The sequence below is a fragment of the Mirounga angustirostris genome, unplaced genomic scaffold (assembly GCF_029215605.1).
Source record: "Mirounga angustirostris isolate CCGP_5_RB_7025 unplaced genomic scaffold, mMirAng1.0.hap1 SCAF_1, whole genome shotgun sequence".
Lineage (NCBI taxonomy): Eukaryota > Metazoa > Chordata > Mammalia > Carnivora > Phocidae > Mirounga > Mirounga angustirostris.
Window position 1 is genome coordinate 182,123,122 of NW_026991709.1, and position 72,089 is coordinate 182,195,210.

At 41.8% G+C, this 72,089-nt stretch overlaps 1 long non-coding RNA gene across 2 annotated transcripts; it reads right to left on the reverse strand.

The window, feature by feature from the left end:
- Positions 1–6,686: 6,686 nt before the first annotated feature.
- On the reverse strand, positions 6,687–21,256 carry LOC123833650 (uncharacterized). Of its 2 annotated transcripts, none has more exons than XR_006788319.3 (3): positions 20,241–21,256; positions 16,683–16,801; positions 6,687–9,439 (listed from the first exon to the last, which is right to left on the reverse strand). It is a non-coding gene; the product is annotated as an uncharacterized LOC123833650 (long non-coding RNA). The 2 variants fall into 2 exon arrangements; XR_006788320.3 differs by lacking the exon at positions 6,687–9,439 and adding an exon at positions 11,133–12,313.
- Positions 21,257–72,089: the final 50,833 nt, after the last annotated feature.

Below are 72,089 nucleotides of genomic sequence, written 5' to 3' on the forward strand. Positions count from 1 at the left end.
TACCTGGGTCTTCAGTGCTCCTCACCCTTATCAGAGGCTGATAGCAAGCACACCGCACTTAGCCAGCTTCAGGGGTATACTGTGGCTCTTCCAAATAAAGGGCATGGCAGGCATAAGCATTTGAAAACTTATCTGCTAGGGTATCTGCAAGCCCATCAACTGTTCACTGGTAAACAGGTAATCTGAACTGGTGCGTTCCTACAGACGGAGCGATTGAGGCTCCCTTGCCAGGGGGGGAGAGAGGAGTTGGCCTGATTTGGAGTGTGGATACCGGGCCCCCTGACCCCTGAACAGGTTTCCATTAACGAACGTAGAAGCTTTTACGTTGGTTATTGAAAGCCTGGGCATGTGGGCAGAGAGCCCCACCGCGTCTCCCTGCCAGGACTTCCAAGACCGCACTAAAACTGCAGGCTCTCCCCCAGACTTTCCCAGGAGAGCAAACTTTCAGCAGAGATGGTATTGAGTTGTTTCTAACTCTGTTGACCACAACAATGTGTGGACAGATGTATTTGAAACATACATTTGGGGGAAAAAAAATCAAAATTGAGTTTATTTTCACCAACTTGTATAACATTCATTCATTTACTTTAATACAGGGAAATAAAAAGAAAACAAATGGTCTAAAATCTTACTACCTGCCAATTCCTCCTGGCGTCATTTTTGAAAGTTTTATTCTGGCTGAGCACACATACAGGAATGTGCATAAATGAGAAATATACAGCTTGGTGGGTTTTTACAGCCGAACACACCTTTGTTACTGATACCAACTCCTAGATCAAGAGAAACATCATCAACCTCCCAGAAGTCCCCTTGGCCACTTCTAGGCACTACCCTCCTCCAAGAGCAAGCTCAATCTGGACTTTTCCCAGCATCAATTAGCTTCTTTTTCTTTAATTAACAAAAATAATTAGGTATATAATCAGAAAAATTTGAAAGCACAGAAACATGAACTGGAAAGCAAAATCCTCCTTCCCAGCTCCCTTTACCCTAAATGTAACTTCAATGCCTAGATTTTCATTTTGGTCATTTTGGTTTTTATTTCTTTCAGGAAAATGTTTATGCCATTTTCCAGAATTATTTCTTCATTTCTTCTCCTTCTTCTCCTCCCTTTGCTCCTCTTCTTCTTCCTCTTCATCCTCCTCCTCCTCTTCATCCTCCTCCTCTTCTTCTTCATATTTTTTTCAAGATTTATTTACTTATTTTAGAAAGAGAGAGCGTGGGGGGCAGGGGCAGAAGGAGAGGGAGAGAGAGAGAATCTTAAGCAGACTCCCCGCTGAGTGTGGGGCCCCATGCAGGGCTCGATCTAACCACCCGAGATCACAACTTGAGCCAAAACCAAGAGTTGGATGCTTAACTGACTAAGTCACCCAGGTGCCCCTTCTTCTTCTTCTTCTTCTTCTTCTTCTTCTTCTTCTTCTTCTTCGTCTTCGTCTTCGTCTTCGTCTTCGTCTTCGTCTTCGTCTTCGTCTTCTTCTTTACACACAACAGATCGTACATAAAATTGTCCTATTTGTTGCTTATCTTCTTTGTACCATTTTCGCCCTGCGGGATGTTTGTACAAATTTCATACTGCTGTGTTAAAAGTACTTTGATGGGACAGGGCAGTAGGGAGAAGGGGGAAAAAGGAAACTTATCAACAAGTTTCTCTATACTCTATACCAAATAAATTGTGCTCTTGGTTAGTAGAAGGGAGGAGGGGGACAAGAGTGCTTCTTCCTTTGTGGTAGAAGGTAGATATGGCCATTCCTGCCTCTTCTGTAGATATCTGGGTCCTTCTATAACAGAGCTCAAAAAAGAAAGCCCCTCTAGCCCACGGGAAGGGCCCTTGGTTATTACATCCCAGAAAACTCAATCAGCCCCCATTGAGAGTGCCCATGAGACAACTGGCAGAAAAGCACATTCTTGAACTATGGAATTTGTTGGCTCCCTAGTTCATTATTATTTAATATCTTCTTTGCTATCAGGTTGAAAAATGAAAGCTCCCCCCCCCCAAAACAAAATACCTAGAGCTCACGTAAGTTGCCTTTGGCGAGCTGGCTTAACGTTGTTTTCCTCTGACGGGAAATTGCCGTCCAGGGAGACATTTTTCCAATATTGCAGACTTTAAGCCTGCAACTTTATTTTTATTAAAATGTTTTTCCAATAGGTGGCACTAGCGTGTTTAGCTAGAGTTAATACAACTCCAATGGGGAGAAATTGTACAGTTGAAAATAATTGTACTTACCACTTATCAACAAGTTTCTCTTATACTCTGAAGGTTGTCTTGACTTCTCAGCACCTCAGACACGGTTGCAAGATACCCTAACTAGCCTCTCAGAAACTGGCCCTACTCTCTTGATAAGGAGAAAAAGATGACAGAAAGAGAGCACATAGATCTCCAATATAGAGTATTCCCTTTGTCCTTTAGTTCACTTTCGGTAATGTTAATATCTGAAATTTAAAATTAGGGTTGAAGTTTTCCTTCTATATACAACTAAACACCCAGAAATCCACAAAAGTCTAATTGGCCTGCAGGTTGCCTACTTAAAATGCCATCTTGACGTCCAGAGAAAGCCATGTGCTTTGCTTCTGTTTCACGTTTTGCATTCGTGAGTTAGAAGGAACAGTGGCCTCCTTCCAGAGAATCACTGTATTTGCTGCTATCACAAGAGAAGAGATTGCTCTCGGTTCAAGGTCAATTTATAGTATGCCCTCAGGAGGACTTGAATTTTCACCACTTTTTAGCAATACTAAAACTGGAAAATTAGAGCTACTCTTTGTGTATCACAGAGTCTGGGAAAGTACAAGATGATACAGTCTGTGGGTGCTGCAGTTCTGTTGAACATGATCGCAGTTCCTTCCTTTTCCAACTCTATCACCATGAACATTCATCTACACTCTCTTGGCTTATGAATCCATCTGTAAAATGGAATGGAACATAACTTCTGCTCCTTTATTACGTAAGGATCAACCCCAAACCAGACATTTTAAAAGGACCAGGCTTGAGGGGTGGATGCAATTTTATTTTCACTCTGTTCTTTTATGCTTGAAATATTCATAAGTAAATGTTATATAATGTTTTAATAACATTGCTGTGTTTGGAAGGAAAAGCAGTATGTAAATTCAAGATGACTTTGTAGAACTTTTACTCATTTTCAGAGTGACACATGATCGTTATAGAAAAATTGGAAAATTATGAGAAGTGGAAGATGCAGGGAGAAAAAAATCACTAGCTGTAGGGGAGATATCCACAGTTACATAAGCCTGAACACATCTGGGGGCTTGTGATTGGCATTTTTCACAAAGGTTCCTGTAAAGAGTTCAACATTAGAAAAAATCGGGCTGCTTTAGATTGCTGAAGCCAAAGGACAAGCCCAGCACCTTAGAAATCCCCCAAAATTATTGAGAATGTTGTTTCGAACAGAAGATTCAATTAATTAAGTCTCTAAGGTCCTTTCCACACGTAAGATGCTGTCGTGGCATACATTCATTCAGCAGGTACTTATAGAATACCTGCTACTTGAAGGACACTTGTGCTGAGTACTAAGATATACATGGGTGAGTAGAAGCAGCAGGAAAACAGGCATTAAACTGTGAATCAGGTAATTCATTACTTGATTATAAATGTATGAAGTACTCTGAGGTTGGTGTGAAAGAGCAGTTTAGAGAGCCAGGAAATTGAACTCTGAACACAGAGCTTTGAACTAGACAAATGGAGGAAAGGGGAATGAAAAAGAGGAGACTGGGCGCCTGGGTGGCTCAGTTGGTTAAGCGACTGCCTTTGGCTCAGGTCATGATCCTGGAGTCCTGGGATCGAGTCCCGCATCGGGCTCCCTGCTCAGCAGGGGGGTCTGCTTCTCCCTCTGCCCTCTTCCTTCTCGTGCTCTCTGTCTCTCATTCTCTCTCTCTCAAATAAATAAATAAAATCTTTAAAAAAAAAAAAAGAAAGAAAAAGAGGAGACTGACTGTGCAAAGGCCCTGTGGCAAGAAAGCATCATCTCATCTGAGAAGAAAGCAAAGAATGTGGCGTGAAAAGGATATGGGGTTGTCACAGATGAGATGAGAGTTTTCAAGGGCCTCTGGATTAGTAAAAGCTTAGCTTTTACTCAAAATAAGGGGGTATTCCTTTGAGTTTTAAGCAGAGGGTATCTGCTCTTAGATTGGGCTTCCATGTTGAGGCTGAATTAGATGGCGACAGGGGTGGATATGTGTGGACACTAAGCATCTGCTAGAATCGTTCAGATGAGAAGTGATAGTGGTGACAGTGGATGTGGAGAAAGATGTTTAAAAATCATCAGTGGGACTTGATGCAATTGAGTATGGTTGGAGGGGAAGGCAATAGAAAGCCTGCCTCCCAGAAGAACAAATGCATTGTGTTAGGTTGTTGTTGATGTATATATTACGTTTCAGGGAACATGACTTTCTTTAGTCAGCAAGCATTCCCAAGTACCTATGAAACTGTATTATGAAAAAATTTACTCCCTGCTCAGTGGGGAGTCTGCTTCTCCCTCTGACCCTGTCCTCTCTTGTGCTCTCGCTCTCTCTCACCCTCTCTCTCTCCCAAATAAATAAATAAAAATCTTTAAAAAAAAAAGTTTAGGCCAGGTGTCAGCAAACTATAGCCATGACCCAATCCAGCCTGCTGCCTGTTTTTATGAATAAAGTTTTATTGACACACAGCCACACCCATCTGTTTGGATATGTCTATTTCACCCAGCAATGGCAGAGTTAAGCAGTTGCAACAAAAACAGAATGACCCACAAAGCTGAAAGTATTTGCTATCTAGCGCTTGACAGGAAGTTTGCCAACCCATAACTTAGATGATTTCTTTGTTGATCTTACCTTTCTGATTTTCTCTGTTACCTTGAGGAAACTAATCAACCTCTCTCCGTGTTCCCAGATACAGAGCAGCTATGCTATCCATGTGGACAAATGGAAAAATAGCAGTGAGCGCCTTGGATTATACAGAGTACGGGGCTGATAGAAGGTGTCAAAATATATCATGAGAGTGTGCAATTTTGATTTTAATCTTCCTTTGCCTGGTCCTCAATCTCCTCTTCCAACCTGATCTCACTCCAAATTCTAGAACCATTTCCTGCTTCAGCCAAACTGAAAACTTTCTCAAGTCCATGCCCTCATCTATACTATTACCCCCCTCCTTTTTTTTAACTCTCTTGAAGTTTACTGAAATCCTGCCTGTTCATAGTCTTTCAAAATGAGATCTTCTTTATGAAATTATTCCAAGTTGACTCAATCAGGTGCCTCTCTTTTGTTCAAATACACTTCATGCTGGGTCTGTCTCTCTCTTCATGGCTTACCCCCAATCTACCCTGGTATTCTACTTACTTATCTTATTAGGATTTGTGGATAGGAGGGAAGATGGGCATGTAACTTGCTCATATCTACAGCCCTGTAGTACTTAGCACAATGCCTTGCCCTAGCAGAAGCTCAATAACTGAACTGTTGGCTTCAGTTAAATATACACCTAATAATTATAGTATAGTCCTAAAACTAGTTCCTCCAAGGGGAGAAGGCAATATAGAGGGTGAGAGTTCCCAGCAACCTAATCCAACAGTGGGTTAGGAAGATTCTTCCTGTGAATGTAGAGATCATACCCAGTGACCCAGAGCTTGATTCCAGCCTATAGACCTGTTCTGTGTGGCTTGAACTATGTGGACCCAGGCAAGATTATAATTATTCTAATTGAGTTGCCAACATCTTAAACAGGAGAACATCACCAAAAAAAAAAAAAATCTAGCTTTCTGGTTTCTTTTAGGGAGGCCTGCATGCCCACAAGGCAATAATGTACAACACTTAGTAGAAACTGCTCTCTTTAGATGAAACATATGGTCTCAAATTTGTCATAGACCCCACTACTCCCTGGCGTGTGACTGATCATTGGCCACTTGTCATTTTACTTATTCCACTTGTATTGGTTTGCTGTCAAAAATAGAGTTGAGAGGAACATGAATACTGCTTTCACCCATGTATTTAATAAAAGTATAAAACTGAAACTAGCCTGGGAAATAGAGGAGCATATGGTGAAGCTCATGGATTCAGAGTCAGACTGTCTAGGGTCAAATTCTGGTAGGTCCTCTTTACTTAGGCTTGCCAGATTAAAAAAAAAAAAATAGGAAAGCCAATTACACCTGTATTTCAGATAAACATTGAATTATTTTTGGTGTATGTCCCATGTATTTTTATTTGTCAAATCTATCAACTCTACTTCCACTTGTATGTGACCTTTGGCCAGTTGCCTAGCTTCCCTGTGCCTCAGTCTTCTCTTCTGTAAACTGGGAATAATAAAGGAACATTGTGATGACAAAATAAATTTTAACCACTAACATTATTAGTCTTTTTTAACTTTTACAATTAGATGTTATTTATATGTAACATTTGTGAGCTGAAGGTTACAGTGTGCTGAGTTGATACATTTATATATTGCAGTATGGTTACCACCATAGTATTAGGTAACACCTCTATCATGTCAGGTAATTATCATTTCTTTTTTGTGGTGACAGTAATTAAGATCTAGTCTCTTAGCCAATTTGAGGTTTATAATACAATACTGTCTACTGCAGTCACCGTGCTGTGTGTTAGAGCTCCAGGACTTACTTATCTACTGGTTGCAAGTCTGTACCTTTAACATCCCCCAGTTCCCCACCACCCCCTCCCCCCCCAAGCCCCTGGTAACCACCATTCCACTCTCCATTTTTGTGAGCCAGGCTGTTTTAGATCCCACATATAAGTGATAGCATACAGAGTTTCCCTCTCTCTGCCTGCCTAATCTCACTTAGCACAATGACCTCGAAGTCTGTCCATATTGCAGCAAACAGCACGATTTGCTTCTTTCTTGAGGCTGAATAATATTTCATTCTCTCTCTCTCTCTCTCTCTCTCTCTCTCTATATATATATATATATATATAGTTTATGAAGATATTCATTTTATATATTTTATATATATATTTTTATATATAGTCTTTGTCCATCTGTTGACAGACAGGTTGTTTTCATATCTTGGCTATTGTGAATAATGCTATAATAAACATGGGGGTGCAGGTATCTCTTCAATAACCTGTTTTCATTTTCCTTTGGAAATATATACCCAGAAGTGGAATGCTGGATCATATGGTAGTTCTATTTTTAATTTTTTGAGGAACCTCCATACTGTTTTCCATAGTGGCTGGACCAATTTACATTCCCACCAATGGTGCACGAGGGTTCCCTTTTCTCCAACCTGACCAACAGCTGTTATCTCTTGTCTTCTTAATGATAGACATTCTAACAAGTGTGAGGTGCTATCGCATTGTGGTTTTGATTTGCATTTCCGTGATGATGAGCGATGTTGAGCATCTTTCTGTGTACCATCTGGATGTCTCCTTTGGAAAAATGTCTGTTTAGTTCCTCTGTCCATTTTTTAATAGAATTTGTTATTGTTGTCATTTTATATGAGTTCTTTTCTTAAAAGATTTTATTTATTTATTTTAGAGAAAGATAGAGCATGAGTGGGGGGAAGGGCAGAGGGAGAGAGGAAATCTGAAGCAGGCTCCATGCCCAGTGAGGAGCCCAACTCGGGACTCAATCTCACGACCCTGAGGTCATGACCTGAGCTGAAATCAGGAGTCGGGGTCTTAACGGACTGAACCAACCACGTGCCCCAAGTTACAGGAGTTCTTTATGTATTTTGGATATGGACTCCATATCTAATGTATGGTTTGCAAGCATTAGATTTTTTTAAGAAAAACAGGAGACAACATGTTTCACTGGGAATGTTCGAGAAACAAAGCATATCTGTGTTCAAGTAGACAGTTTAAGATGTCACATTTGGGTAATTAATATTAGCTGCCGCTCTGGACAAAACTTGAAGAATCTCAGTGGCTTAACAATAGATTTCTTCCTACCTTGCATACTATAGAATGTAGATCGGGGACTATCTTCCTCTTACACGGGAGACTTGAAATCTAAAGTCACAGCAGTGAAGGAAGAGAGAAATGGAGGTGTGCCCTTGCTGTCAACAGCCCTGACCGAGAAGTGAGACAGTTGCTTCCATGCATGGTCCATTGGTCAGAAATAGTCACAGGGTCCTAAGCTAACTGTAGGGGAGCACACAGAATATTTGGGGAGCAGGAACTATCGCGGCCACAGGTGCCATTATAAGACAAATATGGCCTGCTTCATTTTTATATTACCCATCTGGCTACTGTGGACAGTTAGATTTGCAAGTCCAGCATATGTAATGGATTCAAAGTCAAAAGACCTGTGTCCTAGTTATGCTCTTTCTCGAGTCAGGGAAGTGTAGCCAGAGGATTTTTTTCTTTCCTTGGGAGATTTATCTCCTCCTACCACTGGAAAAGCAAAGGGACTTTTTTCTCTTCCTGTCATGAGCAGGAAGTTATTCCAAGTTGAGTTGGTCATACTTTTGACTGGGAAACTTGGAAAGAGAATGTGAAGTCATCAAGCAAAAGGAAAACTATTCTTCATAAACTATATAGTTTATGAAGATATTCATTTTATATATTTTATATATATATTTTTATATATAGTCTTTGTCCATCTGTTGACAGACAGGTTGTTTTCATATCTTGGCTATTGTGAATAATGCTATAAAAGGTATTTCTAAACTAAAAAAGGAAATTCTATTCTTCTGATTAGGAGGTCCACAGGTATGAGAGGTAGCAGGCCTTTTCAATTTGTAGCACATAAACCAGATCTCATTTTTCATTTTGGATTTGGAGATACGTAAAACTTTATGTCTTCCAGCATTTTGAAGAATAATTCTCAGAAGATAGACAAATGTCTGCACAGGTCCAATCAGTGGCATGAATCCAGGTGTTTGCCTGGAATGGAATTTTACCAAAAGCAATTCAGGCTGCATCTCTGTGTTCAGAAGAACATCATGTTGATCAGTATAGGCAGGCATTGGGGCTCATTCACTGGTCTCAGAACCAAAGGCCAGCGCTGATGGCCCAGCTGCTAAGGTTAAAGAGGCTATGTTGTAATCTCATCTTAAATGGGGTTTCTGAGCCATGCACAGAGAGATAGGGAGAGAGGCAAGCTGGAGAGAAATAGTCTGTGATGAGTGACGAGGCTTTGTCAGTTACATCCAACTTGTACAGTTCATAAATCAGAGAATATTTCCTGATCTGAAAATCTGGATTTGCAGCTTTGGTGATTATTTTTAGATAAGTTCTGAGAGGTTACAAGTAGGGGCTTGAAAACACAAAACCCCAGAGCAGATAAGCCATCTGTGTGCGCTCAGGGAAAGAGAAGTGAATTTAATCTTTATACTCTTCAAAAAAAAGAGGAAGGCACTGTTGGCAGGTCCGTAAAATATGTATGATGGCCAGGGTGGCAGAGACTCAAAGTCAAGGAGAGAATCATTTACCCGATGTCATCATTCTGCCTGGATCATCTGCTAAAGTTTCCTGAGCCTCAGTCGTCCTGGTGCCATAATGATCTCTGAAAAGAAACAAAATTCTTGTCTCAAAAAGATCACAGATTTGGTGTATGACTTATCACCATAAATATTGGGAGACATTTTTTACATGTTTACTAAAGTCATGGAGACTTATTTAGGCACTAAAATTCTCGGGGTGGGGCATGATGGTCCCTTTCATGTATGCTTTGCTTTGCCTCCTCCCCAAATCCAGAAAATTCTGACAGCTCCACGACACTAATAAGACATCCCAAATATAACCTCTTAACACCCTCCTGTGAAAATCAACCAGACCCTTACAAATCTTTTTTACTCTCCATTATACAAACAGGTGAAGAAACTTGGAAACCATCCTCAGTGTGGTTAACGCTAGGTATTCTGTGTTTAACAAACTAAGAAAGATTAATCCTTACGTTCTCAACTTTTTTCTTCTTTTCATATTAAACATAGTTATATCTGGTTGAAGGAAGATTCGTTGATGAGTATCTTGCTTTCAGATGGCCTCACTTAGTCTCTAATACTAGTTATCAGTCTTTGCAGTGATTCTGTGATATTATCAACATCTTTACAGTAACTTCCTTTACTGCATAAATCAGATGATCAGTTTCTGTTGCTTACTACCAGAATTTCTCCTTGGTGCATTACCTGTTCTGCCTGGTGTTGGAGTTGCTTACATCTATGTGGATCTCACCAACGAAATGTAGCATGTTTCAGCATAGGTTAGCTTAATGTGTCGTGTGCCTCATAATGCCCAGAGTAGAACCTCACATCCAAAAGTTAAAAGCGTGAATTCTGGAGTCACATCACACTGATTAAAATCCCAGCTTCGGGACACCTGGGTGGCTCAGTCGGTTGAGCGTCTGCTTTTGGCCCAGGTCATGATCCGGAGATCCTGGGATCAAGTCCCATATTGGACTCCTTGTTCAGCAGGGAGCCTGCTTCTCCCTCTGCCTGCTGTTCCCCCTGCTCACACTCTCAATCTCTCTTTCTCTCTGACAAATAAATAAGTAAAATCTTAAAAAAAAAAAAAAAAATCCCAGCTTTTTCCTTTACTAAGTGCATGACCTTGGGCAAGTTAGCAACCTTTCTCAGTCTTGGCTTCTTTGTATAAACTTAAGAACACCTCCCTGTTTTAATGCTTAAGGGCCCAGAACATAGAAAGCCTTTTATAAGTATTAAGTATTATTAGAAAAATAAATAAATAAATTATTATTAGGTATTATTAGTATGAGACTAAATTGTTTTTATTACTTCATGTTATATTCATATTCTATATAATATATCACATATATCTATAATTATTATACATGTTACATAAATTATGTTTATATTATATGTATCATGTTACAGTTATTATTATAAGTGAATAAAAGTATCATTGAATTTAGTTGCTTCTCAAACTGTAAGCTCAGTTTTAATTGACCCTATGAGGTGGCTTGCTCATTTTTAAGAAAAGTTTTCTAACCCTTGGTTTTTTAAAAATGTATATTAAAAGGTTTCCCTTTGAAGGAAGTTATCATTTTTAATATGGAGGTTATTAAAATGCCAGCAGGGAGTTTTTCCATAACATGCTAAATTTTTCAACCTCTGTGCAAGCGGTCTTCACCTAGTTGAAATATTGTTGAGTCTTTCTTTTTTTCTTTTTTTTAAAGATTTTATTTATTTTTTTGACAGAGACACAGCAAGAGAGGGAACATAAGCAGGGGGAGTGGGAGAGGGAGAAGCAGGCTTCCTGCAGAGCAGGGAGCCCGATGCGGGGCTCAATCCCAGGACCCTGGGATCATGACCTGAGCCGAACGCAGACACTTAACCGACTGAGCCACTCAGGCGCCCCTGTTGAGTCTTTTTCTTAATGTCATGATGTTTCTCAAGAAAAATCTGTGCATTTCATCTGCCTGAACACAGTGCTTCCTGGAGCAGCTGTGTTTTCCACAGAGTTGTAGGGGCTGTAAAGTCATTTCTTTATCCAGACCTCTTTCACTTGATCTTCCTATGGGGCCTGACTCTGAGAAGCTTCTCTTCTTCTTGCATTTCTGAAGGACTCTGTCTGCTTTCAGGCTGCTGGTCAGTTTCATCCCTCCATCTGACCTCTCTAACAAATGGAGGACGTTGCTTCCTCCTTGGCACTGCAAGGGATTCTGCTGAGTTTCACTCCCCCTTTTTTAACACTGATGTCAGAAATTTTCTTTTGTTTCGTTGAGACGACATTTGCATCCCTAGATTGAAGTGATAATGCCTCAGTTCTCAATCATGTCATCAAAATGGCAAACAGGGATTGGTTTGGCTTTTAATTTCTTTGGAAACCCCTGGTCCCCAGAAGAGTGTCATCATGACAGTGCTGCAGTGAATGCAGAACTGATTTATCTGTTCAACCATTATTAATTGGGGATTGACGATGGGTAGGATTTGCTCAGAATGTTGGCCTGACTCCGAGATGAATGGGACACATCCGCCCGTGTTGTCCAAGCAAACAGTCTCAGAGGGTGGAATTCTCTACTGAAGATCAATGCTCCTCTTTATTTCAAACTCATGGCACCATTCCTTATTTGGAATATAAATACAACAAACTCCCCATAGACCTCCAAGGACTGAAGAATGCCAGGGAAAGACAGAAAAAGGAGAAGAAGGTCATGAGGGGAAGAGGTTGCTGAGCATTATCTGCCTCCTCAGTACATGAGAACTCTTCTCATACAGTTTCACAAATAAGGAAACAAGAGCTCAGAGAGGTCTGGTACCACTTCGGCGGTGACATGGCTGGAATGTGGCAGAGCCAGCTGGTGGCCTCTGAGACCTGTGCTCTTCCCCCTCCTCGGGGGACAGTGGGGAATGGGTAACAAAGCAGGGCGACACACTGTTCGGACCAGCTGAAGGGCCCCTAACTGCTCTTGTTCCAGAATCTGAGAAGATAAGCAAAGTCAAAGAAAGAGCACTTGAATGATTTTGACTCCTATTAACTGTTACTACCTAATTAGAAGGTATTTGGTGTAGCCTGCTAAATTTCTAAATGTGTATCTATCTACCTGTGTACATCTTGATGTCTGCCCTAGAGAAATACTTGCTCATGGATAGCAAAAAGCATGTACGTTAATTGTAGAATTTTATATAATGTGCAGAAACTGGAAACAACACAAAGGTTCATTAATATTGGGATAATTAAATATATCTTGATGGATCTATACTATTAAGTACTATGATAAGGTGGATCTAAATATGTAGAACTAAAAAGATCTTCAAAACACATTAAAGTGGGAGATATAGACTTCTAGTTATGAAATGACTAAGTCATGGGGATAAAAGGTACAGCATAGGGAATATGGTCAACGTTATTGTCATAGCGTTGTATGGTGACAGATGGTGGCTGTATTTGTGGTAAGCACAGCATAACGTATAGACTTGTCAAATCACTCTGTTGTACACCTGAAACCGTTGAAACATTGTGTGTCGACTATACTTAATTTAAAAAAGCACATTAAGTGAAAAGCATCAAGTAGCAGAAACATGTGTGATAGAATGATGACACATATGTAAAAATTAATTTAAAATTCAATATTTCAGGGGCACCTGGGTGGCTCAACCAGTTAAGCATCTGCCTTCAGCTCAGGTTATGATCCTGGGGTCCTGGAATCGGGCCCCGTGTCGGGCTTCCTGCGCCTTGGGGAGTCTGTTTCTCTGTCCCTCTCCACCCCTTGCTGGCGCTCTCTCTCTCTCAAATAAATAAATAAAATCCTTTTTAAAAATTCAATATTTCAGAAAAGGGAATGATGAGTTAAGAAGAAGAAAATAATACTTCCAAATTGGGGAGAGAGAGAGAGAGAGAGCAAGAGCACAGACTGCTTCATGTGGAAGGTGGTATTTGAATGGGAACTTGGAGCATGGTAAAATGTAGAGATAGAAGAATTTACCCAGAGCCACCTAGCTAACAGGGAGCTGAGCCAAGGTGGGTACCCAGTTCCATCTGAATCCAGAGTTGGGGCTTTTAAATAAGATTTCTCAGACAGTACAAATCCTAAACAGCAAATATAAGCTGTAGACATCACCCTACATCTGCATAAGGTAGAGGTAGAGGATATGCATATGCCTTTATTAAGTATTTGCCATGTGTTAGGCGCTCTGCTGGAGGCAATATCAAGTATCCAGGTGAATTAGAGTTCCTGGCCTTAATAGCTTGAAGTCTGGTAGGGGAAAGAAGATGCATTTATAAATCATTTTCCTATATGAAAGTTAAACAGACTCTAAGACAAAATGATAGGGTAATTCAAAAGGAGGATTCATGAGCCGAAAGGAAAGTTGCCTCCAGCTGGGAGATTAGAAGATGGACCAGGTAAAATGTGTTAAAATACAAGAAACAGAAAACTAACAGTGACCTAAACCATAAGTCTTACTTTCTACCAGGGCTCCTTTTTTTTTTTTTTTAAGATTTTATTTATTTATTTGAGAGAAAATGAGAGACAGAGAGCACGAGAGGGAAGAGGGTCAGAGGGAGAAGCAGACCCCCTGCTGAGCAGGGAGCCCGACGCGGGACTCGATCCAGGGACTCCAGGATCATGACCTGAGCCGAAGGCAGTTGCTTAACCAACTGAGCCACCCAGGGGGCCGTAAGTCTTACTTTCTGAACAAGAAGTCTGAAGCTGGCTCTTCCTACGCTGATTCAGCATCTCAACAGTGTCATTAAGGACATAGGTTTTTCCTGTCCTCCTCAATAACCCTTCATCTTTGGGCTGGTCACATCAGTGTCCAGTATGGCAGCCACATTTGAAAGCAGGAAGCAGGAGGAAGCCAGGACAGCAAAGAGAACGGGGCGGTGGGGGAGGGGCGGGGCTTTTAATGAGGCACAGTCTCTTGGCATCTCTCTGAACAAACTTTTCCCCAGATACCTCCTCCAGCCATTTCTTCTTATAGTTCTTTGGCCAGAACGGGTCATAAGCTCCTCCACCCCGAGGAATGCCGTGAGAGTTCCATCCTGCCTTTTCCACTCTATCATGGAATCCTGGCTAGGAGTAAGGAGCTCTGGGGCCCTGAGGAGCACCGGAGGGTATCTGCCACAGCAGGTTCTGTGGAGGAAGCTGTTCTTGGGTTGGATCCGAAACAATGGTGGGAATAACATTTATTGGATTGTCTATCCAACATCACTTTTCTAAGAATTGACCCTGCCCAGCTCCAAGTGGGAGTTGCCAAGATCCTACAATATGTTCCTGCCTGCTGGGAATCATTATAATAGATTTAAATAGACACTGCCAAATCAGTCTTCGTCTTGTCTGTTCCTCTCCAGGGGCATTTCTAACTTTCTTCCTTTTATTGAAGCTAATTGTGTAAGCATCGTACTGCTGCTTGGCTGTCAGTCAATACGGTTGTTAATTCTGTGCGCTCAGTTTCTGGCATCAGTCAAGATCTCAAGCATTTCATCAGAAAGGATTATTAACCATGCATAAGGAAATCAAAAAAGCACAAAAGGGACACTAGGGTATCACAGAGGTACCGAGAGCAGAAAGCTTGCTGCCATCCCACAGGTTAGGGGAACAAAGAGATTGGGTTATTAAAACTTAATAGAAACCCTTAAGAGAAATGGGGGGGGTGGAGTAAGAGGGAATGGGAAGGAGGGAAAATAAGAGGCTTGAGAGAGGAGGCCCCCCTCCACTGGAGCTAAGTCCTTTGAGGTTCAGGTGCTTGCTGGTACTGATGTGTCTGAAAGAGTTTGATGAGCCTGGTTCTGGAAATGGAAAGACCTACAGCTGGAACCAAAGGGCGCTGCCCAGTTTACAGCAACAGCGACAAAACCAGCAGGAGCAGGTCTCCTCTCTCCTCCTTGCTTCCTTTCTCTAGCCTCCCCTATGCGCGAACCTAACAGGAAGCTGCAGGCAAAACAGAAGCAGGGCTTGTGGAGTGCAGCCCCAGCATCACTGGCAGAGTATAGATGTGGAGCTAAAATAGCTTTATAACCAGCATAGCCTTTGTTATTATTTTTAGCACATCCTTATTGAGTGGATGTAATAATAGAACCTACCTCATAGCATTATTTTGAGGTTTCAATGAGGTAAATCATGAAAAGTAATTAGCAGAGCACCCAAGCGCCTCATAAGCACTAGGAAAGTATTGGTGGGTGTTAGTCCTCTTTATTCAACAAGTATTTGTCGTGTACCTATTATATGCCAGGCACAGATCTAAGTCCTGAAAATACAGCAGTGACTCAGAAAGACAAGGTCTGTATCCCTGTAGCACTTGAATTCTAGTGAGTGGGCAACCATAATCAACAAGAGTATTTCAGAAAGTGATACGTGGTATGGATATAATAAAAACAGTTTTGCCATTAAGAGTAAACATGGAAGAAGTTACCTAAGATTTGGTGGCTAGCAGCTAAGAAAATGAAAACGCAGGCCATGTTCAGTGACAATATTTGGGACATACTTATGCTAAAAAACTATTGTTCTCCTGAAATTCACATTTGACCTGTTTTTTCTCTGGCAGCTCTTCACCTAGGACAGAGTACGAAGTTTGCATTTTCTTCTGTCTGCAGTGAGAAACCAATGGTAGGGTTTTCAGAGGCACAGTGGAATGATCTATGTTTTACCAAGATCATTCTGATTACTTTGGAGAGCAGATGATAAAGAGGTAAGAACATGGCCATTGCAGTGGTCCAGGAAAGAGAGGATGGTGGCATAGACTAGGTAGCAGTGGAGGCTGAGAAAAGTAGATAGTTTGGGGAGATAAATTCTGGAGATAAAGATCTAAGGACTTATTATTTATAGATTATTTTCGGGGGCGGGGGGATGGACAAGAGAAAGAGGAAAATGAAGGATCCTCCTAGGATTTTGGCCTCAGCAATGGGGCAAATTCTCTACGATCTAATGATAAGAAAGACTTAAATAGTGCTTACAATGGGCCATGTTCACTTTAAGCATTTCACATGTATGAACTCATTTAGTATTAACCCATTTAATCCTCACTATGAATTAAGCACTTGAGAGTTATAGGGAGACTTATCCCCATTTTACAGATGAGAAAATTAAGGCACTAAATGGTGAAGTAATGTGCCCAGGGTCATGCACATGATACATTGCAGATCTGGGTTTCTAACCCAAGCAGCCTGACTTGAGTCCATCTCTTAATTGTCATGCTCTGCTGTCTCTTACGTATTGGGCACATCATGGGCACTCGGTAAAGAGTTATTGAATCCCTGAATGTATGAGCGAATGGGAAGATGGGTCTGTAAATGGGGGACCCACATGGGTCTCATGTTTATTTATATACGGGTGGACACTACATCCTTACCCATGCCAGGGAGACGTTATCAGTGTGCTTTTCTCCATTCTCCACATGAATTTTCAGTTTCCCTCCATCCTTCTGGACATCATCTCATATGTTAATGTTGGAAGTCATTAAAAGAATACCTGGGAGGTGTTTTTAAGGCATAAACTGTTATTAAGTGGAGTTGAGAAATATTCTTTTGCAATGCTCCAAGCGAATTGGCACAGGTAGTTAAGTCTGAACTCCAAGGCCACATAGTATCAAATTCACATTGACTCTATCATCAGCCGAATTTGTGGGCCAGAGATCCTCCACCCTGGAGGGCATAATGTGCAGATGAACCATCTCATGGGGAGGGACTCCACAGCAGGAGGTGATCTAGTGTGGCAGTAAAGGCTGCTACCCGCGTAGGCGGAGAGTCTCGGGTTCAAATAATGGCTCTGCTCTGTGGCCTGAAGCAAGTAACTTAACTTCTCTGTGCTTAGCTTCCTTGTTTATAAATTAGGAACAGTAACAGTGCCTATTTCATTGGATGATTGTTGGGGCTAAAAAGATAATGCTTTTAACTAGTATCTGACCAAATAAAATGCAGAATAAAAGTTGGCATCCATTATTCCTATATCTAATTCTGAGCTAAGAGAAAGCCAGTCACATCAGGTCCACTAGAAGTATCCATAGCTCTGTAGTAGGTTCTTGCCTGGAATGTGCCCTGGTTCTCACGCCCAGCTGGGAGCTTGAGAAAAAAAGCAATGATTTTGTTCTTAGGACCATCTCTTACCACACTCCCTTTTCCCTTGGCTTCAGGAGCCCTCTCCTGGAATCCCTCTCCCCTCTCAAAACAAAGGGACAGCTGTCTACTTGGAGGTATTAATGACATGGCCCAGATCTTGCAGGCCTGTTGTGGCCCCCACCTTCCATTCCATCTTGGCTTCAGAGGAAGCGCACACCCAAGAACTTGTAAGCTGACTGCTACTTCCACGTTTTCCATTCACGTCACCACACTTGTGAGTTGAAGTGACTAATGGAAGAATATGCAGATATTAAATGCCAGCCTAGGACAGGGAGTGGGGTTTATAGGGTTTTTCATCTTATTACTGATAGATGCTGGCCTCTGAGTGGTGAAAGCACCAAAGAAAACAATTCTGCAAGGAGGCACGTCTCAGTATCTGTTTGCGCCATTACCAGGACATAAATTCATCTTTATGGTAACATCATTGAGGAAGATAATCTCAAAGAACCTGATACATCAGAGCTCCTGGGTGGCTCAGTTGGTTAAAAGTCCAACTCTTGATTTCGGCTCAGGTCACGATTTCAGGGTTGTGGGATGGAGCCCTGTCCACGCTCAGTGGGGAATTGGCTTGGGGATTCTCTTCCTCTCCCCCTGCCCCTCCCCCAGCTCACATGCACACAAGCTGTCTCTCTAAAATAAATAAATAAATCTTAAAAAACAAAAAATTTTTTTAAAAAAGAGCACGTAACATCCAATAAAAATAATTCTTTAGGAAACAAGTGAACCTACTCTAAGAAAACCCTGTATGCCTAAATATAAGTACATAAAACAGGTAGAAATTGGGGATATTTATTCACGTAACAAAAGGGTTTTTATTTTTAACTTCAATGCACACTTTTTCCTGGAATTCGTTGAAGTATGAGCTGTGAAACACATTTAAAATGTGACCTGATTCACATGAAATTTTCCCCTTTTACATCCTGCCTTTTACACTAACCAGCTCAATCACTTTGTCTCTCTAAACATCAAGACCTGGTTTGCAAAATAAGGGGCTTAGGTTGAATAATTTCAGAGTCCCATCCAGGAGCAAAATCCTATGTTTGTGGGACTGGAGAGCAGTTTGACATATTAATTCATTTTTTTCTGTATATGTACATTTTTCTTTCACTCTTTCCCTCATTTAAGCAGATAGCAGATTCTGGGCTTCTGAGCCCCCAACACAATTTTGTGGCAAGGCAGAAAGCAGAGAGAACCTATCTTTTCGAGGGCAGAGGCAAAGAGGGTAGCTTGGAGAGTGAGCTTGGAGAAACCTGAAGGTAAAAGTGCTGTGGGGCTGGAATCCCAGAGAAAAATGGCTCAGTGGAATATTGACGCATCAGTGAGGATGAGCCCTATGTCCCAAGCTTCCTGCTGAAGCAGTCACAAGCTTCAGAACCAGCCTCTGAATGGTGACAGTGGTATTCCTAAGACCACTTCTGTGGTCTGACAGCTAGAATGTACCCCCACCACACCACCCCTCAGCTCAGAATTAGGCCCTAGGACTCAAGAGTGAGGAATCCCAAAAATGACTGAGATTAAGATTCCCACCAGTATGGCAGGATGGGGGCTCAAAATGAAAATTGAATTGGCTCAGTTATATGAGCAGATGTGATGCCCCAGGAATGCTAAATATAGGGACTGCATCCATACTCACTCTAGGTCCAGATCACAATATTTGCTGTCCTTCATTCTTTTCAAATTTTCTCTGTTAAATCCCCCTCCATTTTTGTCCAATCCTTTTATTTCTCCTCTTTTCAAAACTACAGGACTTGCATGAAAGAACATTGAAATGACTCTTTTCAGGGCCCTTTTTTTTCTCTTCCTTCGAGAACTCAAGGGCTCACAGAAAAGCCTGGGACTCCACAGATGCTGCTGTCTGGAAGGCACTTGGCAACCACTGCCCCTTGGGTGGGTTCAAGGGGGCACCTGCAAGGGCTGTTAGGGCTCCATTCACCATGAAGAGCTTTGTGACTGGCTGTGTGACTTCAGACAGAAGTCAGTTTATATCTCTGAGCTTCCATTTTTAGAATTAAGCAGGGAGCGGGGCAGGGGTGAACATATCCAGAGCGCCCACGAATGGCTGGGCAGACTGCACCTTCCTCAAGGATGTCCCAGCCAAGGGGGGCCAGAGTGAAAAATAAGTGCAGCCCCACCATCCGCTAGGCAGCCCTGTGCCCCAGGGCACAGGCTGGTGAGGGTCTTTTCCTCAGCCACACAGAAGCAGCATGACTACCTCAGGCCCTTATAATAGCCAGGGAGTCCGGCTCCCATACTCTGTGATTCCAATTTGCTAGGCTTTTTCCTCTAAATGACTTTGCTTCCAGCAGTTTTTCCACGGGGGGAGGAAACTTTCATAAATATATTCCTTTTTCTCTCTGAAGCACTTTTATTTTTTTATTTTTTAAAGATTTTATTTATTTATTTGAGAGAGAGAGAATGAGAGACAGAGAGCATGAGAGGGAGGAGGGTCAGAGGGAGAAGCAGACTCCCCGCCGAGCAGGGAGCCCGATGCGGGACTCGATCCCGGGACTCCAGGATCATGACCTGAGCCGAAGGCAGTCGCTTAACCAACTGAGCCACCCAGGCGCCCCTCTGAAGCACTTTTAAATATGTGTGTAATATATATATATATATATATATATATATATATATATATACACACAATTATACAAAAGTTGATAAGAAATAAGAAAGAATTCTAAGAAAGTTGCTACCATGTCATTCACAACCTCCAAGCACCTCAAAGATATCTGCAAAATAAGGTTGTTCCTCATCCCCCCCGCCCCCTCCCTCCCCATTGAGTTCATTGATACCGTTGAAATGACCACGTTAACAGAGAAGTTTGCCCAGCAAGTGTGAAAAATCAGCCATGTTCAGGTCTCTGGTCTGCAGGGCTTCAGGGAAACGGAGAGATGGCTGGGGCATTTGAGGTCTGGCCATCATTTCTCCCGCAGCGTGTGCTTGTAGTTGTGTCCCCGAAAACTCTGCAGAGTGGCTGGGACTGTGGGTGAGCGGGAAGGAGGTGCTGTTGTCCCAGCCTTTCAAAGGGCCTCGGCGCTCTCTGTGGGAAACGGTCCTAAAGTTGCAGCAACTGGGCCCAGCTGGCGTTTCTCAGAAGTCCCGCGGTCACCCATGACCGAATCGGGCCGAGCTCTGGGTGGGGACGGCGGGCAGCGAACACCTCCCGGGGAGACCGCCCTCGGTCCCCGCTGGGCTGCGGAAGGCGGAGCCCTGGCTTCAATGGTGTCTTTGTTGTCCGATCCAGTGGGCGCGCCCCTTTGCCACTGGAATGCAAATGGGACACCTGCTTCAATGGTGTCTTTGTTGTCCGATCCAGTGGGCGCGCCCCTTTGCCACTGGAATGCAAATGGGACACCTGCTTCAATGGTGTCTTTGTTGTCCGATCCAGTGGGCGCGCCCCTTTGCCACTGGAATGCAAATGGGACACCTGCTTCAATGGTGTCTTTGTTGTCCGATCCAGTGGGCGCGCCCCTTTGCCACTGGAATGCAAATGGGACACCTGCTTCAATGGTGTCTTTGTTGTCCGATCCAGTGGGCGCGCCCCTTTGCCACTGGAATGCAAATGGGACACCTGCTTGGCAGCACCCCTTCCCCCCCCCTCCGCGTTCCCCCCTCCCCGGTGGGCTCGGAGAGCGCCGCTGGCCACCCCGGGACCCGAGCCGCAGGGAGCAGGTGGGGGGGTGGCGGGGGCGCACGGGGATTGGGACGCGACGCGTGAGTCCCCGAGCCCCCCCGCAGGTCGCCCTGGCCGGTCCGGCCGCTCTTCCAGCTGCAGGAGCGTGGTGCCTTTTTCCTGTTTTAGGGTTACAGCTACAGGAGGCAGTTGAATGAGAGTCAGGGTTGTAATTTAATTTCTCCGAACTCAGAGCTGTTTTCTCTCCAAATGTATAAGAGGCCAGGAAACGTTTCAAAGAACTGGGGAAACCGGTCCAAATTCAGAAATGTTAGAGAAGAAGAGAAGTCACAGGGTGAATGCTACTACTAATATAATATTTCTTAATAATCATCAAATACAGTATCATGTATTATAGACCTTCATATAGCATGAAATAATGTATTCTTATATATGAAAATATATAGTAATCATCTTTTAGATACAGTTATGATAATATGTTATAGATGTTATGAAACATAATATTCATAATGTGCAAAAATAATTTTAATAATGTTTAAAAAACTGGAGGACCACTCCAAAATCATAAGGTTTTTAAGAGGAAGAGGAGACAGAGTGAAAATAATAATTTTATAATTATTTTAATGTAATTTATATTTAATGTTTAGTTACATATAATATTCTGTATCATAATGCTTATGTGATACTCTATGATATAAATGTAACCATATATTATTATTATTATTATCAAAGATAATATTTACTGATGGCTTACCAGGCACTGTGATAAACATTTTACAGGCTAATTTGAACAGTAATTTGAACAATAACCCTATGATGTAGATTCTGTGGGGTTTTTTCCTCCTTTTTTAAAATTACTGTTTTATTGAGATATAATTCCCATACCATACAATTCACCCACCTAAAGTATATAACTCAGTGGTTTTTATTATATTCAGTTTGCAACCATAACCACAGTCGACATTAGAACATTTCATCACCCCAAAAGGAAATTCCATACCCATCAGCAGTCATTCTTCATTCCCCTCTCCCCCCAAGCCTAAGCAACTACTAACTACTTTCAGTCTCTGTGGATTTGCCTATTCTGAACATTTCATATAAATGGAATCATGCCGTATGTGGTCTTTTATAACTAGCTTCTTACACTGAGCATAATGCGTTCAAGGTTAACCCATCTTAGAGCTACCAATACTTCATTCCTTTCTCTGACTGTCTAATAGTCCATTCGTTTATCCAAAATAGGCCTTTGAGTTGTTTCTACTTTGGGGTTATTATAAATGTCACTCTGGATATTGATGTGCAAGATTTTGTATGGTTGTATGCTTTCTTTTCTCTTGAAGGTATCGTGTTTTTACCCCATTATATAGAAGAAACTATACAGAAATGTTAAGTAACTTGCCGAAGGTCACACAGCTAGTTAATGCTCTGAGACTCAAACCCAGTTCTGTCTCATGCTCTCAGCTACTCTCTCTGTTGCCCTGAAGTTTATCAAAGGTTAACATGTGGAGGGCGGGGACTCCCATCCCTCAGGGCCTCTGGAGAGACTCTGAGAAGAAACATAGCAGGAAGAGTTTCTCTGGAAGCAGAGGATGAACTCTCTCCCATTAAGGCTGGTTAGTTAAGCCTGGGAGTGATTGCCAAGGGAGGGGTGAATTCCCCTTTTGAGATGAAGAAGCCTCCCTGGGGATGTTTAAGACATAGCAGGGGTGGATACCTCACTCCTGGGAATGGGGTTTTTGGCTCAAGGCTGTCCAAATGGCAGCCCTCATTCTGCATCTGGTGTCCAAATGGTGTTCACAGGGGCCAGGCCATAATTCGGGCCTCCCTCACCCCTTCTCAGCCCTGACCGCACCCCAGCCAGCCCAGCCTGCTTCCAAACCCCCGCCCTACAGAGCAGGACCTCCCAGACCTCCCTGTTCATCCCAGGCCCTGACCTACCCCTCCCTCTGGCTCCCACTTGGGTGTCTGCAGAGGGAGCTGGGCAAGGCCTGCTGAATCAGGGCCTTCGTTGGGTGGAGAGAAAGGTGATGAGGTCCAGAGAGGGTGAGAGTGGGGAGGGCAGGAGGAACTGTTTTAGAATGCCCAGGGCAGGGCAAAGCAGGGTGGGAGAAGAGAGGAGCCACAAAGCCTCCCCAGGGGAGGTGATGCTAGAAACTGAGACCCCTGCCCCCATGCCACTTATAGAACCAGGGTCATTGATATATTTTTAGAGGATGTGGGTTTTCTTCTTAAACAATTCTACCAAAGAACAGATCCTGAATCCTGAAGTTGTTACTGTGCCAGTTATAGAGAAAACAAAATCCACAGGCTTTTTCAGGGTAGGGAGGAGCTTGCACTGTGAAATGTAGTAGAAACAGTTTTAGCTTTAAAGTCTGACCCACAGTCTGTCCCTCACTAGCAATATGACCCTGAACAATTTTCTTAGCCTTTCACAGACTCCATTGTTTTCATGTATAAAATGAGGGTAATAGTAGCAAGACCTGCCTAGCTCAGTTATAGCCCAGGGTATATTCTTAGCAACTCCATCCCTGCAGGTTGTTGTAATGTGGGAACGAGGAGGGTCCACAGGCCGGTGATTTGGGGGAACAGTGGTTTACAGGCTAATGATTTGGGGGTACCATGGTTTTAAAATACCTAAACAGGTTTCATGCTTGCATGACTTCTGAGAACATTTAATATACCGACCTTCATTAAGAATATCTAAGAAGGACCCCATTCTGTTGTGTTTTGCAAGTTTATTTAACCATGGACATTTGGGGGTATAACACCCAGGGAGAGGTTGCAATCTGAAGGGCCAAGGGCCAAATCTGGCCAACACATGTAGAGTTCTTTGAGCAGCATGGCACTGCCTAAGTCTCCGAAATTTAAATCTGGTGAGATTTCACACATACATCATGAATTTTTACATGAAAATGAGCTTTTGAGCTTTTCAGTTTCTCTTGAAAAAAATCTAAAGATCGGGTCAAGCGGAGTCCTTGTTTGCACATGGTGACAGTGGGCCAGAAAACGGGTGATCGGAACAGCAGCTGCTCCTTCTAGATGGGGCACGTGTCTCCACTTAGTCACTGGCCCCCTGGGGCATTACAGTTTGTGACCCCTGAGAGTCTAGTGCTGATCAAATGCTGAGATAAGAAATGCAAAATGGTGAATTTTGTCCACACGCCCCTTTGTTAAAAAAATTGTTGAGCACGTGCTCATTCATCATCCTTTCATGCATTGCTGAATGACATAAAATGTACATTATAAAGCAAATGCCAAGAATAGTGTAACAGGATGAGATTTAAAAGAAATATAAATGCGAAGTTTCCGTCTTCATCCTACACTCTTTGGAGGCCAGGATGCAGCTCCTCATCCAGAGGCTTACTCATGGTCATTCTCACATGTGATGGTTGGTTGATAGGATGCAAAGATGTCCAACTTGCTTGTTAAAGCAAAGCTGAACATGGAACCACCATCCCTGTAGCTGACACTGGGCTTAGTGTCTTGTGTTCCTGAGCCCCTCAATTCCTACAAGGAGATTATGAATTAAATTCTATTTTGCTTTGACTTTGTCCTTGAGGGTTGTTTCTTCTTTCTTTTAACTATGCCCAGTAGCATAAACCACAGTCTTTGGAACCCAGGCTGTGCCTGAAATACTCATTTAGGTCAATGCCAATCTAAAAGAGAGAAATTGATACACAACATTCCCCCCCCCCCCCAAATACTGGTGAAGCGCTTGTGTTAGCCAGGAAGAACCGGGAAAAATATTACACAACTTAAAGGGACTCTTAAAGCAGCCACACTCCATTACGGTCCCCGAGGGAGCCATTGAAGAGTAAATAGTAACTACTCGTGAAGTCTTCCGAGATTTTAGATGAGAGGCTCACGCGGAAACCTTTTTGAAAAGTGTCCTTTATTATGTCGATTTGGACTTAAATTTTCGATGTTTCAACCTCATCCCCTAACAAATTTACAAAATAGCAAATAGCCGTGCAACCGATAATATGTGGGTTTCTTCATAAAATCTGGTAGTGAGGCAGAGGGAAGCAATTTGCAGCTAGAAAGCAGCCATAGACTGTATGTAAGTCAATGGGTGTGGCTCTGCTCCAATAAAACTTTGCTTACAAAAATAGGCAACAGTGGGATTTGGTCCATAGGTCACAGCTTGCTGCCCCCGATTTAGGCTCGGTTTCTCCCCAAAACATGCAAGAAGCAGGCAAGAGGCCACTTGGGAAGTGTTTAGCACATGTTCTTCAGAAGGAATGAGGGAAAGGAGCTTGGCTTGTGTGGGTAGAAGGGAAATGAGAGAAATTGAGCCTCCCTCCCCCTAAAAATCACCTAGACTCTTTGCAGAACAGGACAGTCTCAAAGTAGAAGGAAGAATGCTGGTGGGATAGGGAGAGGGGAGTGGATCCAGTTTCTGGTGCAGCTAATGAGAGTGTTGTGCTCACAAGGCTCCAGGCTCCTGCTATATGTTGCTATGTTTCCCAGTGCTCAAAATCCCTGGAAGTTGGAGGACAGGCCTGCAACTGTGTGTGCCAGCAAACTCTGAAATGCTTCCATAACCATCCCCTCAAAGTACTCTGGGTTGTGCCATATGGAGAGGGCACCAAACATTCCCAGAAGCTCGCTGTAATCTTCAAGAAAGGGACATTTGAGAAAAATACCTTCTAGCATTTTTGTTTGTCCCTAAGCACCAACCAGGATATTTGTTTTCCCCCACATCTCCTATCTAACGAAAGTGTCTTCTCGAAGCATCAGCTCCTCCTGATAAAGATTGTTATTGACAGTTCTCTCTGTCTCTACCTCTTTTTGGGAAGACAAAATCTCGTCTTCATCCCCCATCAAGCTCTTGACTAGAGAAATAAATACTTTCACAGAACAAGCCAGGCAGCTCCTCTCTAGGGATCACACTACCTTCAGTGTTCTTTTCTGCTCCATCCGCCCTGCCTCAGACACCAGGAAAGCATCAGGAAACCCTGAGTACCTAATGTGTAAGAGTCCTTGGATTGGGCTCTTCGTGTCTAGGAACGGTGACCAAAATGAAATAAGCCTTCTCAGGTACAGTCTACCTCCCTCCACCCTTGGTCCTCTTTACTTTCCCCCAAGCAACACTCAACATCTGGCATATCTCAGGCTTGGTGCATCTCTGAATACTCCAAAATATATCTCCGTAATAAAATGCTGGACACAGGCTGTTGGTGGTTTGCTTACCTATATGTGATTTGCTTATCTATGTGTGAGGGTTTTTTGTTTCACCCTTTGACTCTTATAAGGGTCCCTGCAGTGCCAACCTGACAGTGGAACTGGCATTCCACCTTGAGCGGAGATGTTCATTTTCCAATCATCATAATTGAGCTCTTTGAGGAAAAGATTTTGGGATACGATTGGAGCATGGATTCTGGTTTATTTGATGTTGGCTCAAGTAGTAATCAAGCTGAAAAATTTCTAGAAGATCATCTGCCCATCCTCTGTCCAGACAACAAATCTGGTTCTCCAAGCAAGAATGATAATAATAGATGCAATTTCCCTTAATCAAGAGGTTCTCAAACTTGGGAGTGCATTACAGTCATCCAGAAGAAGAGGAAGAGGAAGAGGAAAAAGAAGAAGAAGGGAAGGAAGGGAAAGGAAGGGAAGGGAAGGGGGGAAGGAAGGAAGGAAGGATAGGAAGGAAGGAAGGAAAAGAAAGAAAGAAAGAAAGAAAGAAAGAAAGAAAGAAAGAAAGAAAGAAAGAAAGAAAGAAAGAAAGAAAGAAGAAAGAAAGAAAAGAAAGAAAGAAAGAAAGAAAGAAAGAAAGAAAGAAAGAAAGAAAGAAAGAAAGAAAGAAAAAGAGAAGAAAGGAAAAGAAAGGAAAGGAGAAAGAGAAAGAAAGAAGAAAGAAAGAAAGAAAAAGAAAAGAAAAGAAAGAAAGAAGGGATGTCACCCGGGCCTACCTCTGATTCACTAGGACTGGGGGGCAGGACCTCAGAAGCTCTCTCTGTAAAATGTGCATTGCCTACCCTCTCTCTGACCTAGGTCATTCTAAAGTAGATGGGTTAGCGACCACAGCTAGAGACACACTTGCTTAACCTGAGGCTAAGGATTACCTCTAATACATGATGCCATGGTATTGTGGCACAGGGAGGGGGGGCACAGGGGGTGTCTTTCTCTCTTTCACATACATCAAATCCCACAGTTGACATACATTATCTCACTTATTTTTATCAGAATGTCTTGACTTGAATCCATGTCCCCTCAAGAATATGTGAACAGATTTCAGAGCTCTGTGAACTTGAATGGGAAAATTCTTTTTTTCATTAAACTCTAACTAGAATTTAGCATTTCCATCAATTATGAATGCAGGCAACAAACCCAGTCCCAAAGGTATCTGTGACTTAATCATGAAATGAAGTCACAGATACGTTCATATCGTATCACTGCTGTGGTAGATACCTGAACATATCATTTAGGCTCCCTACTGGTTAGAAATCATAGTCTTCAGACCAACTGCTAAATCTTGTTATTTAAGGCATTACTAGAGACATTTATTTTTATATCAATTGATTTTAATAACAGTAATTGTATTTTAGTATGCTTGGTTTTGTTTGCAACCCTATGTATGTTATGCATTTAAAAACACAATTCTGAAAAGGGATCTGTGGCTTCCCGGACTACCAAAAAGATCTTAGGCAAAAAAAGAAAAAGGTTTAAGAATCACCCTGATCAGATTACCACAATGACTCCTTGAGGATATCAAGGTAGTTACTATTATCCTCTTTCCAAGGATAAGGAAGCTTAGGGAAGTCAAGTGACAAGTCCGAGGTGGCAAAGCTAACAAGTAACACAGCCTGGACTCAAACTGGATGCTCAGGGTGCCTTACTGACCACAGTCAGTAAGAGAGGAGGAGGCCATGGCTGCTCTCTGAGCAGTAGCCAGCACTTAAGTTGGAGCAGTGGGGAAGAAAAAACATTGAGAAATTTTTGCATCTGGGGAAGGCTTTGGAGTAATTACCAGAACAGCCAGAGGATGAGCAGCAACAGAGAGCTGAGCCTGTCAGGCTGAAGTCCACTGATTAATTGGTGCGGGGAACACAGCCAAAAGCAGAGAAGCCACACCAGGCCTCCATCCATTTGTCCATGCCCTGGGGTCAGAGATGGAGCAAATGGAACCTTTTATAAAAGAGGAAAGGGTGGAATGTGGCCATCGGGGGAGTTCTGCAAGAAATTCACAGGTGTTTTCTTATTGTACTCACCCCTCCCTAAGGACCTCTGGGTGTGCTGTTAGCCATAGAGGGGAGGGGTGGGGTGCAGCTTGGCTGTGTTCTGCAATCTTTCATATGCCCCACCCCCACCTCTGTATTTTTTATGGGCTACAGTGGTTTCTATTGAAATCACAGAAGCCATGCTCAAGTCACAGGGAGCTGGGTCACTGGGAAATTCATTGTGTTCTTCAGCAAATGTCAACAGGTAAAACTGGAGGGGCTTTAGGTCTTTGAGAGGGTCAGGCATTAGGGTCACTCTACCCGGGCCATGAAAGTGACCTCTTTACTGTTCTGTAAGTCACTGCATCTTGGTGATTCTGCAGATTTAGGTTCAGGAGAAACTCATCAAATTCTTCTCTCTCTTAAGAAAAGGAAGCTCCAGAGGGTGATTTGGCCCATTTCTTCCCATTGAAATGCTGCTGTCAGTGTGTTAGTAATTGATACTCAGAGGCATTAGTGATGTGCAAGCCCAGCTGCTGTATATCAGGAGGCCATTTCCCCCGTAATATTTATTTGAATTATGAAATAGTAGAAGATTTGGAAAAGATTTCTTTTTTAATAAAAAAGAATCACTTTTAATGCACTACCCAGGAAAACCAGTGTTAATATTTTGGTGTTTTTTTCTTGTGGATAGACAGGTAGACAAATAGGCAACTTCCCTATGTCCATGATGTCTAGAAAGCATGCAAGCACAGCCTTTGGGTCCATAAAAACCCAGTCTCATTAGTAGGGTATTATGAACACAGAGTCCTACTGTGTTTCCTTTTGAGATATATAAAATCAGGTTCAGAAATGGAAGAATTCCTCCTTTTTTCTTTTCTTCCTCCTTTCATCTATCTTCCCACTCATGGCATCTCAGTTGCATCTTCTATCCTGCAAGCTTCTACCATCATACATGTGGTAACTGGCAGAGCATGGCCATCTAACTTGGGAGGCTTTATCTGTAGCAGATTGTATTTTTCCTGCAGTGAGCAGTTTCCTGTAGGCCTCCAAGGACTAGGCTAAGGGTTTCAGATTCTTTAAGAAAAGAAAATGTAGCAGACTAACAACTCCCTCCTCTCTGGCCACTGTTAGCCATCTCTCATGGTGTAATTTAACTTTGTTTTGTGCTAAAAGACCCGCCCTTCCACCTAGAGAATAGGAAGATGGAAATAAATGGCAAGGACAGAGCACCCTTCCTGTTACATTATATGGTAAGACCTAACATATTTTTAGCACTTAATGTGTGCCAAGTACTGTTCTCATTACTTATCATATAACTCATTGAATCTTCACATCAAGCCTGTGAGGGAACTACGGTACAGAGAAGTCGACTGATTTACAAGCCCTAGGTCATACAGTTAGGAAGTAGCACAGCATGAATCCTGACCCAGGCCATCTCGCCTGACAGCTCTCATCTTGGCAGGTTGCATTTTCCAAAGATGACAGCACCAATAGATATCTCATCCTACATGGCATCTTAAAACATATGGTAATTCTCCTCCATCCAACAGTAAGGATCTGCGTTGCTCTCTTTGAAACTGAGGGAATCCTTGTAACTGTCTTGACCAATACAATGTGCTGGAAGTGGCCCTTTGTGATTTTCAAAGCCAGGTTATAAAAGGCAATACAACTTTTGCATAGCTCTTTCTCTCATGGAACATTTCCCCTTAGAATCCAGCCACCATGTTGTAAGGAAGCCCATGCCACATGGAAAGGCCTAGTGTGTTGCTCTGCCTGATAATCCCAGTGAAGCCCCCAGTCCAAGAGCCAGCATCACCCACCAGACAAGTGAGTGAATGGACCCTTGGAAGATTCCAGCCCCAGGCTTCCAGTCTTCCCACTGAGATTCTAAGAACTCACGGAGCAGAGCCAAGTTGTGTTCATGGTGCTCTGTCTGAATTCCTGACCTACAAAAATTGTGAAAGTTAAAAAATGATTTCCATTGTTTGAAACAACTAACTTTAAAGGTAATTTGTGAGATAGACAGAGTAACTGGAACATTGCTCTTAACTGTTATAGCAGGGCAAAGATAAGCTCTCAGCAACTCTCCATCCCTCCTTTGTCCTGGCCCACTCTGGTACTCAAGCAGCTTGAGTTTGCCATGAAGGAAATCTTGCCTGGATTTTTCTTGGTCCAACTCCATTGGGACAATTATCTCCATTAGGCTTTCTATTATTGTTTAAGTTTTTTTGTTTTGCTCAGTTTTCATAGGTCTTTCACTGGGGAATAAGAAGCTATTTCGGAACACGAAAGCCAAATGCCATTTTAAGCCAGATGTAGAATTGGCCTCTTTTAGGAAAATATAGCCAGTCCTTCAACAATTGTTGACTAAGGAGTTACTCAGACCAGTACTGGGTTTTGTCCAAGCAAGTTCATTCAGTCAAGAGATAATGTACAATAATTTCCAAAAAAAAAAAAAAAGTAGAAATGCACCATGTGTTTGAAATCTTGACTGTTTGATCCTCTGTGTAATCTCTTCTCTGGAAAAAGAAAAAGAAAGAGGAGAGGAAGATCAACCCAAGAGAGAAATATAAAGGCCTAAGGACTAAGTGAGATAATGTACTAATGTTAAGTTTGATTACAAGAGTCAGGATGTTTAGGGTTTATAAAGCTCTGGCCTCCAAAGTCCCCACCTCGGAGATTTTATACATGTTTTTAGAGCTTTTTCCTCAGATGTAAGCATGGCTCAATTCTTTTAGCCCTCTACTGAATATCCTTGTAAAATGTCCATATGTGACAATACAGTTTAAAAGGCTTAGTTGGGGGGATTGAGGAAAAGAGGTGGTAGCAGGTAAGAGGTCACCACCCTCCATTAACATAAGGAAAATACACGTGCCATTTTCACATGGATTTTGATGCCCAGACACCTATAAGTGGATATATATTTGCATATATCACATCCAGGTTTGAAGAGTTGTCCTCCTCAGTAAAATGCCTCCTCAAATTCTGAGTATGTCTGTATACATATTCCTCCATTCCCATAGTTATAGGTCTGGGAAGGGAAAAAAAAAAAAGAAAGAACAAAAAGAGGAGAGAGGTAAATCAAAATTAAATACGTAAATGCCCTAGTTTGAATTTTTAGAGCTTCAGAATTGCTATTCCATCTCAGGATCCCCAAAAGAACAGATGGTACATGCAAAAAAGATTATTTGAGAAAGTTTTATTTGCAAAGGGTCTACTTACAATAATATGGTTATAGAGAACCAAAGGGGAGAGTGCATAAATGGAGGACTAGCAGGAGTGAAGTCTACCACCTTAGCCTAAAGGGGAGAGAGAGAAGTAACCAGGACTAAAAAAAAGAGTCTCATAGAACAGCTGCTTTGAGAGAAGCTGTGACCTTCTGTCAAGGTATAGTTGAGGAGCTCTCAAAATGGACTATAAGAATTAATATCCTGATGTCACTCTCTTTCCTCCCTTTTGCCTGCTAGAACTTTCCACTGACTCAACCCACCTTGAAGCCAGAGGTCCAAGAAATATTGAGGTCAGCTCCTGAAGCGAACAACAGAGTAGAGAGGGTAGTGAATCTAGAGGACAAAGAAGATATCCAGCCCACTTGCCACCCCACACCTATAAAAGTTTTCAAAATCAGAAAATGCTTGCTTGTAGAGGGTGCTAAATTTTATTAGTAATGCCTAAAAAGTACAAATTCAACTTTAAACCAAATATAGATTTTAGAAAGACATTTACAAGAGACTAAGATTTATCACTTATCTTCTTGGCTCAAATATAATTGAGTTCTCTGGGTGTGTAGCAATAAACGTCATTCCTATTTATCTCATCTTCACAGTGATAACAAATACACCATAAACTCATGAGCATTGTATCTCAATAAGTGATCCTTTTAAAGCCTACAGCCAATAATGTCTACCCTCTGTTAACCCACCCCTTCCTCACGGTGTGGAGTAAAAGCTAGAGTCTTTGCAATGGCCTACAAGACCCTAAATATTAAGTCCCTGGTAACTTCTCTGAACATAACCTTATTCTTTTTTTGGCTTACCTGATCTCAGCCAAACTGGTTCAAATACATCAATCATAATCTGCCCCAGGGTCTTTGCACTTGTTTCCACTGCTCTTTCCCAAGCATAAACATGACTCCCTCCCTTTCATGGACATGTGTTCAAATGTCACCTTGAGAGAAGCCTGTCTGACAATTCTATATAAAATAGTAACTAAAGCAAAATGTGTTTTTCAAAAAAGCCCACACCAGTATTTCCCATATGATTTTCTGGAAATTTGCCACTGCTCCTCAACAGAGAAGCTGTATTTTTTCTCTCCGGGGATGGGACTTGTGACTGCCTCAGCAAATAGAATGCAGGAGAAATAATGCTGGGGATTTTTGGAACTAGATCTTAGAAAGTCATACAGCTTTCTTCTGATGCTCTTCCTTTCTCGGGATATTTGCCCTTGGAACTCAGCTACCATTTTGTAAAGAAGCAAAGGACATACAAACAGACCACATATAGTTACTTCATTCACCAGCCCAAGCTGAGGTCTCAGCAGACAGCCAGCATCAGTCACCAGATATGGGAGTGAATGAGCCATCAGGTGGTTCCAACCCACAGCCTTCAAGCTGCCCCCAGCTAATGTCAAGTGGAGTAGACAAGAGCTATTCCTGCCAAGACCTACCCACATCACAGATCCATAAGCAAAATGAATGGTTATTTATGCCACAATTTTTTTGGAGTAATTTGTTATACAGCCTTAAGTGGAATATATTTTTGGTGCCAAAAGCAAGATGCTGTGGCAACAAAAAGTCTAAAATATGTGGGAATGGTTTTGGGACAAGGTTGCAGGCAGAAACTGTAAAATCCTCAAGGAGAGTATTAGTGAAAGCCTAAAGGTTCTTGAAGAGACCATTAAAGAATGCCTGATAACTCCTGATGAAGCTATCCATGAGGGTGTAAAGGAAGGTAAGAAAAATGTTTTCAGAAGCTGGGGGAAATCCTTGTTATGTCATGAGACAAAGTTTAGGAACACCGTTCCTGAAGCAATGTGGAAAACTAATGATGTACCTAACTAATTGGACGATTTGGCAAAGGAAATTTCAGGCAGAATCTTAAAAGTGTCTTCTGGCTTCTTCCCATTGTCCATGATAAAATGAGAAAGTAAAAAGATGACCTTAAAAAAAAGGAATTATTCACATTTCAAGTAACATTTAGAAGAAATATAAAGGAGCCAGGACTTGATGTGTTAAAAAAAATAAAATGATTCCTAATTCCCAGCCTCCTCAGTAATCTCAAATTTTGAGATAGCCTCAGAACAAATATTAAGCCCGGGACCAGATCGCAAGAGCCTTTGGTAGAACATCAGAAATACACAAGCCAGTGCCTCAAGAACTGCTTTGCTCAGAAAGAAGGCCCTCTTGTGATCTTACAGGAATGCTCCCCAGATCCTGTTAACTAACAGAACAAAAGGCCTGATGAGTACTGTTCATTAAAAGTTTTACAGCAAGCCCAAGGTAGAGAAGGGCTTATTTGGCAAGATTGGTGGGTGTAGCTTTTGTCTAATGGAATGTATTCAAAATGTATTGATTCATAAGAAACCCATGAGGTTTTTAAAATAACCATATCAGCTTAGGAAAGGGAGGTTTAGTCAACATTTTATATGCAGAAAGCTGACTGAGAAATCCATTCAGCTGTCACACAGGCCATTTTTTATCGAAAAGGAAAGAAGACTTGGAGGGCATAACCAAGAGCCAGGGTGCACCATTGCCAGGTGGTAGTACTGCAATCTAGTCAAATAAATGGCAACATGTACCCTACTGGATTTCAAAATTGGTATGGATTCCTGCGTGCTTCGCATTTTCCCCCCTTTGGAAGAGAAGGGTCTATAGCAGTTACTGTATACCTGTCCCATCAGTATGTGTTCCATATAAATGTCACAGCCAATTCTTTCGTGAGTTCACGAGTCTCAAGATCAATGAGAACTATCCCTAGAAGCTCTACTTGAAGAACCAAACCCAAAGAGCCCCAGGTGCATATGAGTATGATCTAGAATGCAAAGTCTGGGACTGTGAGCCTGAAATGGAAGCCATAATGCGAGTAGACTTTGCAGTCCTTGGGGAGAGTGTAAGCTGCTTCGAATATGAGAGGGATATAAATTACAGTAGCCATAGGGCAGATTGTGGCAAAGCGAATTTTCCAAAATAGTCACAGCAATGTTTCTGGTCTCCCATACTCTTCCATAACCTTGCTACTTCCTATCAGGTGGAATCTATTTATCCTTCCTTTTGGAGGAACCTGAGAAATGTAGCATCCATATAAAAGTAATTATAAAATGTTGTTGAAATGCCTTTAAAAAAAAACAAAATAAATGGAGATATGTTATAGACAGGAAGACTTGATGTCATAAAAATATTAATTATTCCTAAATTAATCCATAAATTCAAAAAATCTAATTACCATTTTAATAGGCAGGACTATTCATGGAACTAACTGGCCAAGCTGGTCCTGAGATTCATGTGGAAGAGGAAACAGCTATATAAAGCCAAGGCAATTATAATTAAGAGTAAAGTAGAATATAGAGGAAAATATTTGCACTGGTATATGTCAACATTATAAATCTATAGCAACGAAAGAAAATGTTGTGGAACTGGTCCACAGATGGGTAGACCAACAAAATGGCCTAGAGAATCAAGAGCTATCTTCATGCATTTATGAATACTTGATTTATGATAATAGTGGTTATGCAGAGCAGCGGGAAAGCGATTGTCTTTTCAATAACTGGTGCTGGGACATTTGAGTATCCTTAAGTAAAAACATTAAATCAGAGCTTCTCTCTATTCTAATTCCAAGTGGATTCTAGACTTAATTGTGTAGGTAAAAATATAAAACTTTTAGAATAAATGTAGGAAGATGTCTGAATGACCTTAGAGAAGGGAAGCATTTCTTAGATGATACATAAAAAGCACCAAGTGTAAAGAAAAAGTTTGGTAAAATCGACTACATTAAAATCCAGACCTTCCATTCAAAAACAAGGTGCAAAGAAATTCACTCACTTGGGGGAAAGTACATGTGATCCATATAAAACCGCAAAAGATTAGCACCCAAGATACATAAATAGCCCTTTCCCATCACTAGTAATTTGGAAGATGCAAATTAAAACCAGAATGAAACACTTTTCACAGACCTCAGGTTGGCCAAAAATTTCAGTCGGTCAATATTAAATGCGGGTTGAGAACGTAGGGGAAAGAAAAGTTTCACACCTGCTCATGGGATTATAAATTAGTCTTTACAGAGCACTTTGGCAGTCTTTAATAAGCTGAAGCCACATGTCATATATAACCCACTTCTAGGCATGTATCTTACAGGAGACTTCTGCCCACATGCACAAAGCACCCTGTCCAGGAATATTTGTAAAGCCATTATGTGTTGTATGAAAACATTGGAAACAACCTAAATGTTTATCAGCTAGAAAATGGAAAAACAAATTGTGGTTTATTTGTGCAATGGAATGTTTTAAAGCAGTTAAAAAGAGTGAGCTTTTATATATAGAGAGAGATATATATACATGGATAAATCCCTAAAATATGATGTTGAATTTTTTTAAAAATCAGGTTGTAAAATGATGCAAACAGAATGATCTACTTACAGAAAGTTTTAAAAACATGTGGAACAATACTCTATAGTTTATGATACTGCACGTGTGGTAAAAATATTAAAACATCCTTGGGGATGATAACAACAAAATCCAAGATAAAAACAAAATCCATCTGTGGATAGAGGGGAAGAGAAATAAAGAGGGGTTCTAAACAGTTTCAGGCACTTTTGTGTTGTGTTATTTCTTTGAAAGGAAAAGGGGGTTGTGGCAAATTGTTAAGATTTCATAAAGTTGTGCTGTAAATGGCGTTCAATGTATCATTCTCTATCCTTTCCTATTGACACACTTTTTTTTTTATAAAAGCTGTATGGGAATCATAAGCCTCCATGAGTTCATATGGTTTGTCACTTTATTTGTGGATCTAGTAAGACACTTGGTACACAATTTCTGCAGAGAATGTTCTGTCAGCATGTGAAATTCTGTTTATATTGTGCTCTGAAGTCAAGTCTACACATCCTCAGCAAACCTCTTCAGTTCTAAGTAAAATGATCAATCAGGTTATTCCGCCTTTCCTGGCAAAGGGTTTTTTTTTTTTTTCTTTTATGTTTATCATCAGAAAATCCACTTCCAACCAGTCTAATCTACAAAAGAAAGTTAAGGTGTAATCAAATTATCTCCCAAATTGTCTAAGGACCAGAAAGAAAAGAAAAATTCAGCACACCCACTGTGGTTTCTAAGGCCATGCTAAGCATCACATTTCAATTTTCCAGAATGAGAAGGGAGATGGACTCATCAAAGAAGATGATCAAGGTTTGAGTTAGAAACTCTTGGTTCTTGAACTTTCTAGGAGGTCATTCCATCTCCATGCCTGTTTCTACATCTCCATTCACCTCTCTGTTCTAAGAAAAAGCAATGTAGGATTTGGGTTGATTATCCAGAAATGAGAGCAAGTGGATAGCTTTGTTTTGTGTTATTTCTTTATTTACTTATTCATTTTTTTAGATGGCAAACCATATATATACTCTTTGGTTACATTCTCTAAAAGCAGACTGAAAGAAAAGGATTTAGGTGAAAGTAGTTAATCTGGAGAGGAAATCCTAGGCAGCACAGTGAGGGAGTAGAGGAATGAGACAGAAAAGAGAAGAACGGTAATCAGGGCATGTGAATGAGCAGGTTGCTGCTCTGGGTAACTGGGGCTCAGTTTTGCTGGAGATTCTTCAAGGGACTGTGTAAAACCCTTGAAATCAGCCCTACAAATCATAACAAAGCAGGAGTATCTACCACCTCCTCATTCCTAGGGAAATGACCTCCTTGCACTCAGGCCCGTACCTCCTGCAATCTAGCCAAGCAGGCTCCTGTGGGTCACATAAAGCCCTCAGCCTAAGTTCAGAAGCCAGCTGTGCACAAAAGAACTCTACAAAAATTTCAGGTGTCATCCAGCATGGGCCAGGACAATCTACCCACAGCATCTGACAAAGATATCTACAATAGAGCACGCTGTATCATGTTCTCCAACGCATGGGATGAGTACCACCGGTGGTTCAGGAGATGATTTTAGATGATTCCAGGTCATGATAATTACATTGAATCATGTAGTGAGAAAGTTCTTTTCACTTTTGTTTCAACCCTTCTCATGATCCAAGGAAAAGATCTCATTTTGGTCCTAATTGTTATGGGCTGAATAGTGTCACTCCAAAATTCATAATTTGAACTCCTACCCCCACAGGTACCTCAGAATGTGACTGAATTTGGAAATAGGGTCTTTGAAGAGGTAATTAAGTTAAAATGAAGTCATTAGAGTGGGCCCTAATCCAATATGACTGGTGTCCTTATCACAAGATGAGGTTTGGATACATATAATACAGAGGGAAGACCACGTAAGAACACAGGAAGAATGGGCGCCTGGGTGGCTCAGTCGTTAAGCATCTGCTTTCGGCTCAGGTCATGATCCCAGGGTCCTGGGATCGAGCCCTGCATTGGGCTCCCTGCTCAGCAGGAAGCCTGCTTCTCCCTCTCCCACTCCCCTTGCTTGTGTTCCTACTCTTGCTATCTCTCTCTCTGTCAAATAAATAAATAAATCTTAAAAAAAAAAAAAAAAGAATACAGGGAGAAGATGGCCACAAACAAGCCAAGATAAGCCTCAGAAGGAATCATCCCCACCAATACCTTTGTCTTGGACTTCTTGCCTCCAGAATTGTGAGAAATTAAATTTCTGTTATTTAAGCCACCAAGGCTTTGATACTGTGTATGGTAGCCTTGGCAAACTAATACATTAATTACATCTTATTATGGCTTATCTCCAGCACTTGTTAGCTCCCTGATTAGCAGAGTCATCTTCAGGCTCAGAACTTTTTAGTGACAACTCGGGACGCCTGGCTGGCTCAGTTAGAGGAGCGTGCAACTCTTGATCTCAGGGTCGTGAGTTCAAGCCCCACATAGGTTGTAGAGATTACTTAAATAAAAACCTTTAAAAAATTAAAACTTTAAAAAAACAAAAGAACTTCTACTGGCAACCACAGCTTGCTAAAATGTGCTAACACTGTCCTGTTTCCATTGCATTTATTTTTACAGTTACCTTCAACCTATCACAAGTGGTTGATTACCAGCAACAATGCAAAGTTTCCCTTTTAACTACATGTATATAATTTTTTAAGCCAGCCAATTTAAACAAATAATAGAATCATGAAGATGGTATGAAATGGGAAGTCTGGGAAATTCTGTGAGCTCTAGAGCAGCACGTTATGATGGAAAGAGTGTGACCTTGTCAAACACCCAACCCCCTTGAGCTTCAGTACCCCTAATATTGATCTCTTAGGGAGGTGGGAAAATTCAAATGGGATGTTTGTATAGCAACAAGCACTCTGCCTAGAAGTAATAATAGCTTAGGAAAGCTATTAATCAGGTATCAGAATACTACTAATCAGATATTAATCAGATTTAATGTAATTCTCTTAGAAAAGTCCCTTTCTCATCATTTTGTCCCATCATAAGAAACTGGGGTTATGCAATAACTGGCTTATTTTCCAATTTAATATATCCTTTTTTATTATAGAGAGACATGGGAAAGCATTAATTTTCATTTTCCTCTACACAAAGTCAATAGAGAAATAAAATAGTTTAGTTTTACTTTTAAAAGTAGTACTTAATACTTTTTAATTTTTATTTATTTTTTTTAGTACTTAATACTTTCTATTTTAATTCCTGTATAGTTAACACAGTGTTATATTAGTATCAGGTGTGCAATAGAGTGATTCAACACTTCCATGCAACACCTGGTGCTCATCATGATAAATGTACTCTTTATTCGCTTCACCTATTTCACCCATCCTCCCCCCACCTCCCCTCTGGCAGCCACAAGTTTGTTCTCTTGTATTTAAGAGACTGTTTTGTCATTTGTCTCTTTTTTCTTCATTTGTTTTGTTTCTTAAATTCCACATAGGAGTAAAATCATATGGTATTTGTCTTTCTCTGACTGAATTATTTCACTTAGCATTGTACCCTGTAGATCCTGCCATGTTATTGCAAATGACACAATTTCATTCTTTGTTATTACTGAGTAATATTCCATAGTGAGTGTGTGTATGTGTGTGTGTGCCATATCTTCTTTATCCATTCATCTATAGTTGGACACTTGGGCTGCTTCCATGGTTTGGCTATTGTAAATAATACTGCAATAAACATAGGAGTGCATATGTCTTTTTTGAGTTAGTGTTTTCATGTTCTTTGGGTAAATACCCATTAGTGGAATTACTAGATTATATGGTAGTTCTATTTTTAATTTTTTGAGGAGCCTCCATACTGTTTTCTACTGTGGCTGCACCAGTTTGCCTTCTCACCAATAGTGCACAAGGATTCTTTTTCTCTCTACATTCTAGCCAACACCTGTTGTTTCTTGTGTTGTTGATTTTAGCCATTCTAACAGGTGTGAGGTGATATCTCATTGTGGTTTTGATTTGCATTTCACTGATGATGAGTGATGCTGAGCGTCTTTTCATGTGTCTGTTGGCCATCTGCATGTCTTCTTTGAAGAAATGTCTGTTCATGTCTTTTGCCCATTTTTAATCAGACTGGGTTTTGGTGTTGAATGGTATAAGTTCTTTATGTATTTTAGATACTAATCCTTTATCGGATATGTCATTTGCAAATATCTTTTCCCATTCAATATGTTGTCTTTTAGTTTTGTGGATTGTTTCCTTTGCTGTGCAGAAGCTTTTTATTTTGATGTAGTCCCAATAGTTTACTTTTGCTTTTTGTTTCCCTTGCCTCAGGAGACATATCTTGAAAAATGTTGCTATGTCTGCTGTTAGAGAAACTACTGCCTATGCTCTTTCCTTGGCTTTTTAGGATTTCAAATCTCACATTTAGGTTTTTAATCCATTTTGTGTTTATTCCTGTGTATGGTGTAAGAAACTGGTCCATAACTGGGTTCTTCTGATCTGTTTGGAACTGCTCAGTCCATGTCTTTTGGATGTTGGGAAGCCAAATGAGGGAGCAGGTTTGGAAGCGCCTTAGAAAGTTTGCACACAGACGGAGTGGTGATGGGGTTACCACTCATGCCATGTTGTAGCTGTGCTATTTGATTTGTGTATCTTGGTTGCATTCATTAAAATGAACCACAGTGCTAAAAACTGCAGTTTTTTTCTCAGGGCTTTTTCTCTTAATATGAGAAGTGTTCACAAGTTTCTTATCCAAAAACTAGAACACTAGGGGCCCTAAGAGCTTTCTTCTGGTGCCACAGGTCTTCAGCAGAGAAAAATTTGTCATCTCGGAATTTTTGAGACCTGTATGACACAAGGTAGTTTGAGTCAATGTTCTTAAAACAGTGAAAATGCCGATTTAGAATACAATGTCATGTTTCTTTCATTGGGGAAAAAGCAACATGGAAATCCCCAAAGTATGAGTTATTACTGGGTTCTTTCTTGTTGTTAGGGTATTTTGTTAAGGTTTTTTTTTTTTTTTCCCCCAGGGCTGTTTTGAAGGTCTGACATTATGTCCTGAAAAGCCCTTACCTGTGGGCAGGATCTTCAGGAATGTTGTTTCCACTGACTTCCAAAGGATGCAATTCCTTTTGTGAATATGCCACCAATAGTGAACAAAGGGAAGGGCAGCCCTCAGGAAAAGCAAGGGGGTAGATATCAAGGTGTGGAGAGGATACTAATAACAGAATTCTATCTGGCCTTAGATTATTCTTGAAATTAATCAAGTCTCACCAAGTGGTAGATTTCAAAGCAAAAGAAATGAAGTCACAATGAACAAAAGAGAAAGTCTATACCTTCTTGTAGTTAACATTCTTGTGTAGGATTTTAACCTCTTCTTGTGCCAGGGACCCCATGGCAACTTTTGTAAAGTCTATGGATCCCTTCTCAAAATAGTATTTTCAACTGTATAGAATAAAATACATAGAATTCAAAGAAAAACAATTGTATTGAATTTCAGTAACTTGTAACACTGTGCTTGACCCCACATTACTGCATGGTCTATCAGCAATAAATTACTTTAAGTAACACAATTCAATAATTATCTCAACCATCCACTATGTTTAAACTTATCTTTATTCCCAGACTGCATGCCTAGTCCTGTTACAAAAGGCCATGTGGCCTTATAAATAATTAAGAATTCTCATCTGAATAGTTAAAAAACAAAATTCAACCAAGTAGGGGCGCCTGGGTGGCTCAGTCATTAAGCATCTGCCTTCGGCTCAGGTCATGATCCCAGGGTCCTGGGATTGAGCCCCACATCGGGCTCCCTGCTCCATGGGAAGCCTGCTTCTCCCTCTCCCACTCCCCTTCCTTGTGTTCCCTCTCTTGCTGTGTCTCTCTCTGTCAAGAAAATAAATAAAATCTTTAAAAAAATTTTTTTTAAAAATTCAACCAAGTAAAGTTTAAAGATCTTATTGGCTTTATTCAATGATTCATGAAGCAGGCAGCATCTCATCTAGCAGATAGAAAGGAGCTCCAAGGAGCTGTACAAAATGAAAGACTTTTATAGGTAGAAGGGAGCAGGAACAAGGAAGTTATACTAGGCGAAAAAGTAGGTTGATTGTTGCAAGGTCACTTCCTTTAGGGGATAGCAGGGGTCTAGTAGGCAGATTACCTAACTATGCTGATCAGGTGGTTCCTGATGGACTAATTTAAGATTCCATTTTTGGGAGAGCTGAAATTGTAATTAAGTTAGCTCTTAGGTTGGTGGCATGGGGTTTAGCATAAGTGACTCCATTTGGAGCCTATTGTTGCATTTTTAACAGGACTTTCCAGTCTTATAAAATTTTAACAAATGGTAGAAACAACTCTTTCTATGTATTGACTAACACTGTAAGTAGGAAATACTAGAAAGCAATGAGATGACTGGGTCACTGATATAAGAAGCCATGATTTCACTATTTGGTGGCTGAATGACAACCAGGCACAGAGCTTCTCTATAATTGGCTGGCTATGCCTCGTGAGCATCTCCGGACAAGAAGGCTTCACTCACATGTCATCTCACTGCGACCCTAATGACTACCATAATTTCAAAGTGATGAGCATAAATGATAAATGAGAATAAATGATATTAAGATATTGTTGACAACTATAATGTGGTAAAACACATCTGTGACTTTTCTTGACAAAAAGTCACAGACCCCACTAAACCATGGGATTTACTCCTATACTCATAGTTGAAGGAAATGCTAAATTTCAATTAGAGGATAATAAAAATCAAGATATGAGTATTTTCATATCCAAGGACTTTCTAGACACCCAGGTTGACCCTAGGTATCAATTGCTTGTGGGAAGGCCTGTAGTAAATACATAAATAACATGAAAAGTGATGAGAAGTATTACAAAGGGAAACAACAAAGTAAGGGAGAGAGAGCCATGAGGGGAGTGGAGTAAGAGTTCTTATTTTATATCAGGAATGCCACTCTAAGCTTATATTTGAACAGTGATCTGAAGGAAGTAAGGAACTGAGCCATATGACTATCTGAAGAAAGAACGTTCTACACAGAGGAAGCACCAAATGTGGCCACATCTCTTTGGGCTTTATAGATTACATCAGTCAAGATTCAGTCAGGGAAGCAGAACCATTATGGGGATTTTGGAACAGGGCTTTTTATGGGAATTAGACTTTATACAATTGTGGGAGGAGCTGTGGAAGTAACAGCCTGGAAGAGGTAATTGGATGTCAGCGAAGAGTCACTAACCAGAGCTGGTGAAGGTGAATAAGCCAGAGCTTGCAAGGGGGATCTAAGAGCCAGGCACATCCAGCTGTTGGGATGGGACTATGAAGAGCTGGCAGAGTAGTCTACAGAAAGCTGTAGACTGACATAGCCGCCATCTCTGTGTGTCCACAGACAAGCATCTGAAGATGGGCTTCAGACAGTTGTTGATGAGTAGCCAGGATGAGCTAGACATGCAGCAGAAGAGAGTAAGAAACACCTAGAGCGGGTGTCTGGGTGGCTCAGATGGTTAAGCGTCTGCCTTCGGCTCAGGTCATGATCCCGGCATCCTGGGATCGAGTCCCACATCGGGCTCCCTGCTCCTTGGGAGCCTGCTTCTCCCTCTGCCTCTCTCTCTCTCTCATGAATAAATAAATAATAAAATCTTTAAAAAAAAAAAAAAAGAAAGAAAGAAACACCTAGAGCTTGCTAGGCACATCTGTGTTTGTCATTTGCCATATTTGACTGCAAAGACCTTCCAAGAGTAATGACCACTCTTGCACTCCTGCCTTCCAAATCTCAAACAAATTTCTCTTTGGTCAATCTGACCCAGAACCAGTCAGGGAAGAGGATTCTGGGGAAAGTAGTTCCAGCCTCACCAAACTGACAAAGTGCAAACTACCATATGTCAGTATAAGAACTTTGACTTTTAATGGTGAGACAGAAAGCCACTTGGATGGTTTTGAGCAGAGGAACATATGATCTGAGTTATAAGAATCTCTCTAGCTCTGCTATTTGGCAGAGTACAAAGAACCATATTTACTCCATGATTTTGCGAGTGGTCACTATTCTCTTGACAAATACAGAAGGTTTCTGTTTGTCTTCCTTCCTTCCTTCCTTCCTTCCTTCCTTCCTTCCTTCCTTCCTTCCTTCCTTCCTTCCTTCCTTTCTTTCTTTCTACCAGGATAGCCCTAACCTGAACCAATTAACTGTGTCTACACAAAATCCCTGGAGTTCTGAATTTTCCTATCATTGGAGGATCAGAGATGTTGCTTTCAGGTAAAAGACCTACTGCTTGGAAAAAAAAAAAAAAAGAATCTGTAAAAATAAATAAATAAATAAATAGCTGGCAAGTCACTTTGGAGAATAATATGGGCGTTCCTCAAAAAATTAAAAATAGAACTACCATATGAACCAGCCATTCCACACGTGGATATATACACAAAGGAAATAAACTCACTATGTTGAAAAGATACCTGCACACCCATGTTCATTGCAGCATTATTTACAATAGTCAAGACATGGAACAACCTAAGTGTCCATTAATGAGTGAATGAATGAATAAATGAATAAAGAAAATGTAGGATATATATTTATATATCTCGATACATACATACTTACAAGTAATGGAATACTATTTATCCATTTAAAAAAAGGAAATTCTGCCATTTGTGACAATATGGATAGATCTTGAAGGCATTTATGCTAAGTGAAATAAGTCAGAAAGAGAAAGACAAGTATTGTAGACCTCACTCATAGTAGAATCTTTAAAAAACTAAGTAAAAAGTTAAAATATTTATTTATTTGGTACTTTCTATGTACCAGTACAAGGGCAGTATTCTAGAAATGTATTTATTTTGAACAAAGCAGACAAAAATTGGTACCCTTGTGGATCTTACGTTCTAGTGGGTGAGATAACATAAAAATTAGGTTACACAGTATTTTTTAAATGCTTTGGGAAGGGGCGCCTGGGTGGCTCAGTCGTTAAGTGTCTGCTTTCAGTTCAGGTCATGATCCCAGGGTCCTGGGATCGAGCCCCGCATCAGGTTGCCTGCTCAGCAGGAGGCCAGCTTCTCCCTCTTCCACTCCCCCTGCTTGTGTTCCCTCTCACTATCTCTCTCTCTGTCAAATAGATAAATAAATAAAATCTTTTTAAAAATAAAAATAAATAAATGCTTTGGGAAAAATAATAGGGCAATCAGGAGTCCCAAGGAGGGTTAGGGAGACCTGTTGCAGGATTAAATATGGTAGTCAGGGAGGGCCTCTTTGAAAAAATGAAATGTTAGCAGACCCTTAGAGAAGATAAGGAATGAGTCATGTGGATGGATATTTGGGGGCAGAAGGAACATCTAAAGTACAGGCTCTCTAGCAGGCACATGGAAACAGTAAGGAGTGAACAGGAAGGGAAGTCATAGGGGATGAGGTCAGAAGGCACAATGGGGCCAGAAGCTTTGAGCCTTGAAGGCCCTATAAGGGCTATAGCTTTTACCCTGAGTGAAATAAGGAGCCATTACAGAATTTAGAGCAGAGAAGTAATAGTACATCAAATTGCTGACATGTTTTAGGAATTTTTACCCTGTGAATTCAGTTTCATATATTGCATTTTGGAACTAAAATGCAGAGGTGGCTTGGTCTCATCATTGCTTCCAAAACCAGGTAAGAAGACTTAAATCTCTCCTAATAGAATAATAAGAGAAGAAAAGAAAGCTGGGACCGTGAGCCATGTCTATACCATCAATCTTAATGACTGCAGAGTGCACAGGAAATGGAGACTGGACTCACCTGAGAGCATTCTTCATGTTCTCAGGAAGGATTTCAAATGGCTGAAGCAGCCTTGCTGCAAGATCCCTTGGGGTTTGGAATTAGCCCAGACTTAGTCTCTATGGGCCCAGAAACACTAATTGGGACTTCCCAAAGTACATTTGATGTTGATTAATGATAAAAAGGCCTCCCTGTTCTGTTCCTTTGAGTAATAGGAAAACTGCCATTTCTAGGTGCTCTGATCTGCTGTTTGGAAGAATTGTCTTTTATCATACTGGAAAAGCTCAAGGGGAAAAAGATACCAGCTCTTATGATTACCTGGGTTAGATGGGTATAACCCAAGAGCCATCCTGAGATACTCTACCAAATCTATACTAAATCTAGTCATTAAATTACAGTGGATCCTTCTGCAACTGGACACAACTCTAGATTCTAAATGATGGGACCAAACCAAAGAATGTCCTGAAAAAAGAAAGAAACCTCCCATGAGAGTCACTTTCCAGCCCTCATGCTACACCATTCTCAATTTAGAGCTTAAAATATATATATATATCCAACACCAACTTCTTTTATATGCAGGTGAGGCAAAACCTGTCATTGAAAGCAGTGAAAAAAAAAAAAAAAAAGAAAGAAAGAAATGGCATGGAAGTACCGTTTTGGAAGGAGGTTGAAGAGAGATTGCCCAATACTTGGAATACTCTTTGAGACTGAGTCCCATCATATATACAGAAAATTGTATGCAGTCCATTCCCCGAGGCACAGTGATGAAATCCCCTGTGGAGTAAACAGAAAAGAGAATAAGCATCAAGACCCAACAGGACTGACTCGACCAGAATCAGAAGAGGACTGGCAAGCTCACAGCAAAATCATAATACTGGTCACAAAATCCTCCCTAAGGCTGCCAGTTTCCAAAAGTGTAGCCAGAGAAGAATCAGCATGTTGAAAGACAACTATGAGAGACTCAAACAATGAGACTTTTTTTTTTTTTTTTTTTTGAAGGCATGGCACATGATACAGCTCACCTACAGAGGTTGCCGCAGATGGTGAGAAAAATGAACTCCCGGGAGAGCAGGAAATCAAAAAGGTTGCAAACCCCAGGGTAATTTAAAGTAACACTCATTATCTTTCCAATTTTTAAAAGAAGCATTGAATTAGGCCCGTTAGCTAAAGATTTACAAACCCAAGCCAAATTCCAACCGCCTCAACAACTTCCAGCCAGCTCCAGGAAGCTGCTATACAAATTTTTGGGAAAGGAGCCTAAAGAGCTGGAACCACCTGGTTTCAGGGTTACTTGGGGGCATAGAGTTTGCTTGACCTGGTTCTTTAAGGGCCATAAAATCAGAACCAGAATTTACTAACCTGGGCCTTATTGCTGGGTGATAAATTGCCTATTTTATTCCTGCCCTGGGTAAGGAAAGCTCCATTTTGCTTGTTAATTCCTGCAGTGAGAATTGCCTCCTTAGTGATTTAGTCTAGAGCCTGATAGAAGCACGATCTAGGCAGACAATAAGCTTTGTTCTGCTGGCAAGACTGATTTAGGGAATTCCCCAGACCACAGTGAGGATGTGAGAACCAGGGCTCTGGATGTCACCTAAGGGATAACACACCCAGGGTCCTGAATATCAAGTGTCTCCTACAGGTTACCTCCTTCACTCAAGTTGGTGGGAGAGTGTCAAGGCCAAGGAAAGTCATTACTGGCAAAGACATTGCCTAACACCGAAGAAGAGCCCTGCAATCATCATCAACAGAGAAATAATGATGGCATCTCTCTTCTTGGATTGGGTGGTCATTTGTTGGAATCTCCCTATAACTTGAGTTGAGTTGGAGAACTGAGTCTTTTCAGAAAAACCTTGCAGATTGAAAAAGTCTACAAACAGAAGTTGCTGGTTTTGATTTGAGGCCCATGCCCAGCACACACACCCTCACAAACCAACGGGATCAACCCAGCCAAAAGTGCATACTACAAACACCCAAAAGAAAATAAAAGTCCTAGATAGAACCTGAGTATACCTCCATGCTTAACTGCAACCTCTACCCCTGTTGGGAAAAAGAAGGTTCCACTCAGAGGGGCTTTAGACAACTTTCTAGTTATAATAAGGGCATTGCATGGCACCCTCAATGCAATTTTAATAGATCTCACATGTAACAGAGCAACCTTGACCATGAGCTGAGCAATAAGACCTCTGGTGTTGTTGTATGAACTCTCAGCTTTTGTCTTTATATATTTTGGTTGGTTTGAAATTTTAGCACTTGACCTAAAGTTCATGGAGCCTAGTGTCAGTCTGCTTTTTATAGAGACAAGAGGCATCCTGTTCATTTTATTAAAAGCTTTGTCTTTAAAACCAAGCAGAAGAGAGAGAGAAAGAGCAAGAGAAGGAAGAGAAGGGATCATGCTGAACACTTCTTACTCACAATAAGCATAATTTATTCTGTCAACATGTGAGTCGCAGGATTTCATAAATCGTCTAATCCACTCTTCTTATTTTACGTACAAGGAGATTAAGGGCCGAAGAGGGGAAATAACTTGTCCAAGGTCACATATGTTTATGAATGTAAACATAATGTTAAAATCTATGCCCAGCCTAAAATTAACAAGTCAGGAAACGACAGATGTTGGCAGGGATGCGGAGAAAGGGGAACCCTCCTACACTGTTGGTGGGAAGGCAAGCTGGTGCAGCCATTCTGGAAAACAGTATGGAGGTTCCTCAAAAAGTTGAAAATAGAGCTACCATATGATCCAGCAATTGCACTACTGGGTATTTACCCCAAAGATACAAAAGTAGGGATCTGAAAGGGTACGTGCACCCCGATGTTTATAGCAGCAATGTCCACAATAGCCAAACTGTGGCAAGAGCCAAGATGTCCATAGACAGATGAATGGATAAAGAAGAGGTGGTATATATATACAATGGAATATTATGCAGCCATCAAAAGGAATGAGATCTTGCCATTTGCAATGACGTGGATGGAACTGGAGGGTATTATGTTGAGCGAAATAAGTCAAACAGAGAAAGACATGTATCATATGACCTCACTGATATGAGGAATTCTTAATCGCAGGAAACAAACTGAGGGTTGCTGGAGTGGGGGGTGGGGTGGGAGGGATGGGGTGACTGGGTGATGGACACTGGGGAGGGTGTGTGCTCTGGTAAGCGCTGTGAATTGTGCAAGACTGTTGAATCTCAGATCTGTACCTCTGAAACAAATAATGCAATATATGTTAAGAAAAAAAAAAAGATAGCAGGAAGGGAAGAATGAAGGGGGGGATATCGGAGGGGTAGACGAACCATGAGAGACGATGGACTCTGAAAAACAAACTGAGGGTTCTAGAGGGGACGGGGTGGGAGGATGGGTTAGCCTGGTGATGGGTATTGAGGAGGGCACATTCTGCATGGAGCGCTGGGTGTTATGCACAAACAATGAATCATGGAACACTACATCTAAAACGAATGATGCAACGTATGGGGATAATATAAGAATAAAAAAATTTAAAAAAAAAATCTATGCCCAGCTACTGATTTGCTTATTGTTATTCAACTTCCTGCTCATTCCTTCTATATGAGTTAATAGCATTCCAAAATTTGTGTTAAAGAAGTCGAGCATGTCACAGTCAAAAAGAAGGGAAAGGTAGTTGAACCAGCCGCATATCTGTCCTGGCCTGAGAAAGCTATTGCACCCAGCCCTGGCAAACACTGCTGCCCTTGGGTAACTAGATAGGTCTGCGGTGGGGCGGGGGGGGGGGGGGGGGTGACAGTCGCAAGGCCCAGGATGGTAACTTCACTCCTACAATTCCTTCCATCATTTTCACCTACCAACAAAGATTCCTCACTTCTATAGAAATTAGACCTTTAAATTAAAAAGTTGGTTCCTGGACTATGCAATGGCAGGGTTCCAATTTCATGGGGAGAGCGGGCCCTTAGTTATTTGAATGTGTGGTTCTCATTTTCCTTGTGATTGGATTATTGGGAAATTCAGAGGTGCAATATCATGAAAACACTCTTCACGTGTAGCGTGTCGCTGCTGTTAGAGTTTGTCAATATTGGGTGTAGCTGGATGAGTCCTCCCTCGCTTTCACTGAATTAGTATTTTTAACATTTTTCTTTCAGAGAAATCCCTTCAAGTTCCTGTTCCAATTCACCAAAGTTTCTGTCTGATAGAATCTCCATCGTGTGTATCTGGGGCTCCTTATTTAAAATAAATTTTAAGTTCTATTCTTTACATCTATATTGAAGATAATAGTTGATCTATGCCAAGGTTTCTCAAGGATAGCACTATTGACATTTGGGGTTGGGTAATTCTTTGTTGAAGGGGCTGTCCCGTGGATTGTAGGAGATTTAGCAACATCCCTGGCCTCTACCTACTAGATGTCAGTAGCATTTCCCCTTTTTGGTTATGACAACCAAAAATGTCTCCACAATTTCCAAATGTCCCCTGGGGGACCACAGTTAACCCTGGCTGGGAACCACTTATGTAACTTGCTTCAGAAAGATACCCCAGGGGGTGCCTGGGTGGCTCAGTCAGTTAAGCATCTGCCTTCAGCTCCAGTAATGATCCAGGGGTCCTGGGGGCTCCCTACTCATTGGGGAGTCTGCTTCTCCCTCTCTCTCTGCCCGCCCCCCCAACTTGTGCTCTCTCTCTCAAATAAACAAAATCTTTAATTTTAAAAAAAACAAAACAAGAAAGAAAGATATCCCAGTAGAATATAAGTTCCATAAGAGCAGGAACTGTGTGTGATTTTTTCATCACTGTATTATGCACATAACAGGTGTTCTTAAAAAATTGTGTTGACTGAATAAAAGACACAATTGGTATTAAAGGGAAAGCCTTGGATATAGACTATTCCAACATCAATCTGCCACTCCCTAGCTATGCCATTTATCTAAATCACTTTATCTCTTTCAATCTTACGGGCATAACATGTATTGCAGGAAATAGTCTTTACCTTGACTCTACTCTCTTGTGAAGTTCAAATAGAGTCATTTGTACAAGATGCCTGTAACCTGTGAAATGACCTTTAGATCTGAAAGATAATGGAGGACAAATGTCCGAAAGTAGATACTGAACTCCAGAGTGAAACCCAGATCAACCTAAAATAATGGTCCCTGCATATCCTATCACCATGAGCTCTAAGCCAGGCTATGTTTGGCCTTGAGGTGAGGCAAGGACAGAGGAAGGAAACAGAGCTGGATCAAACCGCTCCAGAAAACCAGAGGGTTGTGTCAAGTTGAGGAATGGGACAGGGCCTACTTGTGGTTTCTTTACACAACATAAATTGTCCTACACCAACCCAGGTACTAAAGGAAAACAGTACGTTCCTAAGCCAGAAGGTTCAGTAGCAGTTAAGAATGAAGACCTTAGAAGCCTTTACACTGAAAGACTATGATTTCCCCATTCTCCCTATTATGTAAGCAAATCCGTTGAAAATTATATATATGTGTGTACATGCATAAAACCAAAATTTGTCTGTATTCTCACTCCCTTAAGCTGCCAGCTTTTCTAGAGGCTTAAGGGCATGACCGCATGTTGGAGAGTCCAGTATAACATGGTAGATATTGTGGGAAGAACCACCAGGAGTCAGGGTCTATGCAGATGGAGAAGAGATGGAGGGGGGAAGGGGGGATGTCACACCTCTATACCATGGGTAAAAAGATCTCACTAGTGTGTGCAGGAGCCTGTGTCAGGTCAATTTCATAATACATCTGGTGATCCCAGAGCTATCTGCAGTTAGCTATTAATGAGCAAAAGGGTGATGTGTCTATGGTACCACATTACAAGTTCTGCAGAAACAAGAAATGGTTGCAGGAGAGTTCTTGCCCCACTGTGTTATGAATAACCTCTTTGTCAGGGCAGGGGCGCACTGGGCTTTTGTGTGTCTCAGCTTCCTCACCCGGGAAAAAGAATAATGTTGCTTATCCTGCATAACTTGGAGTGCTGTTGTGGGGGCAAATGCAGTAAGGAACTTAGCATTCATTTATTTGTTTGTTTCTTATATATATTAACTAGTTGTTGTGTTAGGATTCTCCAGAGAAATGGAAGCAACAAGATGGGTGTGTGTGTGTATCTATATATTTATACACATATATACATACTCTAATTTTTCTTTATTATTCAACTTTTTTAATTTTTCTGTTTAGACATGTCATACATGCCGTTGTAAAAACTCAAACATTAAGAACTGAATGTCTCATTAATTCCTATCCATAAAAGTAACTCCTGTGAATCCGCATACATGTGCAGGTTTATTTGTATGCTTGTAGTACTATAAATACAGAGAGCATGAATCACCATCCAATTGCAGGTTAGCAATTGTAGGATCCAGGGTCAGATTGCCCAAGAGTGGTGGCAAAGGCAAGGTTGTGCCGTGGTGTCTACAAACCAGCCCTAGTCAGCAGCATTGGCCATGCCCACATGTCTAGAGCCTGCTCCTTGGCTTCTGGCTCAGTGCGTTTCCATGTTTTCCCCTACCTTTGTAGCCAAAACCTGTCACGTTAATTATTGTTCAGGCTTTCCAAATGAAACATAACACTCCTACCTAAATCTATCACTTTCCAACTTCAAATATTCCACAGTCTCTCTCTCTCTCTCTTTGTCCTTGTATGCTACTTCTTCCTCTGGAATTTGGAGTCAAATTCAATAGTGCCAGTCTTCTTGACATGATGAGTAATGATTGGTATACCGAGAGTGGTCCCCTTGTGTGATCAGCTGAACACCCAGACCCAGGTGTGAATAACCAGGACAAAAAGAAAGACACAGAAAGATGCCTGCTACAAGGCATTCTTCTTTCTGTCATTGGGTATTTTCCCAAGCTTGAGCTATTCATCTACCACCTTCATTATTTTTAGCTTTGTTTTCATAACAATGGTACTATTATTTCCTTCATTTTTTTTAAATCAATTCACTTTTTAAACTTAAAGTTGTCTTAGCACTTCTATCATTGGCATAAATGGCAGGCAGCATCATTTGCTATACGTGGAAGGTACCATAAAATACATACATAACTCTTAGTTGTTTAAGTATATTCCTAAAACATCTTTTCCCTAGTTTGGGAAATATTGCTTGAATTGTCTAGCTAGAGAATCCACTGTGCTGGATTATGAATGGGATCTGGGGGTTCTGGAGAGATCCGCAAGAAAAGCTTTAAAGAAAACTGTCAAAAGTACAGGCTTTGCAAGACTCCTTGAACATTTGGAATCACGGAGTCTCAGAACTGGGAGCAGAACGTACTCTGACATTAGGCACAGAACCCGAGGGCCTGGAGAGTGAGCACCAGCTGTTCCCCTCCCGGCTGATGGCAGTAGAACCCAGTCCGTTCTCCTGACCTCTACCCTCTAGTCTTCCTATAAACTACCTGGTGTTGGAGGTCAGCCAACCCTGTGTTTTACTTTTCCATGGTGGCGTAACCAACATCCCCAGAACTTAGTGGCTTAAAACAGCAACCAATTTATTTCCTCACAATTTTGTGTGTGAGGAATGTGGGCGGCACTTGGCTGGATGAAGCCATTGCTCTGCATGGCATCAGGTGATGTCATTTGTTGAGCTCTAAACCAGGGCGGGCTGGCAGGTCCAAGAAGGCTTCATTCACATTTCTGGTACCTTCTGCTTCTCCTCATGGCCTCTCTCTCCACATTGGTTAGCTTGGGCTTCCTCACAGTATGGAAACCTTAGGATAATCAAACTAACTTGCATGGCATCTTGCTGCATAAGTGTGAGGGAATAGTCCAAGACAAACAAAAGTGGAGACCACAGATCTCTCTCTCTCTCCTTTTTTAAAGGATTTTATTTATTTACTTGACAGAGAGACAGCAAGAGAGGGAACACAAGCGGGGGTAGTGGGAGAGGAAGAAGCAGGCTCCCCACCAAGCAGGGAGCCTGACGGGAGCCCAACGTGGGACTCAATCCCAGGACCCTGGGATCATGACCTGAGCCAAAGGCACACACTTAAAGACTGAGCCACCCATGCGCCCAAGACCACAGATCTCTTAAGAACTGCCTCATTCTTGTTGATCAAAACTAGTCACAGAGCCAGCCAAGGTTCAAGGAAATCAACCAAGAGGTAGAGTGATAAAGAATCTGCAGCTTTCTTGAATCCATCACATTTGGGTTCAAACCCCAGTTTGACCACATGCCAGCTATTTTGCCTTAAACAGATTGTTTAACCTCAATACCCTCATGAGGAATAATGCACATAATAATATTTACCCATAAGATTGCTATGAGGATTCAAGAAAAAAAAAGCATTTAGAATGATTAGCACAGTGTCAGGAAGATAGTAAACGTTCACCAAATTTTAGCTCTTTCCTTCCCTATCTACCAAAAGCTGATTTTCTTCCAATGTTAGGAAGTTCAAGGAACCTCAGTGTTGAAAACCATGAACCTGGGATGGAATATTGAAGCATAATAGAAACACTATCTACCAAAAAGTTAAGCAAAAGGGAAATGTCTTCAGATATCAGTCTCCACAGTCTTCCCAGACTAAACCTATGTCCAAGCCAAAACAGAGGCTATGAATTGAAAGGTTTATCTTCAGAAGCTGACCTTTAAACATTCCAAAGCCCTATGTAAGAAAACAGAACCGTGGAGCCAGGCCATAGATGTTTTGAGTCTGATCTCCAAATGATAATTTCATTGAATATGTTATGTTTATTCCAGTTTCTAAATCTGCTTTTTGTCTTAAACACAATGAATACCGAAGATATTCCCTCTGCTTTCATTCAAATCCCAATAATTTTATTAAGCTGGGCTGTTTATTAATAAAGCACTGGGAATTTTTGCTTGGTAAAGAAATGCATCCTATACTTTAGGACAGTAGTTCTCACCTGGGGATGATTTTGCCCCACCTGTCCAGGGGACACGTGGCCATGTCTAGAGACAATTATGGTGGTTACAACTGGGGAGAGGGGGTGGTATTATTGACATCTAGAGGCTAGAGGCCAGGGATGCTGGGAAACATCCAACAGTGCCTATAACAGCACCCACAACAGAGGATTTAATGGCCCAAGATGTCAATAATGCTGAGATTGAAAAGCCCTGGTCTAGGACATCACTGCATTGCAACTTGCTCTAGGGACTGGTATAAAATTTATATGGAAATAAGCTAACTTGGAATCCCCTCTAGCTTTTAGTGACTGAAGTGCCAAATGAACTGCATTACCTTGCCAGCTAGGTAACATCCATTGCAGGGATTCTGAAGCAGGTGGCAAGGGTTGGAAGGTATATTGTGGGTCCTTGGGACCCCCGAAGCACATATTCCCAAGTGCTGGCTTTTCAGCAGTTTTTGGGTGCTTTGTAAGATCCTGATGAAAAGATGTTGGAGGAAACAGTATAAAAACAAATCCATGGGCGCCTGGGTGGCTCAGTTGGTTAAGCGTCTGCCTTCGGCTCAGGTCATGGTCCCGGAGTCCTGGGATCGAGTCCTGCATCGGGCTCCCTGCTCGGCGGGGAGCCTGCTTCTCCCTCTGACCCTCTCCCCTCTCATGCTGTTTCTCTCTCTCTCTCTCTCAAATAAATAAGTAAATAAAATCTTTTAAAAAACAAAAAAACAAAAACAAATCCAGACAACAAATTGAGAAGGTAACAAAGGGTGGCATCCTTTTTGCATATATGCTGCTGCCAAACCAGCCCTGCTCCCAAACATGACAGGTACCTTCTGCTTCTCCCAAGTATGACATCACCTCCACTCCGCACCCTAAAACTTGAGTGTGCCTTTGCTGGTCCCCAAGAAAAGTACCAGAACGTAAGTTCCTTCTTTATTTCCACATCCTCCAGCACCTACAAGAGCCTGGCAGGAAGTGGCTACTTACTAGTTATTGAATGAATGAAAAGGCAAAAGAATGAATGAACCAGCCATGGGTCCAAACACATGAGTGAGCAACATATTAATTATTGTCACAATAAACCAGCAGTGCAGTTTTTTAAGGTGTCTAAAGCAAAGTCATAGAATTAAGAATTGAATTTTTTTTTAAGATTTTATGTATTTATTTGACAGAGAGAGACAGCGAGAGAGGGAACACAACAGGGGGAGTGGGAGAGGGAGAAGCAGGCTCTCCATGGAGCAGGGAGCCAGACGCGGGGCTCAATCCCAGGACCCTGGGATCATGACCTGAGCCGAAGGCAGATGCTTAATGACTGAGCCACCCAGGCGCCCCAAGATTTGAAATTTTGAAAAAGACCTATATATTTTGAAAAGTATCTTCAAGCTAAAATCTGAAGGAAAAAAAAGAAACATACCAACTTTCTAAAAAGCGAGTGAAGGAATGCCTTGCAGCAATGAGAATGAGTGCAGGACTGATCCATGAAACTAAAGGGATGAATTTCACAGAAATCACATAGAATGAGAGAAGCCAGACACAAAGGAAAGCCTCCCAAGGGATGCTGTTTGTGAAGTGGGGTTTCTCAGCCTTGGCATTAGTGATATTTGGGACCAGATAACTCTATGTGACAGGGGGCTGTGCTGGGCATTGTGGGGCTTTGCAACATCCCCGGGCTCACTAGATGCCAGTGGTACCCACTCCCCCGCTGACAGCAAGCAGTGTCTCCAGGCACCACCAAACGCCCCGGCGGGCGAGGATCACCCTCCACTTAGAGTCTGCTACAAAGCAATCTATGGTTAGTAGAGGTGGTCGGTGCCCAGGAGGGGGTCCCACAGGTGTTTTCGAAGGGGCTAGTAATTTCTTTGATGTTGGTCCTGGCTAATTTTGTGTTCTGCTCTGTTAAAAATGCATCGAGCCAAACACTTATGTTTTGTGCACTTCTGTCTGTATAAACTTTACTTGGAAAAACATCAACAAGGCCATAAGAAGAGAGAAACAAATTTTCAACAGCTGAGAGGGCAAAGGGTTTGGGCTGGTGGAAGAATCTGTACAGAGGTCAACATTTTCCAACAATGCAGGTTTATTTCTCAACGCGCGTTACTTCTGCTGAAGTTTAAGTAAGGTTTTCAAAATGTAATTTGGAAAGAGCAATTTCCCAGCTCATCTTTAGAGGTAGAAAGCTGGTAGAAAAACAAGTGTCTGACCTCCATATATTCTGAGACCAGCACGTCCTCTGGGCAGCCCCTGCACTTGGCCCACAGTCTCTGAGGTGGAGTTACACACACATTTACAGATTACATTGTTGAGATTATCAAGAAAGGGTTCCGTTTGTCAAATGTCCCTTCCTTGCTCTGATAACTCTCAGGTTCTTGGGCGCTATTGTCCTTCTTGTTCTCACAGTGAGTCATGGCTGTAACTAAAATAAAATCCTTCTTTGAAATGTCTCTGTTGATACGCTCTGGGAACCTTTACACTAGCCAGGGCCCAGAAATCCTATTGAAATGACCCCTGAGGGCCTTGTCAGATCCTTTTCTTATGTAGGAATTTTGCTTTATCTATTACTGTTTCAAATCAATAGACCGATGGCTAGAGCTTGGAAACATTTTTACTCTTTAGGGATTATCTTTGCAACATGGTGATTTTAATGTAACCTATCTGACATGAAGTCATTCTATTTTAACATCTGCTAAGGAAAAAGTAAAGCCTGGAGAGTTGGTGCTTGGATGGTTTGGAATATGCTCAGGATACTATTTTTCTGGAATTCCCTAAGGGGAAATTCTCTCAACTTTCCCACTCCTTATTTTCTCCCTTGGCAAAATAGGTTCTATAACTCGGTGCCTGACCCACAATTTCACTGAGCTCAAGGACATACACAGGCACAGAAGTACAAAACAAGTGTTCTTTGAAGGTTAAGATTTCTAGCGAGACTGTGAAAAGCTACAGTATGAGCTATTCTTGCAAGGACAAAAACTAGATCATGCATCTTCTGGACAAATTATATCTAATTTCCCTCAGGTTCTTAGCTTTGTTTCTGAAAAAGGACCATCCATGTGGTCCCAGGATCCTTACTCTGAGCCTCCATAAAAATCTATGGATCTCTTGTTCTCTTGTAGCACAAAGCTACCTCCCTTTAAAAATACACAAATCCAAATTAATGGAACAAGTGAGAAGTTGGGGGAAAGAATCATGCCCCAGAGTTTCCCATCTCGGAGACAAAACATGAAGTTTCCTGACTTCACACAAAATGATGGCCTATTAACATTGGGAAAATGATGGAAATGTGTCCCAAGGCACATTTCTTCTTTTGAATCAAAAGATGTATTGAGGGGCGCCCGGGTGGCTCAGTTGAAGGGTGCCTGGGTGTCTCAGTCGGTTAAACGTCCAACTCTTGATTTCAGCTCAGGTGATGAGCTCAGGGTCATGAGATGGAGCCCCATGTTGGGAGGAGTCGCTTGAGATTCTCTCTCCCTCTCCCTCAGCCCTTTCTCCCACTCATGCGCGCTCTCTCTGTCTCTCTCAGTCTGTATCTTTCAAATAAGTAAATAAAATCTTCAAAAGATGTATTGACAGCAGTTATTACTACCGGAGGCCCAAATCCAACCATATTCATTCATTTATGCATTGTTTGTGGCTGCTTTTGAGATGTGACCTCAGAGTTGAGAAGTTGTGGCAAAGATCACAGGACCATAGAGCCCCAAATATTTGCTATCTACTCTTTATAGAAAACAATTTGCTGCTCTGCTATGATTTATTGTCATCATTTTTGGTTTTATTCTTAAAGAGTAACTGCCTCCTCCTCTTCCCCCAAGATCTATCTACTTATAAGTTTTCCCTGGAATACGTTTGTGGTAATTTGGAATTTTTCTCCCTTCCCACCACTTCCAGTCTCACTCTCGCTCACTCACTTGCTCTTGCTTCCTCTGCCTACCCACTCATTTTGCCTTTCTTTTTCTTTCCAGCTGTCCCACTCCCCTCTCTCTGTAGCCCTGGTAAAGAGAAAGGATTTTTGATAAGACAGAGAAACAAAACAAAGACATGGGACCTTCATAATACATCAGTATGTGTCTGTAAGAGATGATCCTTATTGCTCATGGATATATTTGTCCTGAAAGATGCTTCAATATAGGGCGCCTGGGTGGCTCAGTTGGTTAAGCGACTGCCTTCGGCTCAGGTCATGATCCTGGAGTCCCTGGATCGAGTCCCGCATCGGGCTCCCTGCTCGGTAGGGAGTCTGCTTCTCCCTCTCCCACTCCCCCTGCTTGTGTCCCCTCTCTCGCTGTGTCTTTCTCTATCAAATAAATAAATAAAATCTTTAAAAAAAAAAAAGATGCTTCAATATAAAGACTCTGAAGGACACAAAATCAGAACCTCTCGGGGGCCACAGGAGTCTGCAATTTTACAAAACCATTATAGTTGGAGACCACCCCAAGAGGTTAGACAAAGCTCCTGAACTCTTCTGCCTCTGGATCATTTTCTATCCTCCTCTCTCCCCTTGTGAGTTTGTGTTTGGAGGTTAAGACAATACATTCTTCCTATCAACGGATTTGAGTTTCCTCTGCTCTGACCACCAGCTTCTTAATGAATATAGATCTTTGACAGAACCTCGAGCACCTTCAAATGGTTAGAACAAATCAATGGCTGTCCAGAATGTGTGGAAATGAAATACCAAGCTTAGATGTGCTTTCTGCCGAACTACGCAAGGAATAGGAAGTTCAGGCTCATGGTTATCATACAGAAAGAAATTTCTGGATTGGAACCATGTGTGCAAAGGCCTAATACCTGGAGTAAATTAAGACTGTGGTGGTGCTAGATGAATGCCATTAAAATCCTGCAAACCACCCATGAGGAAAATTCAATACAAACAAGCTATTACCCTAAGACCTATCATATAACTGATAGCTGTTTAAACAGTTTCTAGCCCAATGGATTCTATTCTCACATCTGATTCCTCTTCTAGAATCCATACTTGGTACAAACCTCCGTCAGTGGCCCCAGTGAACCAGACCCTCATCTTACCAATTCAGTTTAATAGAACTACTCTTCTTGTGTCAGTGTTGATAATTATTTGGACATATTTTTTTGTGGGGACTTCATAAAACTGTGTTCTGACCACATGTTTACAATCCCTATCACCAACAAGATTGGGAGTTCCTTCAAGACAACCACTTCTTCAACCTCTGTGTCACCCCACCTCATACTATGCCTGATTGTGCCACCCTCACTGATGTTGAATGAATGCAGCAATTAGTTCATTAATCAGAGAAGAAAAGCTACCCTTTGTTTCACGGACTGGGGATAGGGCTTATGATGACGTGGGTAAGAATAGCCAGAAGAACTTGGAGAATTTTCTTGCAGTCAGGCAGTAGAGATGAAGGCCAGTCTCTCAGCCTGGGGGGCAGTGGAGGTGGGGGGTACCACACACAGCTGCTCAGAATTTTGCTTGTGTGGCATTGGTTTAGGGCCAAACTCTTGCACTTTTTGCAGACTCAGCCCCATAAACGGACATTTTCTGGACCAAAGCTCTCTGCTCAGATCCTTCCTGCCACTCTGACTACATTTGTCCCAATCACGTCACTCTGTGGGATGAAGAAATGCAAGGCCTTGGGGAAGAAGAAAGGACATCTTTAGGCAAGATGGCTCACATGTCAGCCTCACAACTGCCATGAGGGGCACATGAAGATTGTTTTCAGTGCTTTTTAGACTCTTCCTTTCCTGCTGGGAGTACCAAACTCACATCAAGTTATGTTGGTATGGTGGCGGTGATCTTGAAAGAAAATTTTATTTTCAAACGAACACGTGGGAGAGAACATTCTTTTCCTTTTGAGCCTGGCCCCTTTTCCCAAATCCAGTGGCAGCGTGACTGAGCCACACTCATTCCCATCTGTTCTGCAGCTGCTCAAAGAAGGAGACTGGGATGCTTTCTAGCACTGGGGCTGCACCAGGCCTGAGTTGCTTATACATTGCTTTTGGCACTCATTTCTCTAAGCACTCAGCCTATTTTCAAATAAGCCCCTAAGGTTCCTTTTTTTTTTTTCCCCAAAGAAAAACATTCTCCACATTCCCATCTTCATTTGGGCACAAAGATGGAGCATTCCCTTTGTTTCTAGCCTAGTGTTTTTGTTCAATTTAACAGAAGTCTCTTGAGCACCTACACATGGCCAGACTCAACCCTGTGTGTTGTAGGAAGTCTGATGCTGAATACAGCATAACCCTTGCCTTCACAACCTCTCAAAGTGGACATCAGTGAACAATTTGTTGTAATACAATATAATAAGTGCTTATATAAGTACCCAAGTGCTGTAGAAGATAGAATAGATTCTCCCTCTCCCTCTCTCTCTGCCTCTCACCACCCTACCCCTGCTCTTGCATGTTCTCTCTCTCTCTCTCTCTCTCTCTCTCTCTCTCGAACAAGAAGAAGAAGGAGGAGGAGGAGGAGGAGGAAGAAAATGACGATGACAGAATAATTCTGTTTGGGGGTGACAGAGAAGGCTGAACTCAAGTTGGGGTCTTAGGGGGATAAACAGAAGTTTGACAAGCAAAGACAATAATAACAGTAAATATTTCTATCTTTTATTATGTGATTTATAAGAATGTATATCGCACATCTGATGTGGCAGGCATTCTGCTGAAGGATTTATATACATTATCTCACTTATTTCTCACAGTAATTGTTATAATATTAGCAAACATATTTCTAATACTTGCTGTGACAGGCACTTTATATATAGACATAAAAGAAATGCAGTGGAATCTTTGGACTTTGTTTCACAATTCTGTGGATTACTACTCTGAGACTCATCAAGAGGAAAATATTAAACATATTTTCAGTGCTTCTAAACTTTTACTATGTCAAAACCATGCTTAGGGGCGCCTGGGTGGCTCAGTCGTTAAGCGTCTGCCTTCGGCTCAGGTCATGATCCCAGGGTCCTGGGACCGAGCCCCGCATCGGGCTCCCTGCTCGGCGGGAAGCCTGCTTCTCCCTCTCCCACTCCTTCTGCTTGTGTTCCCTCTCTCGCTGTGTCTCTCTGTCAAATAAATAAAATCTTTAAAAAAAAAAAAAACCATGCTTAATCTACAGAGAGGAAAAAGAAAGGAAGCATGAAGGGAGGGAAGGAGAGGAAGAAAAAGAGAAAAAGAAAATGAACAGGATGTCCTCTTCCCTGTCCTTGGTAAAGATCTATAATGAACTTTCTCATGATCTTTTCCCAAACTACATAGACTCCTGCTGGCAAGAGTCCGCTAACATCAAGCCATATCAGTGCTTGGCTAAAGCCAACCCTCTTGGTTCCCATCTGGAATGGGGCTTTGGAGCCAACATGTTCTACAGCTGATCTCCAAGATAGTCTGTAGCTTGGCTTTGGACTTAGTTGTCCTTGGTATATTGGTAACTTTCACCATTAATTCTAAAGGTCTGTGTTTGTGTGTGTATTTGTATTGACACAAATTGGGAGGCATCATTGGAATGATGAAACGAGCAATATTTTTCACATGGTGACAGTTACTTATTTTCTGTACAAAAACTATTCTTTCTAGTTTTCTCTCTTCTTCATCCAACTCCAGAGTATAAAATGAAGTGAAATAAGACTGCTTTCATGCTACAAAAACAGGACAATTTCATGGGATACAATAGTCATTCAACTGGCAGTTTGATGTCATATGTTTGTCCCTTGATTTGTCCCAATGTGGGAACCACCAAGTTAAAATATCCCCATGTCCAGTGATCAACCCAAGACCAAATCCTGCCAACAGGACACCCTTCAGAGAATCCCTTCAGGGCAACTTCAGAAAAGACCCTCAAAATTCAGTAAACTCCTCACCGTGCGGCTCACTGGACAAACTTCTCTTCCAACCAAGGATGCTTTGGTTCTAGAGCTTGCCACCCGGTCTCTTCAGAGAAGCGGCAAACTAGTGTGGAAAGCTCCTGACTCATTTTCAAAAACCTGCACAGTGAAGTCAGAAACTTCCATAGTGTCAATAGACATAAAAATAGGCTTTGCACAGAGAGTCCTGGGTCCAGATAACTTTACCAGAGATCAAGTCAATCACAGAAGTAAATCAAAATATTTAGCTGGATTGATTAAGAAATATCAATACACAGATATGCCCCTCTTCTCTTTTCTTCAAAGAATCTTCCCATATCTCTACATGAGGAGGGGGCAGGGAGGATAGGTTTTTCAAAAGGCAAAGCAAACATTATTTTTAAAACTTGTTTTATTTGCTTTTGGTTATCTTCTATGCAATAACTCTGCTTTGGTTTCTTCTCTTCATTTTGGTTTTCAATATTGTCCTTTATTTGTTACCATTTCCTCCCTGTTTTACGGGATTATTATGTACATCATTTAAAATCTCAGATTAATTTAGCAATCTCAAGAATTTTGAGGATGCCTGAGTGCCCACAAAGCACAGCTTTGGTGAATCTGTGGCCTCACCATGATACAAACAGTCCTGTGATTCCCCAGGGAAGTGATGAGCATCATTGAGAGAAGGGAGGTAGCTTTGGGAGCTAAGCTAAGTATTCATTGAGGTTCTTAAATGTGAGCTCTCATTGCAGGCTCCAGATTCCCCCCAGAATGAAATTACATTGAACATTAAACATTTTTCAGAGTTCACCTTCCACTTTAAAGAAGAGGAAGAAAATTGTTTTGGCAATGCAGATGTCTATTAGTATACACATCAAGAATAATAGGAGCACGTATTAAAAAGAGAGAGAGAGCTTTTTTAAAAAAGTATGTAGAAAACAGCTCCCAGAGAAGTAATTTTTCAATTTCCTTGATTTGTTTAGTGGGAAATTGCTCTCCAATTTATTATAATTTGAGAAGACAATGAATTCTTCATTTGGAATTAATATAAAAATGACTGAAAGGCATCTTGCTTGTCTCACAATTTACAACCTGTTTGGATGAAGCATTTTGAGTCATGGATCACTGTTAAAACCCAAGACTTAGTGAAGGCTGGTAATGCTCTCCATATGGTTTTCCCTAAATGATAATTAGAGCTCATTCCAAACTACAAATTATATACACTAAAAATGTTAATTTAATTTAAGGTTACTGACTAGATTTTTTTTTCCTAAAAGCAGGTGTAATAGGAATTACGTTGTCTGAATATGGTCAGTAATGCTAGACATGATGAATTGATATAACCAGATTATTCCTGAATTTGACCTGATTTTGCGGAATCTGCTTGCAAATGTCCAGCCTGGTGTGCGTTCTCCATGATTTATCCTGAACGGATAAAACATTAATGAGGAAAATCAAAACAAATGCTTCTCCTGGACTCTCCAGCAAGGCTGTTGGACACAGTCTATCTAAGACAGAAGATGAGAGGATGGAGGGGAAAAGCCGTCTCCATGTTACTCCTTGGCATTTCATCATCAATCAGCATGAAGTCAGAAACATCACTAAGTATTGAAGTTGAAATTAACTGCAACCTCTGACGGAAAAGTACTTACTTAGAACCTTTCAGTTAGTTTCTGTAATGAAATATGGCAATGAATTAGCCACGATGGTCTGGAGAAATGTGCTTAATAAGAAAAACTGCTCATATCTAGAAGCCAAGTTCTTCTCATGTTTATTTTAGTGACTCTCCTCTTCCTCTCCCCCTCTTCCCCCTAAAGCTCTTTTTGTGAAGCCATCATGGCTGACAACAGAGACAAATCATTTGGAAGAACTTTAATTAGACTTAAAATTTGCAAGGTGTCAGAAGCCTTGGTAATCGTTAAATTCCAGAGGCCCTCACAAATCAGTATTCAGGGGCGCCTGGGTGACTCAGTCTGTTAAGAGTCTGCCTTCGGCTCAGGTCATGATCCTGGAGTCCCAGAATTGAGCCCCACATCGGGATCCCTGCTCCTTCTCTCTCTCTTTTTCACTCTCTCTCTCAAATAAATAAATAAAATCTTTTTAAAAAAATCATTATTGAGAAAAGAGGAAGAGTGTACAAGGGTTAGGGGCTGGGGTTCTGCAGCTGCACTACTTGGGTTGGAAACTGGCTCCCCACACTTACTCCTGAGACCTTGAGGAAGTCACTTGGTGTGAGCCTCAGTTTCTTCATCTGTCAAATGGGTATAATAATAATAAAACTTATGTCATGGGTAGGTATTATGACATCAAAAAAAGCTAGAATAGAATAGATTCTGATACCTAGAAATCATCTCTAAATGTTTACTGCCTTAGTGTAGGAAAAAATTTAGGATGTATTTTTAAAACATAGATCTCTGGATTTCCATCTTGAGGGATTCCAACTTCTTAACCAGAAGGGCACATCAAACACCTAAAGAGGCTTTCCAAACACTCAAGCCCAAGGCCCAGCCCAGACCTGTGGAATTTGATGACGAGTGGCAAATCTCAGACCTGAACCCAATGCTGATTTTTCATAGTACCAGGTGGTAACCGTGTATTAGCTTCTCATCCCCATCTTAGGCTAGAGCCAAGGGCACATAATTTAACTCAGATTTGAGTAATTTTTCTTTCCTAACCATACTGCTGGATCATGGTACTATAATAGACACAAATTATTAACATATTTTCAGTTTATTTCTCTTCCCTTCACCCTATGGGAAACTGGCATTGGCCACTGCCCAGGCAAAACATTTTGCCTCTCCCCCCTCAGTCTCCTAGGGCCTTTAATAGGCAGATTGAGATCATCCAGTGGTTCTCAGCTGAGGTTGTTCTGGCCACCCAGGGGACATTTGGCAATGTCTGAAGACATTTTTGGCTGTCACACCTGGGGGGGAACTGTTTCTGGCATCTAGTAGGTGGAGGCCAGGAATGCTGCTAAATATCCTGTAATACACAGGACATCCCCTACAACAAAAAATTATATGGACCCAAATGCCGTTGGTAACTCAAGCTAGTGGGAGGGAGGGGGACTCAGAAAAGGCATTTGTGTCAGAAAGGTTTGAGAGCCACTTCTAGAGGGGAAAAAAAACTCATGTGGAAAAAGAAGGAGTGAGTAAGAGAAGAGTGGGGCCTCCCATTTGGGAAAATTGAAGAGTATCTAAAGAGAATACGGAGCAGCAGGGAGAGACTTCAGGCAGCTTCAAGGTGTGAGAGAGTTAGCAACTGAGAGGAAATGGTGCTTTGGGTTAGGAATTGGATCTTTTCAGGGCGCCTGGGTGGCTCAGTTGGTTGAGCGACTGCCTTCGGCTCAGGTCATGATCCTGGAGTCCCGGGATCAAGTCCCACATCGGGCTCCCTGCTCGGCAGGGAGTCTGCTTCTCCCTCTGACCCTCCCCCCTCTCATGTGCTCTCTCTCATTCTCTCTCTCACAAATAAATAAATAAAATCTTTAAAAAAAAAAAGGAAATATGGGGAGCTGACATTGGTAATACTAGGCCTTTTGGAATTTGATAGAACAAAGATAATTACGACACAGCTCCCGTCCTATAGTCGTTGATCAGACTAATTATGAAGAGTTGATGAACCAACAAGGAAACCTAAGTAGTGATATGAGGGGATGCTAAAGATGGGGTGGCCAAGAAGGTAGAGTAGATAGAGGCACAGGCTTGAAAACTGTAAGCCTGGGGTTGAGGTTCTAGCCCCATTATTTTAAATAAAGTTATTGAGGGGCACCTGGGTGGCTCAGTTGGTTAAGCGACTGCCTTCGGCTCAGGTCATGATCCTGGAGTCCTAGGATCAAGTCCCGCATCAGGCTCCCTGCTCGGCAGGGAGCCTGCTTCTCCCTCTGACCTTCCCCCTCTCATGTGCTCTCTGTCTCTCTCATTCTCTCTGTCTCAGATAAATAAATAAATAAATAATAAAAAATAAAATTAAAAAAATAAGGAACTGGATCTTTTCTAATGTCCCTCAAGAGATGCAAGTTAAGATTAGAATGCCTTACACGTTTGATATCTCTAAATTTGATGCTGCTCTAAGACTGGGCCCGTGGATTGCTACCTTAGGTTATGATTATTGAACAGTCCTTAGAATTAGAACCCCTTCCTAAAGGTGGTAAAACCGATCTTCAAGTGTCAAAATAATTTTGCTTTTTCTTTATTGAAGCCTCAGGCAATATCCTATACATATACATATACCATGTACTGCCCAAATGCTTTTCAGGAAGATAAAGAGCAGGAAGGTGGCAGAAGCCAATCCAAAGACCCAGAAAACTCTAGTAGCAACTTTATGCTTTGGCTTTTCCCATTGTTTGGTCATTAACCACACTGACTAAAGGCCATTAACTATCTTATGGACTCCAGAAAACCAAATAACCATATAATTTATCGGTAAAACCCTTAGGCTGATGGGGACAGAACTTTCTGAAAATAGGGCCTCTGGGAAGGAATATCCCCTCCATAGATTGTTTTAATAATGGCCCCGAGTGAATCATGCCTCCCTGTTCATGCATCTCTGCAATAGGATATTGTCATACCTCCCTTCTTCTTACAATCTGTGCGAGTCTGGTGACTTCTCTTGACCAATCAAAGGTGGCCGAAGGGATGTACAAGCACTTTGCAGTTTCAGTTCCCACCATCTTAGAACCCTGAGACCTCCATGCTGTGGAGAAGCCCCATCTAGCCTGTTGGAGCATGGCAGGGGGACCTGTGGTGGAGAGCTGAGACACCTTGCCCATCAAGAGCTGGCACCAACCATCCACCATGTACATGAAGTTCTTTGGACCTTTCAGCCCCAGTCAGTCTGTCACATAACTGCAGCTATATGAGCGACCTCAGGCAAGACCAGCAATTGCTGTTTGGGGATGTTTTGTTTCTCAGAGATAAGTACCTGAACGTTTCCCCCAAAGGCCCCAGGATCAAACTGCTTTAGACAAGGGTGGCTTGCTCTAGAAGCGAAAGTAGCTGTATACCCCCCCAGTCCCCCGCCACCTGGCATTGTGTTTCTGCTTCTCCTGGGCCCACAACAGCTCAGTGTGATCCCAGGCTCACTCTAAGCTGAATGGTAATGTCAATAAAGTGTGTTTGTGGCCCTTTCTACTTTCTTATTATGTATTCTTCTTCCCTCTTGTGGGAGCTTCTGTCCTCCCACATACAGCTCCAGGATGCCAGGGCCCCCAACAGGGGCAGCTTGTCACCACCAGCCTTCTACCAGGTGGGCTCCTCCTTTTTCCTGCCCACAAAAAATTTTCTTCTCTAAATAGCCTGCTCCTACCTCACTGTCACAGGGAAAATGGTCCAGATCTATCAAGTTACTAAGGTGTGAATGACTGATGGAATGTTCTCACGAACATTACTATTAGAATGCTATATACCTCAGACATATGCAACCTCTAACTTCCCACTGACTGGATAAGGGAGACACATGAGGAAAAAGAATGACTTTCCCAAGGTTGTGGAGCTATTAAAGACAGAGCTTAAACCTTTCAGACTCCAAAGACGGCACTTTTCTAGTATTTAACATTGCTGGATCTATAGGTGTGCCCTTGGATACTTCATTTTCAGAAACTGTGTCAGGAAAAGGAAGGAAATACTTTGGAAAATGCCGAGCATTCACCAGGTGTCCAGTGGGTGCTCATTTTCTATAAAGCACTTTCCAAGCCATTGTGGGAGCTACAGATAAGAACCACTGAAGATTTATGAGCAAGTGGGTGCATGATACTTGTTTTCCCCAGTAGCCTTGGAGAATAAATTAGGATATAGAGCGAGCAGCTAGGAGACTATTTCGGTGTACCAGGTAAGAATAGGCAGACCTGAACTCAGGCAGGTTAGAAAGTCTAGAAGTTGCATAGAGGTAAAATTCACAGAGTTGTGACATTCTGAGGTCTGGGATTTAAAACCTCCTGTCTCTGGTGACATCTAATAATAAGTCTTTCCTGTGGATTAGCAAAGCAGGGCCAGGCTCTGGAATCAGACAGAAGTGGATTTGGATCCTAGTTCTATCCTTATTAATAGCTGTATATGTTTGCACAGAGTACTTGACCTTCTAAAGCTCAATTTCCTCATATGTAAAATGGAGATGTGATAACATTACCAGCTTATTGAATATGACCATGTGGGCAGAACACTAAGCATTGTGCCTTGAGTATCATAAATACCCAGTAAGTGGTAGTAATTTTATTATTGTTGTTCTGCTTGTATTTGAGTATTTGAATGTTTTTGCTACTTACAAGCTTTTTTTTTTTTAAGATTTTATTTATTTATTTGAGAGACAGAAAGAGAGAGAGAGCATGGGGGGTAGGGGAAGAGGGAGAAGCAGACTCCCTGCTCAGCAGGGAGCCCAATGCAGGGCTCAATCCCAGGACCCTGGGATCATGACCTGAGCCAAAGGCAGACGCTTAACTACTGAGCCACCCAGATGCCCCAAGCTTTTTTTTTTTTTTAAACATAAACTCTACCCTCCACTGTGGGGCTTGAACTCACAACCCCGAGATCAAGAGTCACATGCTTTGGGGCACCTGAGTGGCTCAGTTGGTTAAGCGTTCCACTCTTGATTTTGGCTCAGGTCATGATCTCTGGGTCATGAGATAAAGCCTGGCATTGGGCACCACATTGAGTGTGGAGGCTGCTTAGGGTTCTCTCACTTTCCCTCTGCCCTTCCCTCTGCTCATCTTGTGCTCGCTCTCTAAAAAAAAAAAAAAGAGTGGCCTGCTTTACTGACTAGGTCAGCCAGGCACCCGCCACTTGCAAGCTTTTGCTATGTGTCTATGGCCCTCTTTGCTTTTCCTCCATTTGTGTGGTGACATTGGGGTATGTTTAAATGATTGGTCAAGCACTGTGGGGGTCTTTGGAAAAACTATAAATATCATCATGGATGTTCCCAACTTGTCCCCATTTTGTATATTAGCTTGACTATTTTAAGACGTCTCATTGAGTATCCAGCAGTACCCTAGGGTCTGTACAACACATATTGTGATTTAAGGAACTCAATAATCTGAGAAACTTGGAACATCTCAGTTCCGGATTTCATTCTGGAAATTTGCCTCGAGAAATTAGCCCATTTGACGGGGAGGGTAGCAAGCGTATTCCCTCCAGCAGCAAACTTCTCTGAAATATCAAAGTTTTGCCTAGTGTTTGAATTGAGTCATATGTCAAGAAAAACACATTGCATTCCTTTGCCGTAAGACAAACGCCGTATGTTAAGTTTATTTTTAAGTGGTGATTAAGAACAGGGAGACCATGTTCCAGTCTGAGAAAATATTGATGCCATGGTGTCAGCAAGGCAGGTTATGGTTTAATTCATACCTGCAGATTACCGAATGAAAAATGAACCCACATCCACAGGCTGACATCTGTGTAAATGGTGCATAGGGATGGAGGGCTGTCTACCTTCCTGAATGTTCTTGGGATAAAGTAAATACTGAAGGGCTTGATGTCTTTCCTAAGCCTAACTAAGCTGGCACAGCTGGTCCCCAGATGCACTGCTGAGTGGGTGGAGGGTCCCATGGGCTGGGGAGGCAAAGCAGAAGTGAGAAGATGCCTTAGAGTTTAGGGGACTTAGGAGAAATAGTGGAAAACTCCTGCTTTTACCCAGGATTGGTCTTGAATGCAGTTGAAAAATGGATGAACAGTTGGAGTTTGGGGTGTCCCTTTACTGTCCCCTGTCTGGCCACCTTGCCACCCCCCCCCCCCCCACTCCATAGCACATCCCCTTCCTTCTTAGTGTTCACAGTCTCACTTGATAAGATCACCAGGGCAGTTTCTTAAACCTAAAAATGCACATACATCACCCTCAGCTCTTCCCCTTTTCCTGCCCATGCCTACACTCATATTCATACCATTCTCTTACCAACACCTGCACAAGGGGGTTTGGTGACATGTTTGTCAGGGCAAGCAGCTGGAAGCACCTTCAGTGGTCAGCTGGACATGAAATAAAGCGTGGTGTTCTTATATTGGTTCTGAGATTTCTCCTTTGTCACATGGGACCAATATTGGCTGCTTATGTCATGGAGTGCCCTGAGGATTCAGTAAGAACACTTCCTGGCAAAAAATCAACAGACCATAAATCATTGCTATGATTATGATTCCCACATGGAATAGTAGCCAGCTATTAAAAAGAGGGACTTACGCTCTTCTGTAACAACTGATAGTAAGGGGAGGAAAAAGCAAGTGCAAAATGACGAGCCCAGTATATACCATTTCTATTTCTATTTTTATATTTATAACACCATCAATGGCCTATCACAAGCGCACTTGCCCAGCTTCCAGCCCTTATTTGGACGAGTCCCTCAGTCAGTCGGTGGAACTGGAAAATAAAATGTGCAGAAATTGCATGTATATATTTTTGGAAACCTCACAAAACAATATTAACAGTTTCTTTGGATATGCATATGTGTATAAAAACAGAAAACTGGGGCGCCTGGGTGGCTCAGTGGGTTGGGCATCTGACTCTTGGTTTCAGCTCAGGTCGTGATCTCATGGGTCGTAGGATCAAGCCCCCTGTCAGGCTCCACACTTGGCAGGGAGTCTGCTTGAAGATGAAAATTCTCTCCCTCTGTCCCTCCCCCCACTCACACTCTCTCTCCCTCTCTCTAAAATAAATAAATAAATCTTAAAAAAAAATAAGAACAGAAAACAGGAAAAGCACAAGTCAAACTCCTAAAGTAAAGTAGATCAAGTCTGGAGGGTTTTGTGTTTCTTTGATCTTGAAAACAAGGAGGCTGTATGGGTTGGGCTGGGTAGAAGGCACAATCTGAGTCTTATCTATAGCTCTTTCATTCTGCGTAGGAATAAATACTCATGCATTACCTGTGCCATTAAAAATACCTCAAAGTAGAAAGAGTAACGATGCCCAGGTGCTCACTTTTAACCAAGTTACATGTATTTTTCTTGAGCAGGCATGACCTGAATCTTAAAACTGCAGAATAGGAGCATGCTCAGAGACCTTCTGGAACATACCTTATCTCCGGCTAAGGGAACTAAGGGTTGAGGATGGGGGGACTAGCTCAGGTCACATAGCAGAGGCAGGTAGAAGAGAGGAAGGGACAAGTGCCCAGCAGCAGGGTGGGGTAAGTAGTTAGAAAGAAGCTGGCAAAGTTTAGATCGGGTAAGATTAAAAGGGCATGTAGGTCTCAAGAGGGAGGGATGAGTTAGAGGTTTTGTAGCAGAGGTCCACAGAAGTAAAAATTGAGGATGAAAGTTGCTCATGTTTTCCCCTTCCCATTGCTTCCCAGGGAGTTTCTGGGTGTGTCTGCTCACCCTCCAGGGCCTTCAGGTGTGTTAGTGCTCATAATAGCAAAAGGAGAACTGAAAGATAGTGTGAAAATCTAGAAATCTTTACATGAGGGGAGTTTGGAAAGAGTGGGGGGCTGTGGGGAAGTACGGCAACAGGTGGTTGCACTCCAGAGACAAGGCACAAAGAAGGGGAAAGAGGACTTCCCAAGGTTACAAGGGCTGGGAAGGTAATCCCCTTTGCACCATATTTCAAGAGACTTCAGTAAAAATTTAAATTGCTCTTAGTATTTTCTGGATGTCAGACTTGATATTACGTTGAATGGACAGTAGCCCATAGTTCAAGATCCTCAAGTTTGCACCAATAAAATCACCATTGCTGATGAAGATGGAAGGAGATTGCCAACACTCTGAAATGTTAAGTCAATATTAGGAGGGGGACCCAGAGCTCCCAACCATCTTTATTTTTTTTTTAAGATTTTATTTATTTATTTGAGAGAGAGAATGAGATAGAGAGAGAGAGTCTGAGAGGGCGGAGGGTCAGAGGGAGTAGCAGACTCCCTGCTGAACAGGGAGCCTGACGTGGGACTCGATCCTGGGACTGCAGGATCATGACCTGAGCCGAAGGCAGTCGCTTAACCAACTGAGCCACCCAGGTGCCCTCCCAACCATCTTTTGTCCAGGTCGTGCCCTTCAACCACCTTTAGTCTTTGCTCTC